Raw genomic sequence first — 72,089 nt, 5'->3', positions numbered from 1 at the left:
GGATTTAGAAATAATTCGGTATTTCAAATTGTAAACTTATTCAATATAATATTTTTCTTTGGAAACCCTATAAAAATGGATTCTCTCTCTATTAGAATAGAACGACTATCCTGATTTGTGATATTGCAGACAGATTCTCAAGGTTTATAAGGTTTCCTCGCAGCTTTCCGCCCATAATATGTGATCATTTCTCCACTATAATTTTATCTTACTAACCGCCTGAAAGTATGCTTCAAAGTTAGAAAGACGTCAAACTGGTGTTGCCAATCAACAGTAAAGTCATACTGAACACAGCTAAACTGCAATTCAAATTCATAGTTTTTATGACAATAATGTAAATAAAAATAAATAATTTTCGTAATAATACAACGGAATTAATTAAATAGAAAAAAATTAAAAACACATACGACATTGTTTGTAATTATTGAAATATATTTTATTTATGTCAGTGCCACTGGAAATGTGATTTGTTAATTTAGTTAAGTAGTTTTGTAAATAAACATTATGTTTAGTGGATCATTTCAAATGTGTTTAAATTTAAATAACATATTGTTCAAATGAAATACAGTTTCATTTTAAAAGTTTTATTTAATATTTCCACATAATTACATTAAATACACTGGCGTAAAAATATAAATATATATTTGTTTGTGTGTATTATCACCTGACTGAATTCATTTATAATCTGTTCATTGGCATTGGCGTAGCTAAGTAGGCTATTTAGGCTTTAGTATTTGCAAACAAATCATATATAGTCAGTATAAAATTGCAATTTCTGAAGGAATGTATATCCTTCAAGGAGAATTAGTTCGATCACTTGTATGTAATATTAATTAATATCTATAATTTAATATACGCACATATTTTTATTTAAGTACCCATATCATTACATCCACTGCTTACATCATTATCTCATTTATTTACAAAATTTCGACAGAGTAAAGAAATTCATTATGCCCATATTTTTAATTAAATGAAATATTTAAATAAATATTCAAAATATACGGATTTATTGCATCGATAAAACCACACAACAAAATGTAGTTCTTCATTTTGTGACTTGAAAATCGTTTGTTTTCGATCATTGAGATATGAAGATGTTTCAAATTCAAGAGGTCATCAGGAAATTTTATTAATTTTATATACATTTCGAACACGGATTATATGTATTGAACTTTTTTTTAATTCTTTTTAAAGAACCTTGAAGGGTGAAGTGAAATATTATCTTGCTAGATTTTTTAAATTTCTTTAAATTGTGGTTAATTTGGCATAATTTGCTTTTGTTTTCCACCCTCATATATTTCGCATACCGATTTGTGGATACTTAATGGTTTGAAACATATATGCAATATTTTAAGAAAAATAAACCAAGCAACAAGCCACTCAACCGAACGGTCAGTTTTTTTTCGCTTACGAGAAATTCAGTTACCGCCAACCGTACCACGACATGGACCAGTAGAAAGCATAAACACAGCCATATGTTGAAGTTTATGCTGGAAAAAAATATGTATCGTATATGCCGCATTTAACATTACTGAAAACGCACACAAACATACACGAGCCTTTGTGCAATCGTTCGGTGCATATGCAGTGTGTGGTATGAGCGTTAACATGATCACTCTACGTTTTTAAAATCGGCTTAACTACAGGAGGAAAAACCCCGGCAACACACCGAACTACGAAGAGCCAAAAGAATGCAGCAACGGACAAAGGCATTAAACAAACATGTACCTACCTACCTACATACATACGCTCTCCTGTACACATAACATTGTCAGCACATACGGTACGGCACCCAATGCATGAAAACATGTTCAGCAAAAGCTATTTTGTTTTCCTTTATTATATCATCGACGATGGATGGACTGGATTGGAGGATAGACTATGTTTGTTAATCATTTTGTAATTAAACGACGATTTTACACACAAACTCGTATTTGTTGAAGACTTGATAGATCTTGATAGATCAAGCGAAGGTAATAATATCCGTTGTGGAAGGTAATAATATCCATTAAGTTAATATTTTGTTTCTCCTCCGAATGCATTCTTTAAATTCGATCGTTTTAATATAATACAATAATATAATATAATATAATACAATTTTCTAAAACTTTTAAAAACACAAAAATAGTACAAAATCATGTATATGCCGTTTCCCAAACAAAAGTCGTTTATTTTCAATTTGGTTTAAATCCATTATTATCGCGATAAATTCATTCGTAAAATGAGCCCGGAACGAAAAGAACTTATTTTGAATCATTCGCGAGCGAATTTTGCTTAACCTGCATAAACCACTTTAAAAATAAACGATTCATATGATAATTTTTAGATAATTTACTGAAATAATTGTATTACTCGAATTTAGGTAATATTTATTTAATTACCCATATATTACTTTTTCGTATGAGTGCCTTAAAACCCTTAAAACCATACATTTAGGGTGTTTCTCAAATTCTACCAGACCGAATATTAAGCCATTTATACTTTATTCCATGCTTACAGACTGACATCAATCTTTCGTTGTGTGTTATAATGTGTCAGTATTATGCGATTTCGATTCTTCCTCTGTCTGTGTGTTCGTCGTTCAGTTTCGTTGTTGTGTTGTAAAGAATCTGAAAATACAACAACACAAACATGATTTTCACAATTGCATTGTGGTCTCGTTGCAAGTAAATGACAATAAAATTATATAAACATATTTTCAAATGGACGGACACACTGGTAGGATAACATCCATACCATCAACCAACCAAGCAGCCACTCAGTCAGCCAGGCAACCGGCAAAGCAAAATGCGAATACATGTTCACATACACATATATTATATATCTCTTCATTTAGCCACCAATACAGCTGCACACATACACATACATCAAATTATGTGTAATGCTATGATTATGGCAGAAAAGGTTTTTCTGTGCCATTGTTTCATTCGCAGCAGACTGTATAGCTATGTGTGTGTGTGCGCATATGTGGTACGTATGCTTGTTGTGCTTATTAAAGTTGTTAAGAGACTTGCCGCACATTTGGCTCGGTACAATGATCGGCGTCGTATTGCTGTGTGGGTATGTGTGTGCGGTTGGATTGAGGTTGTCCTGGTGAAAAGTTGCTTAAATGCGATTAAAAATTATTTTTACATTTAAGGAATGAAGTATGGGAGGATTGCTTAAAGGAATGTTAACGTAAAATGCATAAATTAATAACGACGTTTCTCAGGCTCTCTGGCTTTCTCGCGTGCACACACACACACTTAAATACATTAAAGTTGATTGAAACAAATTAAAAGTAAAAAAATATATAACGAATATAATTTATGAGAGAAAGACAAAATAAATGACACGTGCATCATGTTGATATTTTTATAAGCGACATATAATGACAAGGCGAGCGAGTAGAAGGCTTTACGGAAACAAAGTTATTACCTTTAAATTATTTTGACAAATTCAGGAGTATGGAATTACAAATCGTTTAATTTGTTTATGTTGTAATATTTCCTGGGGGCAATACAGGGCCAGCTGATTAATGAGCTTTAATTACTTCTTTAGATAAACATGAATTCTGTTAATTACACTTGAATACTGGGAATGGTTAGTTCTACCATAAAATACAAATAAAAAATGTGAAAAAGTTTTACATACACTTATATTAAAAAATAAAAATATGGTTCGGGAATTGAGCCTACATTGCAATTAAGATATAACTTTGTTTTATAACAAATAGTTTTACTAAAACACATGTGGAAATCCAAATTACTTGCAGGTAGGATAAGTAGGGTTATTTTTTTGTATTTGATCAAACCCCCTCAAAGTTATCTTTACTTATTGATTGGTAATCGTTCAGAAGGTTTATACGAAGGTTTGAACGTGGGGCCAAAGATGATTAGTTTTATAACACTGTGCGACAATTTTTTTCGAAAATTACTGGGAAAATCCCACAGATGAATGCGGGGCTAAAAAAAGAAGACACGTGTATCGGTGTTTTGAAAGTTTACGTCGGGAGGTAACCTAAGAAGAGGGGGTAATATTCCCCCTTTTCAAAAGTTTCTATAATCTTCGAATTATGATCCTTGCATTTTAGGTATATAGTACATTCGGCAATATTACTGATAAAATATCAAGGAATATTTTGGTATACAACTGTAACCCTCATTGAAGGTGTCTTTTTGGTCCCCTTTTCCAGAAGTGATTGAATAATCATCCAAAAAGGGGTTAAGCTGTTCAGAATATTCTATAGTAATGTTCGCCATCATATTTTACTATAAGTTTTAGAATAGACTAAAACTCAAAAGTCAGTCTAAACGTCAAAAATCTTAAAAAACAAAAACTCAATTTGGTGTCAAAATCGTAATTATTACTAGTTTTTACCCATTTTTCCCACTAGATGTCGTTCAATAATTTTTAGTATAAGTCATTGAACGAGAGAAATCTGTATACATAATGTATTTTTTGTCAAAGATAATTTCCAGAACTTTTTTCGACTAAGCGGTATACTATGACAAATAATTAAATAATCTACGCCAAATTCCGCAGCATGTCCCAAAACATACTATATATTTATATTCAATAGTTTCTAAAAAATTTACAATATAAAATTAACAGAAGTCAGCAACAAAATTCTTGTTATTTTTTGTGTTGCACAGTGTAATTTTCAGGTACAGGTAATAACGAACTTCTAATTAACATTGGAACCCAAAAATGTAATCATGATCCAAATTGCCTATAAAGTGTTATTTGTGGTACGTAACATAATTTCCCCAATTTGGAAATGCACATTTCCCAATATGGAAATGTGAGTAATATAGAATGACTTTTTAGAAATTCTCGTTCATATGTCAATTTCAACTCGCAGTTGGACTCCAAAATTGTTGTCCCGCAGCCAGTAAATCGGCATTGATAATTTCTTCCCTTCAATTAATTAAATTGTCATTTGTTGTAAATGTATGTTTTAAACGTATCAATTTTAGTTGGTCTTATTTTTATTGCCTTTAAAATCAACAATCTTCGTTTGAACAATTTTTCGAATTTATAATATCTGGCCTAGTCGATTCCAACATCTTTCCCAAAAAGAGGCTTTCGATGATACTCATATCCAAGGCAATATTTTTCTACTCTACAGAACCCAGAACAGAACAAAGTGATTTTACTTTTCGAATTCTTTTTTAATAAAAAAATACAACATTTTAATTAAAATTCTTTATATTGAATGTTTGTGAGACTGAAAAAAGTGGGTAATGGGCATCCGACAAAGCACACAAAAGGAATACCAGCAGACCAACCAGCAAAAGGAATATGAACAGATATAAACTGTTTGTTCTTTTTTTAAGTTTACTGTAATTCCTTTTTAACAAAAAACGACAACAAAAATAAAAAATCAAATTGATTAACATCGAAATCTATGTAGAAGGAGAAATATGTAAAAAATAAGAGGAACAACAGTTGAAATTAAATGCGGTAAAGCAAGAAATTGAAGAATCCTATACATACATATGTCAGAGCGGTCTCTCTCGCTCTTTGGTAACCATTATTTCCCATGGAACCTTTGCCAATGGATAGAGGATCAAATCACTTGGAAATGAAATCAACCATATGATGAATAAGAAGGGGATAAAGTGTCTGCATATCAGCGACTTACATACACATGCACACACACACACTCACACATATTCCAACCAATCAAACTGTATTGAATTCATGCAAAAAGAAACTTTTTAATTGTCGATTTTGGTGTTAACATAAAAAAGAACAAAAAAACGTCAAACAGTATTAACGGCCATAATGGTCATGTCTCTTTACGTAGCACACTACAGCAGACAGGAAATAAATTGACTATTTTCGAATGCACATTTCAAGGCCGTCATATGGAATGAAAAGGAAAGGACATTAAAACATAGATGTCATCCAATACATTAAAAGAGTTATTGTAAATTAGACTAAAAAAACGATGTGTGTAGAAGTTAAAAAAGCTATTGTGGTACCACGTATCAGTTCCGCGCGATTTTAGGTTTCGGAAAAGCCTATACACAAACTAAATATATTCAAATAGATTTAACAGCGAAATTACAAAACAAAACATATTTTAGTAGGGTATATATGCTGCTGCATACAACCATGCATCCGCATAAAACGGAAATATGAAAACCTCTTTGTGTGCACTTTACTGCAATTCAAAGCGTATTAAAACACCACTCCATTAATGTTGTTTTAATTAAAAAATAAATTTTACTGTTTAATTCAGCATAAACATATTTTTATGTAAACATTTCCTTTTTGCTGCCAGTCAGTCAACGAACAAACCAGCCAGCCAGCCAAACAGACAGACAAACAGACGCACTGGTTGCATTTTTGCCCACAAAAGGCCGAACAGTTTAAATAACACTTGAAAAGTTGCCGGCGAACACCAGCTGAAGTTGTGAATTTATAAATGTGCGGAGTCAATGTGTAAAAATAATAAAATGAAAATCTTGAAAAATATTTTAATTCACCAACCGCACACACATACACACACACAAATAAGAATAACAGCTAAAACTAATGGCTTTATCAAATATTATATAAATGTAATATCCTGAAAATGGTCCCATGAGAAATGTTGTAAAAACAGCAGAAAAACAAACATTTTTTATCACTTCCAATGAAAACACCAACACACATTTCAACAATTTTTTTTTTTTGCTTTGTTTTGTTTTTTTTTTTCTCATATCAAAATCGTTTTATTCAATTTACATGGCCTTATTGTTGGAGCTTTCATCCTCGGAATAATCATTGTCCGCTGTTGTGCTTTCCAACCATTCTTCGGCATTGCCATTGGCTTCTTTGGCGACATCATGATCCACCGGCAGCTTATCTATGGCATCCAATATAAACTTCAGTGAATGACCTGTTCGTGGCAGCCAATCGAGCCATCCTTTCGATTGCTTTACACCGTTCTCGGTCGTCTCATCATCGACGAAATCCAGATCACCTCCAGATAAGGAGCGTGCACCTCCCAAGTAATCCGTGTAATCGTAATCACTTACAAGAGGATTTACTTTTGAATAGTAAATAGCAGCAAATGTTGAATAAATAATCAATAAAGCTGTGCCAACCTACAATGAAATCGAATCGAAACGAAAAGAAATACAATGAAAGAAATGAAATGAAAAACAGCGTACATAACAAAAGGAAATATACATGTAAATAAGAGTTAATCTGATACTCAGCAGTTTAAGTATAACTCAGATTCATTTGATGATATTAATACTGCAAAACCAAAAAATACTAAATGGTATTACATTAGTTAATGTAACATATAACAAAATTGAACTATAATTGGAATATGGAATGTCGTACTTTCGATAGAATATCTTTAAAATGATGTGTTTCGATAGATGGCAACCTTACAAAATTTTTTTCTTAAGGTACACATTAAAGCAGGTGTGCCCAAAAAAGGTCCCATGGGCTGTCGGTGTGTGTCAAAACTCTCACACACACAATGATAAAAATAGAAACATTTGAAAATAAAAAAATATTTTCGAAATTGTCATTCATTCCTTTTTGTTTTCATACACTGAACGAAAAAATTAGGACATTTTTGGCAAAAATTAGTTCGCTTTTTTAGGACCAATACAATGGAGATTGGCGAAACAGAAGCAAATCTACCTTTATATAGCGAAATATATCATTAACAAGCATATTTGCATTGAATACAAAATGTTCTTATTTTTATAGAACAATTTTAAAATTTGAAATACAACTTTTTACAATTTTTCTCACAGTTTAATAAGAGAGAAACATAAATTTGAAAATTGTGTATTTGAAACAAATACAATAACACACATTTGCATGTATTAGTGTGGACAGCCCTGCATTAAAGTGACACTTCAATCCTGGTGTATCATATAAAAACTTTGAGGTATCTTGAAAAGTCCCCTGCTCATTGTAAAACAATAGTATTTAACACATTTCCAAGCGAGGATGATACAGCAACCACCACATCGCTTTTTTAGTCGCTTTGTAAGGGAAGCAAAGGTGGTTGCTGACTTCTCAGAGGGTTTGGATGGATTTTAATATTTTAAGTTGAGGAAAAGGAAATCCATTATTTTTATATGAACTATAGGACTTTATTTCAATCCTCACAAGCCAATCCTTCACACGATCCTCCCTAGATACCATTTTTTATTATTAAAGACATTTGCAAGGCAAAATGGTGCCAAGTTCGGACTGTATGGCGGATGCATTAAAACTTCCCAACCAAGCTCCCGAAGTTTAGGGCGAGTCACTGTATATGTGTGTGGCCTAGCTTTGTCCTGGTGGAACACGACACATCTCCTGTTGGGCAATTCTGACCGTTTCTGGTCAATTGTTATCTTCCAAGGCCCAGTTGTTGTTTGGCCGTATGTAACCAACTTATAATAAATAATCCAGTCCCAAGAAATGAATAGCAGAACCTTCCTGGAGGTTAGTCCTGGTTTGGCCACCGCTCTTTGACTCCTGGGCGATGTTACGACTGTCAACATGCGGCCAACTTCGATCGTTTCTTCGATTTTATCGACATTTTCATAATGGATTTCTTTTCCCCCAACCTAATATTTGGCAGAAGTTTTACATTTCTAGTCATGCGAACCAACACACCTCCTATGTCGGATATATAATGTTTTGACAAATAATCACTTCCGAGTTCCTTAATTTTCGCGATAAACTACAAAATGATCGGTTATAACTTAATGATGGTGATATTTTTTAAACTACATTTTGATTTATGTATTTATTTTGCTTTCTCTCTCGTTTCGTTCTTCTGGTGAAAATAAACAGGCGATGACATTATATAACCAAATACGTTATCCTTCACTCAATCCCCTATGCATGTATGGCGACGCATGAAAACGTCATCAAAAATGACACAGACTGAGTGAACAGCAAACGAAGAAGACAATGACGACGGACGCAACCAAAAAGTATGCATTTAAATGACAACACAACTGACAACAACCACGAAAATAATTATTACTTTGGCTGGCGGTCGCCTGTGGTTGTTGCTACTGTTGCTGCAATGTTGTGTATTTGTGTGTGAGTGCATGTGAATGTGAATAAGTTGAACTAGAGTAAAGAATAACTGGCTGCTCAACTCTCCAGTAGAGTTCTAGGTGATGTATCACTCATCACCTACAGCAACGCAGTTGTTTTTGTTGTTTTCTCTCCTTTTTTGTCATTGTGACTGCCGGTAGAACAGTTGGTGAGCAGTAGTTGTTGCTGTTGTTATCGAGCTATTGTTTTTGTTCTGTTGTTGCCACAGTTGTTAAATAACATTTGGCACCTGACATTCTTTTCTACTTTTCACAACAAGTCACAAATCAGTGTTGACCATACTTCACGTTTTTCATTCATTCCAGTTGTGTGCGCATTCAGACATTCACTTATTTTGCCATGTTCACACACACACACGCAGATATACATGCAGGTGGGGGACGAACATAATATGTGAATGGTTAAAAGCAAATCAGTTCCAAGAATAAGCACAATAAATATGAGGACAACAAAACACACCAGTGGCAGCAGCAGGTCAATGTAAGATTTATGAAATATGTGTCGGAAAACTGAATATCCCTTTGAAGAGAAGTCGCACAATTGCATAGAAAAAAAGAAATGGAATTGGTGTGTATGTACTCCATATTTGCTTTGTGAAATTGTTACACAATCCACTGCGTAGGATGCACCGTGCGTATGAGTGACATAACGTACACAAACGTACAAACGAGTGCGTATCAGAATAATGCCAAGTCAAATGTTGTGTAGGTGTGTCAATAATTGCCACATATGATGTCTTATTCAATGTAGCAGCAGCTGAATATTAAGCACTCAACTACGTCATGGATATTGTCGTTTTGGTTATTCAATTTTCCATTGATACGAAATTTAGCAGGTGGTGGAAGATGAGATTAATTTTTTACACAATTGCTTACAACAACCTTGCAGATTATTATGATAGCATTGCGTCAAAAACAGTTGTCATTTGAAAAAATTTCATGTGAAATATGCAAATCAATGAGATTCAATTGAATGACAATATAGAATATTGAAATACACATTTGTTAAATAAATGGAAATATGTTAAAAGTTATTTTTGGACAATGAAAAAATGAAATGTGAAAGAAATAAAAAAGTAAAAATTAAATATAGACAACAAATTTGAAATATTTTAGGGACTTAATATGCAAAGCAAGACAATACTACAATATGAGTAGGTTTATTATCCCCTGATAAAAATACAAAATTTATTGTGTGCCACTCCATTTGTTTATTATTTACTGTTTTCTTTTAATTCTTCCTAGTTTTACATTATTAACTCGTGAAATATATTAAAATATTTTTATCAACACTTTGCTTACCTGAAATACAGCCCAAAATTTGTATGAACCCTCAGTAATGACGAAATCATAATAGCCCTTCAACGGATCCCCTTTGATGTAACGGCCCTCACCAACATCTGTGGATTCACTGGCCGTCTGTCTTTTTGTCCGTAAACCTTCCGCTTCAGTGATCGCTGTCTTTTCGCCTTTTGGCGCCTTGCGTGGCTCAACTTTAGCCTTATTTAGTTGTTGTTTGACTTTCGGTGATGTCACCTGCATTTCTTCCTCTTCAGTAGATGATTCGGCACTACTAGCCAATGTTGTTGTGCTTACTTTTGTGGAAGGTCCTTTGGTCGTTGTTTGCTTAGCATTTGTCTTGGGATTTTTGTTATTGTTGTTTTCGGGTTTCTTTCTATTCTCGATTTTGGTTGGTTTCTTTGAATTGATTCTTAACTTTTGCTGCTGCTGTAGCTCTTCCAATTTTTGTCTCCTCAATTCTTCTTGTCGGTTTTGATGTTCGGCCATAGAATTCCATGCAGAAATAAATGATTGATATAAATCCCACATAGTCTTGATGGTTTTCAAAATGGTTATAAGATTCAATTCACTGCTTTCTTCTTTTTGCTTTTGTACAGCTGTATTGGTCGTGGATGGGGAAGGATGATAGCTTTGCATTTGTTGTTGCTGTGGATGATATGGCGGTGATCTCTGACGATAACCAAAATAGTCATAATCATAATAGGGATCTCTGAAACGGGAGAATAAAAGAAGTGGAATTAGTTATTAAAAAGTGGCAAATTAAAAAATAATTTCAAATTTTTCTCCCCGTCAAATGTTGCTAAAACTTTTGCCTATTTTATTGTCTGTCACGACTGTCATAGGCCGTTTCCCAAACTTGTACTATGTTCAAGAAAGAATCTATGTGCGTTCGTGTGTGTGTGTGTGTGTGAGAGAGTATGTGTGCGGTTTCCTATACTTCCTCTCAGTGCATTCTGCCACAGTTTTTACGCCTCGTTGCCTAACACTGGCAAAGACCGCCATAAAATAGCATTGAAAAGGAAGTGATAACGTTGCAAAAGTTTTGTAGGTACGCAGGCAAATCCCCAGCACACTAACATTTCCAACATTTCCTTGCTTTTGACTAATTTGCCGTCAAACATCCAGTCAGTCACTCACCCATTCACTCTTACTTGCATGCATTTTCATCTCCGTTAGGAATGACATCGAAAACTCTCGCCTGTCTCATGTGCCATCACAATTCGCGTGGTTTGATGTCAAACAAGCAAAGATGCAATGATGCATTGATATGCCACACTAATAGAAAAAAAAAACTCGATGCATGCCTCAGTGTAGATGTATAAAGGTTACGAGATGAATTTGAAGAGGAAGATATGTGTATGGGTATATTAAGTAGGGGTTGATTGAGATTTGTGACGAAACAGTTCAAGTATGTAAATTTAAATTTAAAAAATGTTTATTGATATTTCACTTTTTCTAGATAAAATGTGTTGAGGACAAAATCCGCTAGAACATGTATATAATTTTCCAAAGTATTATATCGTATATATTTTGTGACATTGCAGATTTTTTCCGGAATGGTACAGAGATCCTCTTTTTTTTAAATTGAAAAATTAATTTATAAGAGATTTTCAATTTTCATAATTACTTTATGCTTAAGTTTTACTGACTTTGTTATTTCTAAACTCTAAATTACTTTTGATTAGACAAATATCGTTTTCCATTATTCATTCAATCAAACAGATAATTCTCCAAACACTCTGACACAAACATGACAATGATTACATTTCATCTACACAACTAATTCTTTGTAAATATTTGCAACAAAATTACAACATAGAAGAGTCAGATGTTTTCAAATCTTATCTCTTGGCAAACATATTTAAGCTGTTATTGTAGTTGTTTCAAAATTTGTAATATTACATTCAAGCCAAATATTTCAAATTCCTATGCAGGATTTTCTGTTGTTGGTGGGGACACATCTTTCCTTGAATAGTTTTTAATTGTTTTTCTATATTGTGTGTGTGTGTGTCTCTGTCATGATTTTTCAATGGATATCATCACATTTATTTGTTATCAAATTATTACAATTTCGAGTACTTTTTGTTGTCGTTGTTTTGAAATGTTATCACCCCACCCCACTTGGTAGCCCAGCCATATGTCAACATAAAACACATCGTTGTGTGGTAATATTCAATAAAAACTTTCCAATTGAGTAGTGAAACAACAAACAGCAGCGTGATAGGGAAGAAGTTTCTCGTTATGCCGAAAAACAAGATTTTATTTTTGTTAATATTATCCTTGCAAAGATTTCAACACAAATAACTGAAAATTATTTATTTACATAAAGAATGCATGTGTCTGTGTGTGAGTGTGTGATAAGAAGTCGTATTTATTTGAGGGCCTTAGGCAAAACTATGATGTTTTCATTTCTTGTAAACTAAAGACAACAACAAATATGTTGTCTGTGTTTATTCAGTGAATTTATAATGTTTCCACATCCATAAACTTGAGCACATAAATTTGAGATAAATATGTGAGATATTCCATTTGAGTTTTGTACTTTTTGCAGCCAAGTTAGTGAGTTAATCGAAAATTATTGGACTATATTTCTATAATTAGATCTTTACTTTACGGACCCAGGATATATTGGATCTGGGACAAGAGAAATCTAATTTGAATTTAAAAGTGATGACTTATAATTAGTAATTCCTGTATCCTTGATAAAATGTGTAATGTTAATTGATATGTATGTCTTTTTTCAAAAAAAATCAGATTCTATTTCGAAAATTTTATTAAAATAACGATTTAATTTATCATCTGCATATTGATGTATGTGTTTCATACCTGTTAGATAACCTCTAAAATATTATATCATCCCAAAACTCTTCTCAAGTCTCGTAAAATGTCTCTTGACTGAAATGCGTTAAGCAACTTAAAATGTAAATGAATGCCTTTGTAATATGCTTAGAAATAGTTTTTGTTTATGTTGCTAAATTGCCTATAAACAGTTTTCACAAACATTGCCAACCTTGGTATGCCGTAACCAACTTCCTCCTAACAACCAAAAACGCCTCACAGCCCCTATACTATACAACTGCACAAACACCCAACTACAACTCTCTTCTACCACAGAGATGTTGGAAGATGAGACATTTCAAGGATTTCTATTCATATTTGCATACTTATGATATAAACTATAAAGCCATTTTGCATAAGCTCAATGATGAGCAGATGCAGATAAACTATGATAGCGTAAATTAGTCTAAAAATCTTCTGTGTGATTTGTCGTCTTTGTGAGAATTGCAAGATGTCTTGAATACAGTTATGCATACAGTTTATTTTTCTTCGACCAGTTGTATCAATGACATTACATTAATACAAATTTGGAAATATCGTATTTGTGCAGGATTTTGGTCAAATTTTGGTTACCCTACACAACAATAAAAAGAGAATATATACTTAAGGGAATATTTCTTTATCAGGTAATATTTACTAAGGCAAATTTTATAATTGGAAAATTTAAATCCCTATAAGAAAATCTAGTTGGTTCATGTTACAATGTTAACGGAATAAATGTGGAACGGTGAATGCAAATGGCCATTTATTATTAAATATTTATTTCATTCAATAATATTAAAGTATTCCTTCAAATTAATTTATAGACACCAGAAATAAATAAAAACTGCATCAATGAAAATTCAAGTCATTTCCTGATTAATGCTACATGTAATATACGCTACAGATATGACAATTAATCTAGTCAGAGCATACGGCTTTTTATGCTTTCTAGTAATTATTTCCATATATAAACAAGAACTTCGACAATATTGTCCAATATTGTTTTTATTTTATGTTACATAAAGTACCAAGGAACAAATTTTTCTCATTGAAAACTTTTCCTATTGAATATTTTACGTGGTCCTAGTAATATTATTATGAACATTCGTGACTATGCTTCTGTGTGATTTTGAAGATGTTTCAGAGCGGTTGATAAAGGTTATGCAGTAGTAATTTCCAAGGAAACCCCCATTACTCGTGTAAATCAAATGCCATTGATAAAAATGTTTGTTTTGATTTAGAAATAATAATAAAAAAAACAATAATATATACACATACATATATGTACATATTTTACATTTTATTGCAAATTTATATTATTTTGCAGAAAATCATAAAAAAGTCATATTGCAAAATAGCAAATAAAATAGTTGTTGATGTACAAACAAATATAGTACTTGAGACGACTTATTTTTATTCATTTCAGTTCGAATAACAACAACAACAAACAAAGCCATAAAAGAGCATAAACAGCCACTCAAAGTGGTCATAACAGTTACCGACGACAACAACAATTTAAACAAAATTGTCATGAATTGTTGCCACTCTCTGCCCACCAAAAGTAAAACAACAACAACAACAACAGCAGCCACAAATAAAAAAAGAGAGAACAAACGAAAAGTTTAATAACTTTTTGATGTCAAATAAAATCAACCCAAATTTGTTTTTAAAAAGTTTCTGTTTGTAATTTATGTTCAAATAAATAACATCACGTGCAAATTGAACGGCAAGCAGCAGCAAGTTGTCACAATGCCATGGCATCCACATACCCCGATTCCTGAACACACCCACCACCAACTCATCCCAAAAGGAGGCAATAAAATATTACCGAATATAAAGAAAAAATAAAAACACACAGAGAGGTGAGTTGCGAAAAAACATTGTAACCAAAAAAGCAAACAGTAAAAAGGTATTTAAGATCCTGCAGCAGCCACAGCAGTAGCAAAATAAAAGTAAAACAAGTCAATGAACTGGCAAAAGTCATGGCAGACAGTTGCCGAACAGATAAATCAAGCAGACAAAAGTAAATAGCCGCACCGAGGTCTATGTGGCTGACAAACAACTTTTCATCAACCGCATCAACCGTATGGCCATATTAAAATGACATAAATTTTAAACGGGAAAGGGGAGGGGGAGTTTGGTATGCAATTCAAAACGGTTACTGCTTGCCCTCTGTCAATTAGTCAGTCTGTTACGCAAAAATAAAACACACGAAATAATTTGATCTCTATTCAAAGGACATGAAACATAAGACAAGGATAATTGCATTTGACTGTGCTGTCGACAATACTAAGTACCCGTTGCTGATTTTTTTGTTGGTAGTAGTATGTGTTCTAATAAAAGGCCATAGAAGACAGCGTCAGACAGTATTCGCAGAATTAGTGGTTATATATTCCCAATTAACTTGTAATGATATCAAAATTGGTGAATATTTCGTGGAATGCAACAATGGTTGTGTAATTGTGTCGCCGTAATATTAGATTTTTTGGCCAGTTATTAAATAGGTGGACGTTATTTATACTATTTTTACATGAAAAGTTACATTTTCCAAAAACAATTGCTTAGATATTGAATACTTAAGCCCTAAGGGTAGTTCTTCTCTTTCCTTTCTATCGGTGTTACTTGCCATGTTTGATGAAACAAATATAACTTGACTTAGCTCAACTTTCAGAAATTAACTTATATAAGGTGCCAGACAACCACCCAATACAATATTCCTTCTTTATTCCGCTTACATTATTCATTCGAATGACAATAACTTTTATTCGAATACCTGCTGTTTATTGAAACAACTTTTCTTCTTCTGTTTGTTTTTTATTGCTAAATACGTTATTTGCAAACGTTATTCATTGAGCGATGTTTCTTCGGAGGGATACTGAGGAGTTGTTCCCTCTGCTCTACCACATATATTTCTTGCTTTTTTTTTTTGGTGCATAAACGAACGAACGTCTTTGTAACTGTAAATGGCTTCCTGCTGTGATGGCAACTACTGTCACACTATGTTGCCTCAATGTGTCACTTTGTTTGCAGTTTATTTGCCGCTGCAGTTAATGCAAGTTTTTATCCTTCTTCCATTCTTTCAGTACCGGGTTTTCCCATTTTTTGTTTGGGTTACAGCAACCGGAGAACGATAACACTGATCTCAGTAACAATTGTTACAATAGTTAATAAAAATTCTATGTATTTATTTATATTCAGACACACAGACGTGCGCACAACCAATAGAGCAGCTATTTAGGTTTTAAATCGTTACAATGGATAGCTAAACTGAAGGGATCAATGTGGAAATTGATTTCATTGATATACAATGGATTTGATTTCTTAGTGCAACAGAGCAGAGCAATGAAAGAGCATGCTAAATAAAATATTATTAAGGACTTTTTTTAACGAAATTGGTAAATTAATAAAATGATCGAAATCATAAAACTTCGAAGGCAAATGTACAGATTTTCGACTTTGCAGCCCTGACTTAGATAGTATATAAGTTGAGTATCTAAATAAGAAATATAAAAGTCGGCCGGGAAGATTTGTCTATACACTCATCCATGTGGTGTCCATTCAAAATTATTTAAACAGATATAAAGGCCCCTATTTGGGGACAACTCCTAGTAGGTTGAATATGTTATGAGAAAATTAATATCATGTTACAAACACCAGGTTGGAAAACTGGGGTAGGAACTTCAACATACCGAAAATTAAGCTGAAACTTTGGTATAGTGATATGTAAAAATATGGACCTACATTGACCATTTACTTGGAAGAAGTTTCTTATTCAAGAGGATTCCGAAATAACAAATTACCAAATCGATCTGGAAATGCGGAATAAAAAACATTTAAAATAAAGATATAAAAAATCGGTCATTTACTTATACCCCAATTAGGACGTATTTCTAACAAGCTTGGGAAAGATTTATACATATACTTTTTATTTCACTTATCTAATTTTTAATGTTTTGCAGCGTTATTTCATCGATAATTAACAAAAAACCTCACGATAGTCCAATTTTTTAATAGTATACTTTTTTGGCTATTGACCGTAGGGTTAATGTTTTGCAGCGTTATTTCATCGATAATTAACGTAATAGATTATTCAACGCCATTGTTTCAACACTCGTAGTTATTCTTCAATTACCATATCCGTTATGCTGTATACATCATCTGTTTAATTTAGGACACATTTTCGTTTCCTCTTTCATGTTTATAACCTAATCCTCTTTACGCCTGTCTATCACTTCCCCTACAACAATTCCTATGGGACTTGACATCTCTGAAGAAAAATTGTTCTTAATTCTTTAAATATAATTAACTACATTCTAATGACTGAAACTTGTACATAAATGGCGGCTGCCATCCTTTACTCCGAAAAAAATGAAATCCTATGATAAGCGAAAACAAAGCCAGTTGAGTTAAGCTCACGCACATGTAAACATTTACATACATCTGTACATGGTTTTATGAGCTTCCTTGTGTGTACGTGTGTGTCAACGTTTCTGTAGCCCACTGTTAACATCTTGTTAACCTTTGGCCAATGAGAATTATTTATATAAATACAAATGAGTTTGCATATTAGCTGAAACTTTGCATGATTTGCAAAATGTATTAAGTCGTTATTTAAGAATATGGTATAGAATTTGTTGTTGATGTGATAAAGTGAAATTTAATATCAATAATTATTTCGACAAAGTCGACAGTAAAATTATTTTAAGGAAATTTACTTCAAACCTTTCAATTTTAATAATATGACTTCGAATAGTCTGACATAACGTGGGAATGTATGTGTATTATATGCCTCACAGGCATGTGGTGAGGAAAAGAGGCTTCTGAAAATTATTATAAATTCTAATCTTCACCTTAGTAATACTAATATCTGAATCTTTACTCCCAAAATTGTTGAATTATGATCAATGGCAATTCTTTCACATATGTAGAATTTTATTTATATCCACTGGATTTATCCCATTTTGTAAATTAATAACGTATAAAAACGATGTCAGACAATTTCTCCATCCACAGTCCCACATACCGTATATATATGAATAAATGTCGTATAACATATATAGCTCATTATAAATTACAATAACAATTCATTATGAACTCATATAATAATAGAGAATGAAAAGAGAAAAAAACAACAACATCATGGAATGAGGCAACAAGGAAAAAAATGGCAGCAACGATCTAAAGACTCTGAACTGCAATAATAATATAACAAACAAGTCATAAATAAGCCTCATCAGCATCATAAAGCATAAGAAGCACCGAACACAACAACGACACCAACAACAACATAATGTTATAGTTAAAGTCAGAGCCAACTTCTGCCAAGCCAATCATACAACCAAACATGAATTTCATGGTCTTTGGCTGTATGATAATCTTTTTCATGAATGCCGGCTTATTGGTATTGGTGAATGGCTGAGGCAAAAGTGGAGTTCATATTCTCTCTTGAACGCGCACACGTGCACGCACTCAATATGATATCTTACAATCTAACGACATTGAATCGGATGCGGATGTGGATTTTGTTGGGTGCCACTGTTTTTATTTCCATAGGAGTGGATATATGTGCGTGTGTGTGTCTCTGGGCATACATACTCGTATATATTTCCGCCATAATCATTATAAGCTTTATCCGTATGCCACCATATACACTTTCTTGGCTCACACACTCACATCAGTGTTATTGTATTATTATTGTTGTCGTTGTTGCTGCTGCTGCTGCTGTTGAGAGTAAATATTGTATAAAGTAATAATTTCAGCATCTATCGTTTGTTAAGTTGTTAATAAAATATGTCGTGTAGCATAACTTACGCTTAATTTACGACTTGATTGTTTGTACAAACTATTGTTGGCGTCCCGGGGTTTTTTCCTTCTATGGCATAGCTTGCAAGATTGTTTATGGAGCAATGAAAGAAAATCTCAACAGCAACAACAATAACGCGGGTGCCACCATTCGCAACTTCCTTGCCAGGAGTTGTAGGGAACAACGTTAAAAACACAATAATTCAATAATTTTAAAAGCATTTCGTTTTCAAAGAACGAACCCCTTTTTTCTGTTGGGCATAATATGGCCAAAGACAAAGTTTGTATTCTTATTCGTATGGAATTGAAAACAAAATGTTTTCATTCGTTTTTCTATACTTTTTGTCTGTTGTCATGTTTTAACAAAAAGGGGTGTGGAAATGTCAAAAATTCATTACTTAACTCCTGGTTTGGGAGAACTTTTTCCATAAACTTTATATCGCATCATCACACACTTGATCTTGTTAACATGTAATTGATTAAAAACTTTTGTTGTTGTTGTTTCTTTTATTCTTCTTGTTGTTTTCTTGAAAAAGGTTTGTAGTGCGCCTGCGACGGTTGTCATGTGGTTGGTATAAGTAATAATAAATTGAATTTAAATAACTTATACGACTTGTGCAACCGTGATTTAAGCTTCTTATAGTTTGTTAACTGAATGGCGCCGAGTTATCAAAATCCACTTAGTGAAGGAAGTTACCTTGGGATATTTTTGAAGGAAAATTTAAGGAATTATTACGTTTGCTAGTATTAGGACATATATTGTAATTATTTATTATCTTTAATTTCAGGCGCAGTAAGCAAAAGTATGAACTATTCGTCAGCAAAGCATTATAGGATTACCGTTACCGTTAAACAAATCCTGCAGGAGGAGATAGGCTTTACATTTTTAGCAAAAAAAAAAAAAAAAACAAAAATTTCCGTCCTGAACAAAGATTTTTAGGGAACGGTAAATTTGTCTCTAAAGAAAAATAATTTTCTATACATAAAAGGACTATGAATTCATAATTTTTTCTACAGACCGATGTAAATCTCGAGGACTTATTTGCAATATATGTATATAAGTTCATACATATGTTCATCACATTAGTTTGATTTTTTTCCTTTTGTAAAGTAAAACATTGTCCTAAGGACTGTGGCACAGTAAAAGCTGTAAACTGAATGTCATCCTGTAATTGCCTTAAAAGTTGATTTGGGTTGATTGTTTTTACATGGTGATAATTACAATGACCAACACAAAAAATAATTACCGTAAAATTCCAACAGATTATGAAAGAGGGGCTTGAAAAAGAAGGCAGGTGTATCGGCATTTTGAATGCTTACGTCGGGAGGTAACCTAAAATGGGGGTGTCAATTTCCCTCTTTTAAAGAATTTTGATAATTTTGGAAGTGTGATTTCTTGAAATCCTTGCATAAGGAACAACAATAATCTCCATCAATTTTTAGCATAAGTAAACAGAAAAATCTGTATATATAAAGTATATACCGAATCTATAGTCATACATTTTGAACAAAAAATTCAAAATGTTACTTTTTTTTCGACTAAGCGCATTAAAGTAACATGAAACTTAATTTTAGCTATGTTATGTCAAAGAATAAAATATTCTACGTCAAATTCCACTGCAAGTCCCAAAACAAACTATATATTTATATTCAATAGCTTTTAAGAAATTTACAGTATAAAATTAACTGAAGTCAGCAACAATATTGTTGTTATTATTGTATTCGACGAACGATTTTGACACAATCATCCGCAACTATCAAAAAGACGGTATCTAACCTAATTGACTAATAATGTTCATATTTATTCTAAGGAGAAAATATAATATAAATATACTCCACTGAATATTTCCATTTCCGACGTTTCTAAAATATTTTATTGCTATTTTCCAGTTAGGGAATGGAAACCAAAAAATAATAAAAATTTCAAAAATCTATGAGAATTCTTGAAAACAGGCTGTCTACCATAAGTTGGCAGCAAGTCACTTCTTGTATTTATTTTTTACATATTATTTTAATCATGGCCTTCTATTATACATTCCTTCCATGCTAATTTTAAATTGCATTTGCATTTATTGCTGACAATCTGAAACAAACGATAGCTTTGGGTAAAATTTACACATACTAACATAAATATGAATGATGCACTAAAACCAATTCACACAAAATTTCAACTGGCCACCAGCCATATATCCGAACACCAAATTGTGCAAATTTTAGATATAATCATAATATCTATGATGTTGCTTTGGGTCAAATGTGTGAGTGTATGTTTGTTCGATGCCATTGATTATAAACCCATTGCCATGAACACTGTTTGTTCTGTGTGCGATTGCATCTGTACATTACCAAGTGCCAAGAAATCCAAAAATGAAATAATATTTAATAATAACCAATACAAACGAATATCCATGCACACATTCGACAACATACTTCTATGTAGAGCAGGGTACGAATGTTGTTTATTGTTGTTATTAGCCGGAAGGCTTGTCTCTGTTCCGTTATGTATTAGTGTTGGTCATACATGTATGAGTACGTAGCTCACATTTATAATCCCAAACAATGCTATCTATATATCTAAAATATATTAGGGTGCTTTCGAAAAAAATAAACATTTTAGAATGGACGAAAAGGAATTTCTAATGTACTGAAGTAAGTAATTCATAACCTTCAAATTATTTGAAATTTATGATCATTTCTTATTTCAAATCCCCCTGTCTGTTATACACAACATTCACCTGTGTCCATTGTACCATTTCAGTGGTATTATATACAGTTGTTCTGTGCGAGCTAACAATTGAAAATGCTTAAATTACAAAATATTTATTCTTAAGTGGTAATTATTGACAATAAATATTAATCAACCAGTTTTTTTTCAGAACCAACTAGCAAATCACTGGAGAGAAATTAAAAGCAAAATGAATGCTGCATAGATAACAGTTTTTTGTTTAATATTTAATTAAAACTCTTGATAACTCTTATGAAATTGTTAATCAGTATTTGAGAACAATACTAATATAATTTACTATATACTCGTATTGTCATTGTGTTCATTCAATTGCAATTTTTAAGTTTTAGTTGTATTATTCATTGCAATGCAATACACACATTATGTGAAGTTAGTTAACATAGCTACAATGATATTTATTTATAAGATTTTTTATTTTATTTATAAGATTTTCAAATGAAATAGGGGTCAGTGTATCTATTAATAAATTCTGTCGAGTACAATTAAAGCGAACATGTAGGGACCAAGCAATACAAAGGCTTAACAGAAAAGAAGGAAAAAGGTAGCTCTCGTCTCCCTGATCACGAAAATATACGAATTTCATATGGATCTCTGAAGTTCTGAAATTCCTATGCTCATAACTTCCACACCTATGAGGGTAATATTGCTATGGTTGTAAAGCTCACACATATTTTCACTTAAATTTGTTTAAATTAAAAATTATCCAATATAGCAGACCCTCGGCCGGGGATTTAAGACTTTCTCCTATCAATATTTTCTTAGATACCGGGCTTCTGTCGGGGATTTAAAATGTTCTCTTATGGACAGATTGAAAATCACTTTTAAATAAGCATGTTGTTCTAACATGCCGCCAATATTACCATCATTGGACCATAAATGACGAAGTTATGGCCATATGAATTCCGGAAGTACAGAGGTCCTTAACTCGGGAAAAATGGACTTCCTCCATCAAAATCAGCAAATTGAAAATAGCAATTTAAAGATTTGTATAGACCACTTTATTAATTCTTGAAACTAGTTGTATCTCCTCTACGCCATAACAACGATATTCTGAAAAATATTTCCTATTATTCCTTTCCGCATTTTAATATCTTCCATATCAGCGGTTTTATTCAATACTTGAAATTTTCTCTATATAATACTAGAGAACTGTTTTTTCAATAATGACATACTATTTATTTTTCAGTAAATTAGAGGCTTTTCGTAACCATTTTCATTCATTGAGTATGTATGTGTGTATATGTGGCCTCATTTGAAATGCAATACTTTAAATAGGATATTTTACCAACAACCAATCGATGTGTTGTTTGTCGCACTAACAAAATTCACGCAAACATACACACAGACTTACATTTATACATACATATGAGGAAAAACATTGCAGTATATTCACTCATGCAATTGTGACGTATTTATTGGCACAGTGGACCAGATTAGTTGGAGATTAGTTGACAAAATATAAAATTTTGGCCAAGTCGGACGGGGTTTTTAAAACTGATATTCGAGATTTTTTGTAGTTTTTACGAAAAAGAAAAATGATTATATTTGGTTTAATATATACATATATATATATATATTTCCCAAACTATTTTGTTTGCCAACCAAGAACCCAGAGTGCAAAATTACACGTTTCCTGTAGGAAATATAATCCTTTTTTTACACTGTGTCAATATAATGAACACACAGTTTTTTGGTTGTCATAGTTTGTTTTAGTATGTCTTTGTGGTTTTTCAAATGTATTTAGATTTTCATTATTTTCAACCATTGCCATTGTAGTTATTGTTGTTGCTGCTGCTGTCTCCTTTGTTTTTGTTTTCATATTAGAGCGGTGGTGCTATACAATTCAAATCATTTAATTGTATTTTATTGTTAATTGAAACCACACTCTATGTGGCTGAATACGATTGTATGGTATGTATGTGTGTGTGCATTTCTGTGCGTGTGTGTTTGTGCGCATTCACATATTTATTAGCCTTGGTAATGTAAAACATAAACCCTTTACACGTCTATGAATGATTGCAATCATAAATTCTATGTTTTCCATAGGAGTGGTCACAATGAGGGCAACAAATTGCTTTTAACCAAACCAATGTAATGTAAACTGGAAAACCTGAAAGTGATTTTAATACAATAAATGTTGTTGTGTTGCTGTTGTTGTTGTTTGTCAACATTAAATAATCAATTATAAATTATGTTGAACAATTCAACAATTATAAGCGGCACTTATGTTATAAGTTTTGAAAATTTTCATTTTCTGTATTTTGTGAAATGTGGAAATTAAAAGGACTCACTTACACAGAGTGGACATATGAACGTTGATGGACATTGGTGTGTGAGAATATAAAATGTTTTCTATATTACAACACCAACAATGTTATTGAAATAACTTTTTCACATGACCAATGTTATCCTTCCACAGAACAAAGCAAAGCTGAGTTTTATAATTAGTTCTAAATTTGTATATCGCCTCTAGGATTCTTCACATTATACTTTAGCAACTTCACCTTTTGAAATGTAAGTATGTAAATACGATTGTATTTATCAAATATTTCATTGTATGTGTAATACAAAAATATGGCCATTAAAATATATTTTCAACAAAAAAAAGAACATTGTATTGACATAACATACATATTTTATTTCACTGTTGTTGTTGATTTTTTTCGTTTCCAAAAGCCATCATCAATGTCAGATGCTAGAATGAATATTCACCATTTGTTTATATTTATTTTCTTTTATTCACATTTATTTCCACATTTCATTTGAAAACAATAAAAATATCAAATTTGAAGAGTTTTTCCCATTGATTTGTTTGTTGTTGCCGACATTCAATTGACAAGTTGGACATTCTGTCCGACAAATGTACGTACATACATAGTCATACATACATATGTTTATATGTACGTATGTCAGCAAGTGTTCAACATAAAATGAATGTTTATGACATTTCAAATGTAACAACGTTTATATGTTGCCAAGGATCAACAAAGATTGACACTTTAATGAGTTTGATTTTTTTTGTTCAGCTGGAATGCAAAAAATCAATCAGGAAACAACAATAACAACAGCATCTTTATAATTGTACATTTTGATACACGTCCAAATATTAAATGCACTCCTGGTCATATGAATAGGTTTAATTCGTTTTCAAATTGTGAAATTTTCACATTTCTAAGTTCGGTGTTGCCGACAGAGATATAACCTCTGTCTATGGCTTGCGAAGGTCTTCGGAAGTACACATAGGTTTTGTTATTCGCTTTATATAAGGTACATATTCTTATCAAAGAGGTTTCGGGTTTAATGTTGATCAAATCGGTTATTTAATTCGCATCAAATTAAATTTGTGAAAATATTAGATCAAATCGGATTTATATGTATTGAAATTTTGAGCTTTTGTGGGGGTGCCCGTACTTTTGAAGCCCAATTAAAAATTGTAGATTTTCTTTCTTTATAATGTTATGATATACCATAATAGTTACAGATATTCTTTTTAAATTATCGAACTTTTTTATTTTCATGAATTGTGTAATTTTTATTTGTTAAATACTTTGAATTTCTATAACCCATATCGGAGAAATCCTACAGTATGATTTTTAACAAAATTTGATTCGACGTTTCGGAATGCGTCCACAGTTTGTGTTACTGTCGAGTTTATGAAATTTGTTGGAAAATTATATACAGTTTGCATTTATTTATTCATTATTAATTATGTTGCCCAAATATCAGGATTTTTACTACTAACGAATAATTTTCTGCCTCATCTGGGATTTACCTTTTAGGGTCGAAAATAAAATAGTTTGTCATATAAATCTAATTCATACGTATATGTCAAACACCTAGAAAATATGTATAAAATGTTCTAAATTGCGAAATGCCATTTATATATAATGGCATATAGCGAAATGCCATTATATATAAATATTGAAGTATTCAGCCTATTCAAATAATCCACAGTGTAGGTAATTTCTATTCAATTTTCTTCTTGGTTTGTAATTATTATTTTTTGAAAACCACAGAAAATTGCTTTGTCTTGATCATGGCATGTGGTTATATTATTCCTTTTAATTATATGTAAATGTGTGTTTGTAATAAAAGCTCACGAATAACAAATGAATTAATGGAAAGAATTTTTGATTTGCGTGGGAGGTCTCCTTTGTAGTTTAATATACAACAATGGTTTTCGGATTGATTTGAATGTGACCAAATATCATCCGAGTTTGAATTGCAAAAAACCACAACAATCCCAATTATAGTTTTTGTAAAAATGGATATCGATTGCAAAACACCGTGTTTGTACGCTTTCTGTGGCGCTTTCTGTACGAATAAAAAACTTCAAAAAATATTTCAGCCACAAACTCGCTTATAAAATGTACTGGGTTTAAAACCCAATATTCTTTAAATTAATAACGAAGACAAATTTGAAAAAAAGTAATAGTCTTAAAGAATGAATAATGAAAGCCAATGAATCCTTCTTTTAACCATGGTACAATAATGTAAGGTAGAAAAAAATTCTCTGCCTATAACATTTTCAATTCTGTAAAATATTTGAAACTATTTACCATATACCACCTTGTAATTAACAAACTGTATTTTAAAATTTAATGTATTTTTCTTTTGCAGATCCTACATTTACCAGGTAAGTCCTCTGACATATCTATGGAAACCTTGTTTAACCCTGACACAATTATTTTTTCTATATAACTTTAGCTATTCTTAACCAAATTTCCCAAAGTTTTGTTTTGTTTCTTCTTCTCAAAATGTATTTCCTGCTAAATGCATCAAGCAACAATGAAACTTTATCATCGAACATGCTGCGAATATATTTCATTTCTTGTCGAGGAAAAATAAGCGTTTGTTAGTTTACATCCTGCTTAAACTCCGGTATAAATCTCGATTTTTCATCTTTAGCTAGTCGCAGTGATTTTTCTAAGACATTAATCATATTTTCCATCACAAATAAGTTTTGCTGTTGCGGAAATTAAATACTCAGAATTCATAACCTGCTTTTGTTATTGCTTTTAGCTCTTTAAATGCAACTTGTCCGTGGTTATGCCACGACACACACACAACACACAAACACCCAAACAAACTCCCCTGTGTAGAAAACATTAGATGCCGGTGGTGTGGGTGATTGTAAGTTTTGTAAAGTCAAACTTTGTATGTTGTTAAGTTAGTTAGAAGGTAAATGGGGGTATACCCAACAGTATGCTGTATTTATATATGCACACACACACACACGCAAAAAAAGCGACGTTTACGAGAGGAAACAAGCTAACACACCAACAATGTCAACAACAATTGTTTCACTTTAAAAGCTTATTGAATGCATTATTACGCTTACAAAGCAACAGCAGTAAAGCGATTTATAATCTGACATTTTAGTTTGTAATAATAAATGTGTATAGGAGTTGACAAGATATCTGGTATCTCCATACTTAGTATTTTTAATTTAAAATCTTCCCTTTGTACGGAATGTTAATGTGCTTGCCAAATTTTGGCATTAATTTAGCTTTTAAAATTCTTGGTATTTAGAATAGTCATCGTACTAAATTGGCAATGCATAGATCCACATTTAGCATATTTCCTCATTAGTTTAGTCATTTTAAATCTTTGACACAATTTTTCATGTACTAATGATTTGAAACGCAACACTGTGACATATTTTCAAAAAATCCTTTAAAGTGCAATAACATATGCAGAATATGGATTCCACAAAGATGGCCATAACACAATACTATAATACTTTAGTAAAAAAACTTAAAATATACAAGACTATTTTCTTTTATATTGAAAATGTTGTACATACATACACAGTCATTTTCTGTTCGTTTAATATAAGCAGCATTTAGTGTAATCACAAAAACACTTACCTGTGCTTGTCACCTGCATTAGGTGCCGATGTCATTGTTTGTAATTTACGATTTCCTTGTGAACTCTGGGTAGCCATCACACTGCTACTGGATGCTGATGACACTGGTGATGGTGTTGCATAATGCCATTGTCTATAATAGGAATCATATGGTTGATTTTGTGACGATCTACCCTGATCTGAATATGCATCAGTTGGATAATCCTGGGGACCTGGAAAATCTTCCCTGGAGTCATCATCGTATTGTGGTCTATAATAACCATGGTCGTCATTAACTGAATCATCATAGTACGGTTGCTCTTCGTGTGAACCGTGTTCAAAAGGTGTTGGGGCAGACTGTCTATAGGACAATGGCGGCTCTTGGTCTGTCTTGGAATACACCAAAACTGGTGTTTGTTCCTCATAGTATGAGTTATTGGTTTTATTCACATTCGCTGGCGTATTCCCCTCAGTATCTCGCACTTTTCTTTCCAATTCTCCAGTTGTATTGTCTTCACCTACTTCTTCTCCTTCTTCTTGTGTCACTATGGCTTTGTTGCCTTGCACACTCTCCACATTAACCAAAACAAATTGGTTATTTGTCGGCAAATTATCTCCATTTGTCTTGGCGCTTTTTTGCGTTATGGTATTCAGAATAATTCGTATCACAGAGGGTTCCTCATCCTCCAAAGATTTCACTTCCAAAATGGTAAAGGTACACAAGGCAGTAATGAATATCAACGTTATAGACCACAAAAACCATTGGCCAGCTCCTTTTGATGTAAAAAATTGTTTGCAATTGCCCATATTGCAAAATGTTGTTTCGTTTTGTCTTGAAGAATTTTAATTATTTGTTTCGTAAATGTTTTATAAAAATAACTTCGATTTTGATTGAATTAATTTCAGTTCTTCTTCACACAACAGAACAAGCGGCTCGTGCCGTATTGTTTCGTTACAATTTTCAGACTATTTGGAAATTTCTCTGCGAAGTCAAGTAAAATTCTTGGTCATTTCTTTTTCTTTTCTCTGCCTTCAACACAACAATGTGTGAAATTCGGAAGATTTGGTAAACCGAAAGAAGTTATGATAAATAGAGGCGAGCAATAACTGGGACATGGTAGTGTGATCTATGTGCCCCCTCTATATTGGTATTATCATGTTTGGCCAATTAGAGCAATCGCAGCCAGTGTATGTGACGAGTGAAGCCGACGAAAAACGCAGTACAAGTGCTAACTGTAATGCGGAGAAATGAGCTTGAGCTGCTGTATTCCACTGATCCAGTTTAAAGCACCAACATAGTTCAACAATTTGGGCCATTCTTGTGATGCCAAACCAACAAAACCCTACCAATTAACACCTTTCTTTTCATCGCATGTGTTTTCCACATACGCGAGCGCGCACACACACACACACTCAGATACACGTCGATTGCATGACATGTTTTATAGAGAAAAATCTAGTTCTGTTTGTCGATGTGAACCGAAATAAACATTCATTCATACATATATAGTTATGTGGGTATGCAAATATCTTTATTAAAACGTTAACAATAATTATTAGAAACGGTGAAAGTTGTCGGGATCGATGTTATTCATATTTCCCTGCTACAAATGAAAGTAGTAGGCTCTAAACGTTAATCTATGAATATTTTTATCGAAATCTGGACAAAATCAGTTCTTGGCAAATTATCAAATCACACATTGTGTAAATGCGTGACGAAAATGGTTATATTGAGTTGTTGTAATTAATTTGAACTTTAGACTTATATTTTGATATTTTATTTCCACACAAATAAAATTGAAAGCGATTCTTGTCGTCAAGGGCTACTATTTCTAAAATATTTCTTCAGTCATCAGGTCTAAAGGTCTTCATTTATTTCTGATACAACATTCATTCATAGAATGATTAAAATTCCGATAATCCTATTTTTTGTTAAATAGTTCATATTTTAAGCAGGACTTTGTGGTAGATGTAGAATAGAAAGAGGAGAGATTATCTCCAAAATTATCAAAAGGAAAAATGTATGTTTATTCATTTCCGACATATTTTCAGTTTTATTTTACAAGGTCTTTCGAAACACTTAAAATATCTTATTGCTTTATATTTTGCAATATTCAAAGGATGTTACAGATTTTTTCGCTTTAGGAATTTTGACATTGAAAAGTAGTCAGTGAGAAACTGCTTGAAATTGTTAGCATTTGTCTTCATTCTTGTACAACCCAACAATCTTGTGTGTTGCCTGCAATTCGTTATTTCGTATTCTACAATTTATAAAAAGTATATATATATATATATATAAATATATAAAGTTTTCTGAGTAAAGATATTATTAAGGGGACCCTCCATTCTCGGATTTTGTTACACCTTCAGCCTTATGGCTAATGATACGGCAAAAATGTATCTCATTGGTTTTAGATCCCATGTTTCTTTGGGCCTAATCCGTTTCAGTCGGCTGGTACACATGATTACGCTCGAAGGGAGTAACCGATTTCATCCAAACTTTGCACATCGTCATATTTCTACCAAACTTACTTCAAGATGAGGAATACCGGTTAACTCCTTCTGGCAACTCCCGCACAAAATGGTCAAAATTGTGCTAAAAATTAATTTTATAATATGATGGGAACGACATATTCGATTTTAACCAAATTTGGTACAACCTGTTATCTTTACCAAGCCTAGATCATGTTCGAAGATGGGACCCATTGGCCACTCCTTCTGGTATCTACCCCACAAATGGTAAAATTTTCAACATTTATAAATCGAAGAACGGGCGAATGGAATGTCCGATTTGAGACAAACTTTGTACAACCTATTATATTTACTTTTGAAGGACTTTTGCTAGTTGGGAGCTGTAATAAATTATTGTTTTTGACCATCTGCATGAACACATTATAAGTACGATGGCTTTTTTAGTGGACTTTCTCATAGATGGGTCAATGACACATGGACTGTGACTTTATTCACTTATTCAGTATATGTGAACTTCTGGGGACATTATACTCTTCAGACATCTCTCTTAATTTTATTCCAATCGCCATAATGAGTTTTCCTAATTACCCACAATGCGTTTTATCAACCCCAAACCTAACTTATCGCTTGCCATTTCTATTTCCTAATTACCCACAATGCGTTTTATCAACCCCAAACCTAACTTATCGCTTGCCATTTCTATTTAGTTGTCTGTGACCGTATATTACATTTTTTATTAAATATTTATAAAAATTATCTCTCAATACTCAAGTAAACTAAAACTTTGCGAAAAAATACAAACGATGATACCTAAAATAATGATATTTTTTAAATTCTTCAGAGTTGCATATGTTTTGGGCAGCTAAAATCAAGTTATCCATTTTATCAATACATTTTTCAGTAAAATACAAAAAAAAATCTGGGGAAAATTACGTTTACAGTTTCAATTGAACCTAAAGCATTGAAAAAATACCAAGTTGACCTATTTTGTAACTTCAATTAAAAAATTACAACATATTTCCATTTCCGTTGCATATGTTTTGACCACCACTGTATGTGCAAAGTTACAAACCTTAACAAGCATTGGTATTCATTTACCAGCCTATTGAAAAATCATTAAAATCGAAATGTGATTATAAAAAAATACACCTTGGTTTCTCCAAACACAATTTATATTTACATTTAAAACTATTTCTTATGAATTTTTGCAAAATTTACGGATATCATATTGCAAACTTAGCACCTCGGGTGAGGTTCGAACTCACGACCTTAAGTGTGTAAGAGCTTACGCGCTACCAGCTGCGCCACCGAGGCCAACCTCTGCAAAGCGATCACGCACATATAAGTATGTATACATAACAATACAATTAGAATCACCCCAAAACAGCAACAACAACAACAATAGCCACAGAATGTACGTACATCTAGATAAGAATGAACGAACACACAACAGAACAAATGATCCAAACAAGCGCTAAACGATTTCATTCAGCCAGCTAATAAACGATAAATGAATGAAGCGTAAAAATCTGACGCTGTGCCAAAAATAGACATCACACAACAAGAGAGGAGAACACAACAAATACAACCACTCATTCTCAATTACGTATACGCATTTATGGTAATAAATTGATATTGATTTTGTGTTCTCAAATAATACAAAAGGAAAAAAATGAGTCGTTCTTCATACAAATATTTCATAAATTATTGAAATACGATGGATTTCTCTGGTAATATGTTTGTCTACTCAAATAAGAAATATGTAGTTCTATCATATAATTTCTTCAGAATAATCACTCGTTTTTTTTTTGAAATTCCCAAAATGTTGAAATATTGTAAGACCATACAATTTTCTTTTCGTTTCTTATGGAGTTTCATTTAGTTACAGCGAATGAATAAATAAGTAACCTACTTGCAAAAGGGGGATAAACAGAGTATGTTCGGGTAATATTTTTTCCAAATTCAATGGAATCTCAGAACAAATAGCCAATTCGAATTGTTTTGAAGGAAATCGGACGAAATACAGAAGAGAGTTTAAATATTTTGAGATTTAACGATTTACGCCTACTTCGTAAAATAAAACCCACCCCAATTTGGGATATTTTTTCGAATTTCTTACGAAAATGTGCAGATTTTCCGCAAATCCTGCAGAAATTCTAAATAAAATCTTAGAGAAAATCGGCCCAATTTCACCAAAATACAGAATGCTCAGAAAAAGTTCTGAAATCAGAGCCCTCGGAAAATTTGTGACCTGGGATGTTGTGCTAATTTAAGTTCTATTCAAAATTAGATGACTTTATGTTATATTAATTTATCTATTATTAATTGTTTTTATTTAAAAAATAGTATATCGACTCCAGACTTTCCAGTAAATAAAATCATAATCATTTTTTGTAAGGACAATGAAGACACAAATAGTTTAGTTTGCATAGGATATTTGTCATTATAGCTTAGTCCCATTATTGTAATACTTACAATATTTGAATTCAGTTCAAAAAAATAAATTTGAATTCCACGTTGATTCTCAAAATATAATATTTAGTGTCTTTTTTTCTTCTTACCATGCATTGTATTCCATACGACTATTGGAACATGTCTAATTCTCATTGCAATCATAATAATCATCTCAAACAAAACGATAACAGAAAATATGCATTGCTGAGAAGCTCATAAAATAAAGACATATAAACGTCAAGAACTTATGCAAAATATTTCTCTGCTCTCCAACATAGATTATAGATACATTGCGTATTGTCTACGACATTCCTGAAGGATATTAGTGTTGTACAATAAATTAAAAGAATAACGGGTTAAGAATGAGGCAAACTATTGAAGATGCATATATGGATAATTTCACTATTTTCAGCTCGCCTCATTTTTGTGATGTTGTTCATCCCCCACTTCTACACAATTTTATTTGCATATAATTGTTAGGCAAAAAAGGGTAAAAACATCCAGGTCGGTTATACTACTGTACATTGATTTTGGCTAAAAAATTCGAATGTGAATTTCCGAATTCGGCAGGCCGAACTTACGAGGAAAAATGTGTTAGTTTTAGTTTTCCATTGAAATTTAAATCGTAATATTATTCGATAAATCTACATCACTAGATTTCTTTACAAAATTGTACATACAGTAGAGACATTAGGTAACAACTTCTTGGTAAGGAGGAATCATCGTTACGTAAAGACAGAAACGACAGCAAAAGGAAACTAACAACTATGTGTTCGTTCGTTCAAGTTGGAAATGTGTCCTGGTCGTACTTGAGAACGTTGTTAGTCTAATCGTAAGTGTTATCTGGTACTACAAGACACATGATACAGATACTCAAAAATACATAGATTTCTCCGTACAAGCATATGCAAAAGATACAGATGGTAAAACACTTCGAGAATAACAACTACAATTGTACAGTTGTAGAAGTTTCTTTAAGATTTGTTTTTATTTTCTTCTCTGGGTCATTTGTGACTGTTTAGTTTTCCTGTATGGAATATCCAAATAAGACTAGAAAATTGTGTAACTCTTTAGGGTACCATAAATGTTACAAATGTTTGTAGCATGCACGTTAATATATATTACATGTGAAACAAATTTCATAAAAAATATAAATAAATAAAATCGAAATAGTGCACACAACAATTATAAGTATATTACAATGTGATCTGCAATATTCTTAGCCAGTCAATTGTGATCTCTCTGAGAAATTCATACCTGTATATCCAACAAACTCGAAGCTTTTTTGCCACACATTTCTAATATTGTCACTTCAATATTGCACTCATCTTGTATATGATCCCTTCCCTTCCATAATTTCTCATAAGCTAAAATAGATTAATTTAAATTATTTAACACTTTCAGCACAGCTGACGCCGAGCCCAAAAGGTATGCTCCAGGCATAAATAAATATAATTTTGCGGTTTCATTAGCCTAAATACACATGACTGTTTTGCATGACATTTATAAGTTACAAATCTCATTTATGAAAAGTGGATTTCACATTGCATTTTAAAGTCAGTTAATTAAATTATGCGTCAATTCTTGGAGCTGTGCTAGGAACAAAAAAAACTAGATGCAAATCAACAGTATCACCACATGCAAAAACCGCAAAGTTTTATTAAAATCAACACCTCTCTACAAATTTGAACATGCAAATACATATGTGGGTATGTGTGTGTACTGCAACAGAGAATTTGATACAGCAAGCACAGCTTACGGCATTATCAGACATATACATGGAACAAACTCCACGTTCCCATACCCCAAAAGTATGCCATAAAATAAAAGCACACCGAACTAAACTGAAAATGTATTGCCTAAAGCAGACATAAAAAAATAGCTGAAAACCAATTAGTTTTTACTCAACAGAAATAGCAACGCCTTCCAAATAACTGCAACCACGTAAAACAAAACCACAAGCAGCAATGGCGTCCGTAACAGCAACAGAAATTCTTATTGCATAAAAAATATACATAGTTTTTATGGAATACACAATTTTTTGTTCGCCATGTCGACATTTTTGCTTGTAATTTTATGATATTTAAAATTTTATGGCATAATGGGAAACCCTCCAAACGAAATTCTAGAAATCATCCAGCAGCTATATCGTTTCCAAATAAAACATCCGTTCGCCTTTCAAATTCCAGATTTATAAGATTTTCCGAATACACGAACAAACTCTTTTATCTGAATCTAATGCGCGAAACAGCCTGAAGTGTGATTTTGCTTAATGGTATTTGTTCAGATATCCTGCTCATCATTGCGTGTGTATGAGGAGGTATCTCATCCTATTACCGATCAAGTTTCCCCATGGTTCATTGTTCTAAATACTCGTACAATGTATACAAGTTTTACTGCCAACTCAGACGAAGTGTAGGCAACAAAATCATGCTAAACACATTCAGTCAGATAGTATGCAACATTTCTTCTACATCGGGTATCTTGTGTTTGCCGTCGTTTATTGTTTATTTTCCCAAATGTGGAAAACATTTTGTTTTGCCAAAGGCTAAGGAGAACATGCCATAGTGTATGGAAGTTAGAACACGACAAAAGTCACAACTAGTCAACGAAGTGAGACATGTAAACAACATATTGTACTTATAACATTTAGGCAGAAATTAGCTTGAGTACCGTGAAGTATGTATTAGCGAAATTAAATTACACTGTTGGGAAAAAGTTTTCAAGTGTTAAAATTGGGAAAAAAAAGCATAAAAATATAATCTGAAACACTTATATGCACCAGCTATGGAAAGTCTGGTATAATCTGATTAAACAATTTTAACCTTTCCAAAGAGAACAGTGAATTATCTGCACACCCTTTTTTATAGAAACATATGAATATATAAGATTCCCTTTAGTGTACCGATATCTACTTTACTTTAATTTGAATCTTCTCATTAGATTTAGTTTATATTCGATATATTGAATGTTGTGTTGGGTGTAAGCGAGAATGCGAAAATGTATTACCAAAAGTTTGTTCTAACGACCCTTATTTCCCCCACTTGGATATTAAATAAAGTGTATTCTCCATTTTAAAATTGTATTGGAATAATCGATTTGAATTTATTCAATGACATATTGAATTTCATGATCAAGTAGTCAGGATGGCCGAGTGGTCTAAGGCGCTGCGTTCAGGTCGCAGTCTACTCTGTAGGCGTGGGTTCAAATCCCACTTCTGACAAACATTATTTTGGATTTGAAACACATTTTTTAAGCTATCACATATTTGCTTTAAATGATTCTCTATGTTTATTACTGAAAAAACGCATATTGCTTTTAGTAAAGTCTAAAAAATTTAAGCAAAAAAAAAACAATTATAAATACGTTGGTAGGTGTATACATAGCCCAGATTATTATATACATTTGCTTATAAAAGTTTTACTTCCTTCTCCCTCTCTCTCACTTTCCAACATTTCTTTGGAAAGTGACAGAGTATTCCTCGTCTTCTCTAGCTCAAATGACAAATGTCGCGATTTTACTATTTGAGTCGTTTATTTTGAAAATATGTTAACTCCATTTTTTTCTTATATGTTGGGCTTGGTTCAAAAATATTATGAAGTGGTATTATATATTTGTATCAAAACCAAAAATTGACTTAAACCAGTTTCAAAATAAAAGACTCATTTCTACAATGCCCCCAATATACTTTGTTTTATATTCCCAAAAACATAATAATAAAACATTCATAGAGAAGTAAATATACATATATATATTGATTTTCATCTTTACCAGATCGGACACGTTTTCTTATATCCTCCATTGCAATTATGTCATTTAATTTGTATATCTATATGATTAGGTCATGTTCAATACCAAATTATTTTCATAGTTTCCATTAAGAAAATCCTTTTATAATATTTTCTTATTAATAGCTATTTTATTTGCTCTTCTATTTTCTTTTGACATGCAGATTATTTCGTTGCTTTTGTTGTTGTACTATTTGAATCAATAATACTTCAATTAATTAAAATGCCAAGAGATGGAAAATCACACCTTGATTTTTGCATTTTGATTTCAACTATTTTTGCACTGCTTTGACAGCAATAAAATAGAATGAAGACGTGAGTGATTTTTCAAATCACTATTATTTTCTATTTTCGATTAGAAGGCATGTCTGGACATACAAATATATACTCAATAAACACCTGTCCGGTGCCAACTTTATTGAATATAAAAGATGTGTGTGTGTGTGTGGGATGCACGTGTGAGTGTGTGCATGTGATCATATAAAACTATATATGTTGCTCGAACACACAGACACGAGTAACATTTGTCTCTAACAAGCTGTTTTTCGTATCCGCTTCCGGTGGTACATGTCCAGCAATGTCGATAACGATAGCAGCTGCAATTGCTTCTGCATATCGGAAGGATAAATTGGAGGCGGTGGGAAAGCATGGAGCAACAAGAAAAAAGTTTATGTTTGTGCATGACCAGTGTTGGCAGCTTAATTTTCATACACTCACAGACAAACCCACACACACACACATGCATACGGACGACATATGCAAATTACATTTTAAAAAGTAAATCCGACAGTTACTGCAGCAGCTACAATCATCGGACAGGAGCATCAACAGCAATAGCAACAATATAAAATTGAATCAAATAAAAAAATAAATAAATGTGTATGTTTATGAGTGAGGAGCATCGATGCTAAAAATAAGAGAATGAGGAGAACGAAAGAATACAGTTGTACATACCTACGCACACCACAGAGCAAATGATATAAAATCGACTAAGAGGATGAAAACACATGGAGAGGATATTCAACAGCAGTGTGTCCTGCCATATGCCTGAGAGTTACTTGTGGCCAACTTTTTAAACGTTTTGAAAACTATTAAACGAATGCCCAGATACACGGACACACACACATTTAAATATACATTCAATATTTTCACTTACTATCCATTACGGGTAGGTATCCGTCCACTTGCAATAATCTGTGGATAAAATCGTTCGACTCGAAATGGTTACTTGGCATTCTTGCCACAAGATGAACAGACAAAAGTCAATCATTAAACTGGCGGGCGGGAGGTCGATCTACAATGCTTGCGCTCAGACATCAACCTCAAAACAGTCAATACCAACATCATCAGTTTGTCAGGGATACAGCAGAAAAAAACGTATACCACAACTTATTTCTTAATGTATGTTTTTCTCTTAACTTTCTCCTAAACAATTAAAATTAAATATGTTGGGGAATATATCAGACACATTTTGGTATGTCTGAATATATGCATATCAGATCTTCAAATATTCATAGAAAGTATCACTTCAACAATAGCACTCGTAATATCCACTCACCCGGATTTATTTTCATTCCAAATATATTAGAAACAAATTTATATTGTAATATGTATCAATAAAATTATTCGGTCCATGTGTATCTAGAAATAGCGCTTTACACTGTTCACATTGCCGGCCTTGATGGCAAGTGACACCAACAAACACGAAAGTGGGGGACAGTCACATCAACCTGACGACAAACCGACATGAAAGAAATTCTCTTTGCATCAAGCATGAGCTGAGATTATCCGGAAAGTTCAATTAAAATTCAATCTGTGTAAGCTTAAACACATACATACACACGTACCGAATGATAGTCAATGGGAGTATGCAATCTGTGTCTGTGGGAGAATAATCGTAGGTGGGGAAAACATTAAACGTTAGTTGCAGGAAAATTGTAACATTTCTTTAAGTTAAATATAATATGGATTTGAATAAAAGGGAAATTTAAAAAAAACAAGTCCTTTAGGTCCAGAATTTAAAAATCGGACATCCTGCTTTTGTAAAATTCGAACATTAGTTCGTTTAGAATTTTACTGAAATAGTAAATTTTTCGAATTCTTATATTACATACATTCAAAATAGATTAAATAACCATTAACCTCACCAAAAGGATCAAAACAAAATTGTACTGAAAATATTTTTTTGATTCACTTCTAGTGTACAGCCTCGATGGCGCAGTAGGCAGCGCGTAAGTCTCATAATCTTAAGGTCGTGAGTTCGAGCCTCACTCGGGGCAGTGATTTTTTTCTCATTAATATTACATTTCTCATTATTTCTCATTATAATTACAAAGCGTACATTTTAAACAATTATATTAATACCGTCGAAATCGTTGATAACGACGGTCAAAGGACCACCGAAATAGACCGCTATAAATCGTTATGAACGATATCAAAACAAGGTAGAATGTTCTTCAATGGTCATTTAGAAATTCAAGTTCAAATTATTCAATATAAAAATAGATAATGATGTATTTCTGTTTCGAATATTGTCTTTCCTATTTTATTTACATCTTCAGCTACATACTTGTATTAAATCATACACATGTAGCTGCAAACAAATAAGACGTTACAGTTAATAGTAGTATGGTATGGTATCACCACAAAACGACGAGATGTCCAACTACCACTTAAAACCACACGAAAATCCAGGTTGGAAATTATCAAACCCTGCTGTTGCCACCATCCTATTATTATGCAAATCGTTTTCACACCTAAACTGTCATTTTCATTTCATACATATAGACAAAAAACATCACCCGAACTGTGTAACAATACTATTATGATAACCTATAGGTCCTGTGGAAAGTGTAAGAGAAAACACAAAAGGGTTCAAAGGATGTGGGATTAAAATGAAACAATATTAGCAGGCATTGAATGGTTTTAATCCTGTCGATATGTTACAAAGATATGCCAATGTAATAAATTCAGGTTTTTTGGGTTTTATTAAAGTTATTGTGCGTGAAGCTCTCTTTTGCGATGTGGTTATTGAGTATACATATGTTTATTAATAAGCTAACTTCTAATTTCTATTATTCTCTCAGTAGTTCTAGTTCACGGGCTTTTTTTTTTTTTGTTCGTTCTAATTATAAATTCAGACTTCCAGAATAGCCGATTTTTAATTGAATTCAATATCCTTTGGAGGAAACAACAATTAATTACCAACAAATATGGAATTGTACACAAATTCTCTTATAAAGTAGTGATATACTTCTGTATCAGTCTCTGGTCTGCCCGTCTGCTTCTATTAATTGATATGAAGTTCAATTATACACTAAACTTTTCTAATCAAATTACGCGGCATATTTAATTATTTTATATGGACGTCTCTTCGGTTACAGCATTCATTTCACACAAATCCTTGTTCGTTCAATTGAACGAAGCATTCATATTGTTCAGAGAGTGCGTTTCCAACTACGCACTTTTCTAAATTCTGCTCGAATATAATCTCTTTCGAAGGGCTCAATTTTTCAACAGAATGACTGCAAGAAGAACAAGAAGAATATTAAGAAAATTAATTAAAATCTTAACATCAGTTGAACGGAGTCTTCTTGTGCGTGAAACTTAATCTTGCTTAGTGTCTGAAAGTAAATTGAAACCGCAAACAACAAAAACAACAACATCGGCAAACTGAATGAGTATACAATCGAATGCAAGGGCAAAGAAAGACTATTAAACAATAGCCAAGTCTACAAACCATGTCACTAAGCCAGATATGAGGTTGGTTGTTCGTGTTCGTCATTTCAATTCCATTTTTTTACAATTTAAACAAATTTCTAATTTAACTCTTGCTTTTGGAATACGATTAGGTTATCCTGGCTAGGACACTAGAGTAAGGAAACAATTGAAAATGTAAACGTTACTATCCAACAGCAACACATAAATTTCAGCCTACATTTATGTGATAGTCAATTCCTACCGTTCATCCCACAATGATGGGCGTTAAGCAATTTAGTATTTCGCGGGAAACCATTTTCCCATGATGTCCATTGTGCAGGAAATAATCGCAGGAGCATTGGTGCATTGTGTGTGCCCGAAGACGCCAGCAAATGCGAACGGCCACTGTTTTGCTTGCAACATAAAATTATTGTTAAACAACAAAAGTAATTTAGATTCGTATCATTTTAGAGAAATCCAAGTGAAATGCGAGTCAGGCCTTCAGTACGAAATGTGTGGTAGTCGGTTTAAAAACTTTGCATGACCTCGTAAGCAAACGAAGGGTTATGTCTAGTGCATATATGCATTTCCAGGGTAGAATATTTCAATCGATCAATTGTCACGAAATATGTCATAGAAGGTATTATCAGATATTTTTTTGTTTCCTATACCTCGAAGTTATAGCATTCACCCAATTATGAAGTCGATGAGGTGAAAGAAAAATTTGCTATTCATAGAGAATGTCTAAAAAAATTGTGTACAGTCAAGTTCTTTGAGAAGTTAAAACGAATTATCTGACACATCTCGTACTTACTAAGTGCACAATTATTCGATATCCTTTTTAGTAACCCTCTGTTTTACAATCTGTAGTGGTACTTGAAGTAGTTGTACTTATGTAAGTAAGTTTTACAAGTGGAGTGTAGGTTGCTTCTGTGGAGTACTCATACTGCACTCAAACTTTACATGGTTTCACTTACCCAGTTTGTTAGTGTTGGCTACAAACCGGAAACGGATGTAATATAAGGCAGATTAGGAACAAAAGGCTTACATTTGAAGGCTGGTGGTTGTGTACTTTTTCAACATTTGTTATTTTGTTTTTGTACGGCGCTCAAGAAAAACAAATGTTGCCTATAATTAATAAATAATTTAGAAATCCATTTCAAGTTTGCAAACCCAACAACATTCTAAATTAAAAAACAAAGTCAAAATCACTTCTATTTCGTAAACGTTTACAATAGTTTGCAACCATTAACCACCCCTTTGTGGTTTCGTTCACAACTTACCAGCAGGAGCTCCAACCAATTCTATTAGTTAATGTATAGCTAACTGTTCCTTATCCATGTGTCTGTGTTTGTGTGTTATTTCACCTGTTCTCTGCTGAATATGTCTTCATTTGGTTTTTTGCTTATTTTCTTCTAAAACAATTTATTTCCCCTTCTGCCACTGACCGGAAGTTGGTTAAACATTTCATATAACTTGATCTAAACATCTGACCTATCCGAACAATGTTACTTTTCCTGATGGTTCTTCTTTTTCGTAGGACGAGTGGTGGGCTGCAGGTTAAGTTGAAATGTCTGAATGTCTATCTTTCTATGTTTATCGGGGGATTTCCTAGTAGTCCACACCCGAAAAAATTGTAGTGATAGCGGTTGTTGTTGCTACTTCTCGTGATGATGACGATGACTACAGAAAATTGTGCTGTAGTATTTTCTTCTATTTCAATTATGGTCTATTGCGGCATTTTCACACTTGTGTTTGCATTTTAATTGAAAAACTTTTTCCGTTTGGTTTTCAATTAGATTTTTACTTTGTTATTTTTATTTGTTTGTTTTATTAGTGTAATTTTAACGAACACTCGTCTGTACTGTTATTCATCTTTATGTCTCCCTTCTCCATCTGTAAACATTGTTTAAGGGAAAATGAAAAAAAAAATTAAATTAAACACAATAACAAATCTGCAAAGGTGGATTAAGAAAATATGTAGATCGAGGATAGATTTGTCTTATATCTTAAAGTCTATATGGACCTCTCACATCGATTGATCAATTTTTAATGTAGGCAAAGTAGATTTCCCCTGTGAAATGAAAGAAGTGTATTTATTTTCGTAATTAGATATTATTTATTTTTAACTTCTAATAATTTAAATGTTTAATTTAAAATTCGAAGCATATTGTAATAATTTCTTGGTCCATTAGGCTTTTCATTAGAAAATACAGATTTAATAATAATTATAAATATCCTTCCTTTGCTATAAATAAAATTTTAAGGACTTGTTGAATGTCCGGGATATTTTGTAAAAAAAGTTGATGTTTTGTTTAAAAAATCGGCATACATTAAATTTCTTTATATACACCGAGATTTCAGATATTTCTATCGATTTTCTTTAAAAGGACTTGTCACATATCCTCGATAGTATAGTGGTTAGTATCCCCGCCTGTCACGCGGGAGACCGGGGTTCAATTCCCCGTCGGGGAGAAAAACTTTTGATATTTTATAAAAAAATAAATATACTACAGACGAATCCCGCTATATAACAACCCAAACAAATCATAATAAACTATAAGTATATTGAATTGATTTTCTTTAAAATATGGTAACTTCATACAAGTTGTATATTTCCTATCTTTACGAAATATCGAGTTTCACTGTAATTGTGTAGTGATCGAGATGTGAACAATTACAACAATACAAACAAAAATCTGAGTATTTTTTCTCGAACATTAATTTGTTTATGAGTTAATTATTCTCAATACTGCAGTCAAACACTGCTCTCGCTCGCCTTGTTCTCATCATCATCTGATATATGAGTTGTTGATCGTTCGGTCACTTGCTGAGATTCCATTTGGTGTGGGTTACGTTATTAATCTATTTTAAAATCAGTGAACCATATCAGCCACTACAGCTAATAAGTGGGTGTGAATGGGTAGCTATTTTTAGATCTATTTAAGAGAAATTTCAACAAAATTAAATATTTCGATGGTGAACATATTCCAGATCTCCAGCAATCCTCGATAGTATAGTGGTTAGTATCCCCGCCTGTCACGCGGGAGACCGGGGTTCAATTCCCCGTCGGGGAGTGATTGGTTTGAGGCTTCTTTAGGTTCCCCAGGGTCTAAAGGAGACGCGCATCTGTTTTTGCTGTGCATTACGCTAAATGGTTATTGTGACTTATCCCATTCCAAGATTCTCCATAAGCTTTCTACCATAATTATTTCATAAGAATGAAAATACATATGTAAATATTTACTGTTATATGTAATTAAAACATATTTACATAAACATATATAATATATTCGATTTATCATAAACTATGAATTATTATTATTTTAAACATTGTTCGTTTTTGTTGAGTAACAATTATTTACAGTTCATTTAGTTCAGTTTCATATGTTAAGGTTTGCATACGTACTAATTTTACATGGATGAATATTTTTTATTAATATGAATTATTATATAAAATGTAATTAAGCAGTCATTCAAGAACAATTTCCAATTCAGTTTTCGTAACTGTGCATAACGCCTATTTAATATTATTTATTTACCATTTGGTGAAAAACCTCTTCATGCTCATACGACAGCTTAAATTAGGATGATGGGATGCAAATTTTAGCTTTAATGTTCATAACCATAAACCCATGACCTTTCACAACTACCACGAGTCTAAATTTCTGCGGATCTATATTCCGACCCTGGACAATTTTCGATATTTGCAATCTCCTAAATATTGACCGATCAAGAAGCCATTCAATAGTAGGCCAAATCCCCTTCCCTGTCCTCTAAACGGATTAGAAAACCTGGCAAAATTATTTTTTGCGGTCCATTTCATCCCCTATATATCATCTGATCAATACCGAAAACAATAGGTGTCGTCCTTTACGCGGAACGCTACGTTTCCGCCCTCTAGTTTGGTGATGGTTTGCTAAATAATATCAGAATATGTTGCCACCTGTAAGTATAACTCCCATATCGGAACTAAAATTAGTATCAATTTATTGGTCAACCTCTCCTCCGATATATGTCCTTCGGGATGTATATAATTTAATATAATTTTAGTCTCTAAACCGATCAGAAGATAGACAAAAATAAAGTATTTTATTCTCTAAATATTAACCGATCATAACCAGAAACAATATGGATCTTCCTTGGCCAGAACTACATGATCCTTCATGCAAAATTTGTACATGTGGCATGTTTACAAATTATAATGGACAGACCGGCACACACCCATGTCTAGATTGACCCAACTAGTCGAGATATGACTATATACTAAATGGTGGGTCTAGGATCAATATTTAACGGCGTTTCAGGATCAATATTTAACGTCACAACATAGTTGTGTAGGGTATAAAAACTAATTAAAGTTTTGACAATTTGTATGTAAGGTACCAATATAAGTATAATAATAGGTCGGAATGGATCTTGATTCAATGTCACTTGGGGTCTGAAGTCCGAATTCACTAGGAGTCTATAGCCAATATATGATTGGGCATATTTTTATTGGTACCAATGTATACATCCCACATTAGGACTGAGGGAGTAAATTATGTAGCATTATAAGGTCGTATGTTATCACTCATACCTTTTGGACGTACATACATACATATTTGCAAGTTTCGGAGTTCTATTTTATTGTTTAATTCGATGATTTAAATAATTTGTGAAATCTGACAGCTGCTAAATATAAATAATATTTATTAATAGATATTATTTATGCATTTGGCAATTTGTAATGAAAGTAAATACTACCTGTATTGTATTCGCATTTATTTACAACAATATGTATCAATTAATTTGAAATTGATATGGGGGTTTCAATGATATTATGACCAGTCTGGAACTTAGAATTACCAACTAATATTAAACTATTATTATTTATGTTATATGTATCAATATTGGCGAATTACTTCACACATCCTCGATAGTATAGTGGTCAGTATCCCCGCCTGTCACGCGGGAGACCGGGGTTCAATTCCCCGTCGGGGAGATATTCAATATTTTACAAATGTGTTATTTAAAGGAGTAATTGCTTACATCCTGGAGTATAGTCGATCCCTTAACCTTCGTTATACGGGATTTCGACTATATATTTCAAATCTCGACGTTCTAACTTTTAGTGTACGATTGTTATTCTTTAGTTTATGTTTCCTAATCCTGAGAGTCGTTGGTAACAATCCTCGATAGTATAGTGGTTAGTATCCCCGCCTGTCACGCGGGAGACCGGGGTTCAATTCCCCGTCGGGGAGACGGTTGATTTTTTACTGTAACACATAATTACTATTTTTAACATTTGTAATACATTTCTTCCGGTATATCTTTACCTTTTACCTTTACTTTAACTAGCGACAGTGCAATCGAAGACAATTGAGTTCTTGCATTATTTACCAATGAATTAAAAACTGTCTTTGTGACAGACAATTTGAAAAATAATTCTGAAATTACAATAGAATTATAAAATATTTCAATTTATTTAATGTTCAATCCATGTCGGTCCATTTTGAATATTTTGCTATTAAATGTCGTAACTTGTCCAGTTTTACTGTCAATGGAAAATTCAAGATTAGAATTGACAATTGACTAATATATAAATGTATTGATTAAAATGATTTATATCTTTGATATTGTCTACCCAAAAGATCGTTTGTAAACACCAGGTTAATGTTACATCGATGCGATCAACTATTTTTTACATTGATGAAGCTTTATCATGAAACCCATAGTAATAATTACTATGGGTTTCATTTATATGGCATACATATATGACGCGTGCTTACTTTTCAGTCAGAAACATTTCGAAATGTGTTAATCACTTTTTGATACACACTAATGAAATGTGTAGAACTCAAATGGAGAAAACGAAATGGTATTATTTTAGACGTATGTAGTAAAAGTGGTTGTTGTATCTTTAGTTGAATTGTCTGCGTCAATCACGATTTCTGAATGAAAAATTGGTTATCCAAAGCCAACTATTAGCAATAAAGTATAAAAGAATATGTTATATCTCTTTAATTTAAATACCTTCGAATTTGTCCCTTTTCCTGTGCTACTTGCAAAGTATTCTACACAAATAATTTTCCAGTATTTTCTCCATTAAGCATTTTGTTTATTGACCAAAGTAATTAGCATCCTCTATTATTCTGTGTCATGATCGTGTCTTACGTATGTAGGTCATAAAAGAATTATAAAACTTTCTTTTTCAGTTCAACGATTTATTGTATAAAATTTATACCTGGCAAAAAGTAGATCATTTAGCACTTTTACTAGTTATACAATTGAAGGAAATCTTATAAGTTTTGTAAAATGTTATTGAATTATTATACTTGTCGAATTTGAGTATGTAATTTCAGTAACTAATACGAAGTTTGTGAGATCACTGATTTCACATAAGATTTCTTATATGTAATCTGAAAGTTGTTCTATATATGATGTTGTTCGAACATTAATTTATGTCTGAATGTTTGAACAATGTTGTGTGCTTGTAAAAGTGTAATTTGTCGCGCAATTTTTTTATTATAAATATTCTCATCTTGCGTCCACAAAAAATACAATAGTTGTATGTTATTCCAATTATTTAATGAAAATTTTATATTTATACATTCATTAGGCTCATTCGTATGTTTACAAGTGCAGTATTTATTAAATATTTATTTATAACAGCTTCACTGATGCCACACACGCACACACACATAGTATTTATTTCGGTGTGTGGTTTCATTTACAATTTAATTGTTTTCTCCAACAAGTATGACATCGAGAGTAGTTACGTGTTATAGCCGAATGCAATTACACATGTAATTTTTTTGTTGAAGTTGGTCAATACTAACATTGCCAAAATAATCCGCAAATAAATAACAAATATTTCGTATATTTTTCTGTTTGCTTAAACCGGAATAGATATGTTTATAATTAGACTAAAAGATAGGATCCACTACAAAATATTGTGTTTGTACCAGCTGAAAATTTGAATTGTTTTTTTTTATTATTTTCTATTCTTATATGAAACGCCATCCATCTCAAGAAAATAAAACAGCTTATAACCACATATCTATTAAGGAATTGGATCGATTAGAATCTTTTTGCGGATCATTTCAAAATAAAAATAAAAGTCTTGAAAAAGTAAATACGCTTTAGCATATGTTGTGTGGGGATCATAATGAAACATAGACCAGTAATTAGTTATAGTATCCAGTAAAAGCAAATTTAGTTATATACCCCAAAATATATAAATGTACCACCCGATAAGACATATTTCAATTGCTGCCGCTTTCAAAGGAATTGACTTATTTGAAAATATGACATTTTAAAGAGATACTTCTTCACATAACATTTTCAATTTATCCTCATACAACAATACTTGTGGATACTAACCGCGTATAACAAGAACAAAATAATTGAGATATATGTAATTAGATCACTTGAAATAATATTCAATACATTGTTGTTTACAATTTCCCGTTAGGCACTGATCTACGTCCAGAGCTTCGACGCACCACTCTCATGAAAAACGATATTGACTCATTAGCACCGGTGTGAAAGAAAGAAAGTGAACTAGTTATGGATACCCACATTTTTGAAGCTAACGAAAATGCCGTCAAAACAGATTCATTGATAAATAGCATATAAGAACCACACACACACCACCGTCCCCCATATGTGGAGGTTTACTATCAAAATGGGAGCAGTTGCTGCAGTTACCATTGGTAATACATAAAGAAAATTTAGACTACCGCCAATTGATGAATAGTACACGACAAATCAGACATCATCACTCTATGGGAGAATAAAAATAAAACCTTTCCTTCGCAGTGATTTTAGTTTGGAGATTATAATCCAGTTGAAAATAACCTCGAGTGAAGTACAAACGTGCTGATAACTGATACGCTCAAGCTTGCCAGTACTAGGAGGGCAATGCTAGCCTAACGGAAACGGAAGAGAATTTGTGCCAAATAAAATAACAATAAAATCGAAAAATCATATAAACTAAAAACAAATTTGAATTATAACTATAAAAATGTGCATACGAAACGCAGTCGGAATACTGCTTATAAGTACAATATTGCTATATGGACATATCCAACGGTGTCATGCCTACACACAAGTCTCGACCAGTGGCAATGGCGAGCACAGTGGAGATGGACCAAAAATTTATAAAGCGTTAAATTTTGACTTGGTTTTCCCCAAGAGGTACATTTTAAGTCCAATCCTTTTTGTGAACATATGAGAGAGTAGACAAATTAATTGGGAACAACTGACGGTTAAATTAAACCCGTGTTTTGTTTCAGAATAACAACATATTTAGGAATATCTGGCTAAATTCTTTAAACTACCTAAAATGATTTTACACATCTTAAGTGACACTTTTGAGCAAATGGACTATTTTGAACATTTTAAATTTATAAAATTATACAAAGAAAATAAAAAATAGTAAACCTTTTTGAGATGAAATTCATAAAAAAATTACAACAGAAATATTTTGAAAAAAATCTGAAAACGATGTAATGAAACAAATGAACTGCTCTTTTAAATATGCCAAGAATCTATAGATATGTGTTTAAAATTTACAAATCTATACAACTACTTAGTATATTACATTTTATATTTTCTCTTGTATTTGCCAACTATAGTTTCAACTCTACCGAAACAGTCACTCCAAGCGCCTCACCCTCTGCCTCCTTAGGTATTGATTCATCTGACTTGGTGTCTGATGGCCTGGTTGACCGGCGACAATATAATCCGCTGTCACAATCAAATGAACAAACAAATCGAGATGATGGTGATAAGGGACAAGCACTCCTATATATTACACCATCACCTAATGAGGCTGCTCTTTACCAGACACCCAACACAAACACCAACACCCACCAAAATGAGGACGACGGTACACAAGTGGTTACACAAAATCCCATAAATATTCAGCAGCAACGAAATGATAACAGCAACAATAGTGCAGCCATGGAGCAAGAACAACAAAATATTGCTACTGGTCGTGCTGTCGATTATCGTAGTGGTTATCCCTTTGGTCAACTTATCACGCCATTAATCAAAAATGCACCACGTCCCGTGTACAGCAGTGACAATAGTAAGACCATACCCATGCCAACATCATTATACTCTTCAGCGACAACGAATGTTGGCAAACAAGTGGTCTATCCCCCAGTTGCATATCAGCGAAAGCCGCCAAGTCGAGCAGAAATTGATAAGCTACGCGGTCGAGGTAAGTGATTAAAATGCAAATTATGCCAACAAAGGTTGAACTTAGAATTTAATAACCGAGATATTGAATTATTGTAATTTTTGTTATATGTTTGCAGGACCTATTAAAGATAGATTTACACCCAGTGAAGCTGTGGCATCTCATCAAATAAAATCGGCTCATAATCACAATCATGACCATCACAATCATTCTCCCACCTATACTAATGCTGGCAAAACGGCCGCCTCCTCGAATGTGGTAAATACATACGTTCCACCCGCAAACTTGTACTCCTTTCCACCAAACAACATCAACTATCCGTTGCCTTCATCAAAGGACAATAAGTTAGCAATGCCGAGCAATGTTGTAAATTCATATGCACCACCCGCATCAGGCATCGACGATTCGGGGTACAAATATCAGGGACCTCTAAATGTAGGCTACTTGCCGTCCATTAATTATGACAATGATAGTGGCAAGGGTGATAGTGATGGGGATACAAAAGACCAAAAGGACAACAGTGATAGTGACACAGAAACCGGCGATGATTCAATTGGAGTTTTACCAGCTAGTGCGATGGGTGGTGACAATAACTCCGGGGATACAATGGATCAAATGAAAATGAAAGATGGTAAGTGTAATTGTTATGTTGAATTTCGTGTTTGAGCTAACAGCTGGTTACAAATTTTTCTCAAACAAAAAACATTATGAATCAAATTTTGCATTTAAGTACTAACATGTTTATTAGTAAACATGACAATGTTCCTTCAGGACCATTTGCTTGTCCATCATTTTTAAGAGATTTCTTTCAAGAAACTTGGGAAATGATTTTTAATAATTTTTTTTTAATTTTGCAGCAGATTCCAGTGACGGGCATCATCATGATGACCATGAATACGACACTGAAAAGGAATATCCAACTCCTCCACCAGAATGGTTAAAAGCACACCCTGAGGCCCAAAATGAACATCCCCCACATGATATGGACGATCATGCACCAACAGATATGGACCATGATCATTCTGCAGATATGGACCATGATCATGACCATACATCTGATATGGACCATGATCATCATCATCCCGATATTATATTCGATCATCAGCACGATCATGATCATTATTTTCCCTATCATCACTCATTCCCTTCATTTCCGGTATATCCACATTATCCAGAAATAATTTACGACGATCATCATGACCACCATCATCATCACGTAGAACCGCCCACAACAACTACAGAGGCTCCACCACCAGAACCTCCTCCAGAACCACGTGTTAAAAAGTACAGTTACTTCTACATAGGCCGTAAACTGTGGTACATTCCACTGTACTTCACTGTTTGGTTCAGTTTCTACGTCCTATGGCTAATTTTAAAATCGATCGCAAGACACAAGGTAAGATTGATAACGTTTGTATATATGTACATATATCCTAAAATCAATCAGAGCGTATAACTATGAAAACTTTAAATTTAGGTAAATTTACCCAATCATTACGTCGCACGAAGAAGTATCGATGAACACAATCTACCTAGAAACCGGGAAGATGTCATCAATGATTTGACTGTATCGGTTATGGATAAAATCGATAAATTCAAGAGAAAATATTTAAACTGATTAATGAACCTGACGATGGATGATGAAAAATAAAACAAATATTTTTACAAATAACAAGACACGGACTTTTAGTGGGGTTGAAAATATTTTCAGTTGGGTTTGCTTCGCATAGTACAATTATAATAATAAACATTTTTATTCAGTGACCTACGAAATAAGTACAATAGACATTTTTATCGAATGAGGTCAATGGCTAGTACGCCATTATTAAAGCAGAAAAATTAAAAAGATTCATACAACTTTTTTATTTAGAAAGCTATGGTATACAATAAAGGCTTGTTCATACATTTTGCGTATGTAAAAATGATGTGCGACTATAATTATGATGTCGTTAATTATATTTCATCTATAATTTCATATATGACTGTTTCTTCACATTCCTCATCATCATCTTGGTTGTCAACCATCCCTTCATTACACATTTGACCCTTTATTTCGTAATGTATGTCAGACATTTCATATGTATCCATAGCAGTGTCATCGGTATCATCTCCAGATCTGTTGTGTTGGTTTATAACCTTGGGAAGACTTCGGGAAAAGTTTTGACGTTTTATCTTTCTAGGCTGGGCAACAGCGGTTTTACTGAAAGAAAATATAACAAAAAATGTATTACTGTTATAAGTAACAACATAATTGCAGAGAACATACGCTGCTTTTAGGTCCTCCAGTTTGGGTATGGGGACTGGGTCATTTTTTTTGCCCCTAGCTTCTTCCTCTGCCAACTCTTTTGGATGTACTCTCCTCTTATGAGATCTACAGTTGGCACCATTGGAGAACGTTCTGTCACAAAATTGGCATTTGTATGGCTTTAAACCCGAGTGAATTATTAAATGATTTTTAAGAGATTTAGATCTTTTGAATGCAGCGTCGCAGAATTCACACTGGAATCGTTTAACATTACTGTGAACCAAACGATGCTGTAACAATGTCCTTTTTGTATTTAGTGTCAACCCACAGTCTTGGCATTGGTAGGCAGACTCGTTGTGCGTATCCATATGAGCCTTTAGCCTGGGTTTGTTTTTGAAACGCTTTTTACACACATTACACTCAAAGGGACACTCATCGGTATGCACCAATTGGTGCTCGTTGAGCGCGGCCAACGTTTTACAAGCACGACCACACTGATCGCAAATGTAAGGTTTTAGTTCTTGATGTATTCCTTTTACATGCTGCCGCATAGCGCCGACTTGTCCAAACTTACGATCACAATATGGGCAGGGAATTACTAATTTTTCTTCTTCGGGTAAATGCTGTCTCATGTGCAGCTTGAGACGACTTTCTGTGGAGCAATCTTTTTTACATACCGGGCATTCGAAGTCGGGCATGCTTTCTATGATCACATTATGTGCACACCGCATGTGTTTCCGGTACACATTTGGATTTTTATATTTTCGCTTACATTCATCGCACTCGTAGCGATATACAGATGATGTCCTTTGTCCCGATTTTTTGTGGGGTCTGCCTGCTTTCTTTTGTGACATTATTAATTCAAATGCATTCTTGGTAGAAGGTTCATCCTCGCCTTTTGTCGACGTTTCAGTCATTTCTCCATACTCCTCCTCATAATCTTCTTCCTCTTCCATAACCACATAATCTTCCTCCATTTCTTCGGACTGGCTATCATCTTCTTCTAATTGTACATTACTGTATTTTATACTGCTCTCATTAGGTACATCTTCCAAAGTCTTTTCCACATATTCTCCATTTTCGTCCGATTTAAATTTTAGCTCTTTAAATAAATCGCTGTCCTCTACCTCATGTTCATCCTCTTGGCTGGCAATAGTTTTGTTTTTAATAATTTTATATCGGAACTGACCTTCGTCCACCTCAATTAGGTCATCATTATTTTGTATAAGATATTCAAAGTTTTGTTCAACCTCCTGTTCAGTGTCCACTTCAATAATAACTTCATTACTATTAATACTTTCGGAGACATTCCTATTGTGCTGCGTCGACTTCCTTTTGGATGTTATCACATCTTTCATACTCGGTTTATGATTAATATTTTTAATAGACTGTCCAGTTTTTTCAACAGCATTTTCTATAGGATCAATATTATTTTTACCATGAACTGGCTTTTCGTCACTCATGGGAAGCTTTTCACTATTCTTTCGAATGCCATCCAAAGACATTTCCCGAACTTCCGAGCTACTACTAGTATTAAAGAAAATAACTAGATCTGTTTGAACTTCCTGATGAGAACAACTGGGTTTAATCGCAATTGGTTGGTCTTTTATTATGTGCTCCCAACCATCTCGTAAGCCGACTTGCAATCTTAGTTTATTAGCATCAGCATCTGCAGTAGGTTTTAGGTTTTGTAGTAAACAATAAAGAGTTTGAACTTTATTGACACGGTCTGTGAAACTGCTCAGATCATCTATTAACTTCCGACACTCTTTACATAAACTTGTCGATATTTCGTCTTCGGCCTTAATCTGGACAAATGGAGAGATCATAAATGGGGTCATGTTTAAAAGTGAAAACCAAACTTACATTAACCCAGAAGTATTTCCCTATAGATGTAGCCAACAGAGAAGTTTGTCCCGTATCAGACTTGGCAAAAATGCTTTGATTATCTTCTCCTGGTTTGGCACAAAGTCGACACCAGTTAATCCAGGAGATGGAATTGTGGACAGTAGATGAGACTTCCATTTCTTGTTTGGTACTCATTTTATCCAAAGATGTATTTTTAGTATGTGTTTTGGAAATTTTATTCAGAAGAAGTAAACACGAAACGCCAAAAAAAAAAACAAAATACTATAGTTGGGTAGTTCCGGAACGAACTAGTTCATTGGAACTATTCCGAGAAAGGAACGAACGGAACTAGTTCCAGTTCTTTAATTAATATAATTCCTTTCTCTGATCCAGTTCCTTTTTTGAACTATTTGAAGCAAAGGAACTGTATGGAGCAAAGGAACTATAAAGAGCAAAGGAACTATATGGAGCAAAGGAACTATTTGGAGCAAAGGAACTATTTGGAGCAAAGGAACTATATATGGAAAAACGAAAAAAAAATAATAAAAGAGAGATTCAAAAGAACAGTGGGAAGCCTCCAAGACTCCAGCCTTCATAAAATTCGCTTGTTAATTGTCGTTCTGCCAAGACTCAAGCGACGTCGTACGCAAACCTTCGCCAACAAATGGTCTGTTCCAGTACTTTTTATACCCTCCACCATAGTATGGAGGGTATATTAATTTTGTCATTCCGTTTGTAACTCATCGAAATATTCATTTCCGACCCTATAAAGTATATATATTCTTGATCAGGGTAAAATCTAAGAAAATTTAGCCATGTCCGTCCGTCTGTTGTAATCACGCTATCTTCTGAAGGAATTGAGATAGGGTGCTGAAATTTTGCATAGGGTTGTCTTTTGTCTGTAGGCAGGCCAAGTTCGAAAATGGGATATATCGGTCCACGTTTAGGCATAGCTCCCATATAAGGGTACCCCCCAATTTTCGGTATTTTGGGGTTCTTGAGCGCTTTTTTCAAGCTAATTTGTAGTAAATGTATCCACAAAAAATTATAAATATAGGTCCACTTTTTCTTGTAGCCCCCATAAAACGGTACCTCCTAATTTTCAGTATTTTTTGGGTTTTTATCGTATTTTTCACCGAATTGGCTGTAATTTAGTATTTTGAGTTCTTAGCAGGTACCAAATCTCTCCACAAAAAAATTTAAATATAGGTCAATTTTTTCGGATATCCCCCATATAAGGGTACCCCCCAATTTCGGTATTTTGGGATTCTTGAGCGCGCTTTTCAACCGAATTCGCTGCAATTTTGGTACAGTGGGTTCATATTGGGTACCAAATATCTCTATTTAAAATTATAAATATCGGCCCACTTTTTCTGGTAGCCCCCATATAAGGGCACCCCAAATTTTCGGTATTTTGAGGTTCTTAAGCGCGATTTTCAACCGAATTCGCTGAAATTTGGTACAGTGGGTTCATATTGGGTACCAAATATCTCTATTTAAAATTATAAATATCGGTCCACTTTTTCATTTCAAATACCTGTCAGTATACCTGTGGTGGAGGGTATCCACGCTTTTTCACTTGTTTAATAGTAAAGCTAGTAAAAGGGAAACATTTCAAGTCTCAGAGTACAAAATAATTTGAAAAGTTCGGAACGCAAATCTAGTAAATATGCCAAAATTAGATGGCAATACTTCAAAATCAACATAACAAAAAGTTTACAAAGAGAAAGCCATTTTGTTTTGTGCTCTCTTAAATTTGATTCAATGCTTTACCAGTTTTATGGGTTCAGGAACGGTTTTCGAGTAAAAAGTTGCAAAACTTGTAAAATTAGTAGATTCTTTTAGGTTTTGGAACGGAGCTAAAATAAAAACGACGACTGAAAAAATTGAAAAACGTTCCACCTGCTAACGAATGGGAGGAGAAGACAAAATGGCCGATAAAGATGAACTCAAAATGGTATAACCGAAAGTTTACGAATGAGGTGGGATAGAGATTAAATGGAAACCGTGTTGTTTACGAATGAGGTTTAGGCAAATTATGATTAGGGATAAGTAAATCGACTTTCGATTAATCGACTTTTTGTATTGAAAAGTCTAATGCCATGTACAGACGAGCGTTGTTCCCTCTCTCATTCGTGATTCGACTCTTAATTATGAAGTAATTACATAGTTCAAAGGAACTACATTAAGGAACTAGTTCCTTTTTAAAAAAGAAACGAGAATGATCGATCCGCTACGTGAACTAGATTGCCCAACTCTACAAAATACGGAATAAAAATAAAAAGATAAATATGTGGTGCTAATCACTTTTCAATGATAACACGAATATGCTTCAATAAATAAGGTAGCCGAATCAAAACATGTGTTGGTGCGATTAACTGTCAAAAATATTGTTCTAATCTGAAACAAGTCACAAATTCGAAACAAACTATAAATAGAAAAAAATTAAAGATGTTGTTGCAAAATATTTATTAACAACTTCTAAATGAAATTGCGCAAAAATGTTTGAAACCGTCTTTTTTTTAAATTATATGTCACTAGGTTTGTCTGCGTACTTTTCCAGTAATAATTACTCATTAATGCATATTTACATACAACAGAAAATATAGGATTTAGGGCTATTGCGTCATTTATTTTCTAAAACCGGCACAATTTTGCGTCAGTTAAACTCCTTGTACATTAGAACTTTTTACCGGGTTAACCTACTTTATGAGGATTTATTTGACGTATATGCAAAGGAATTGACAAAAATTTAATCCGGTTAAATATAAACGTACTATTACCATACAAAAATTAATGACGAATCCAGCCCATTCTATGCTATACAATCATGTTTTTGTGCCAACAAATACTAAAAGTTGCAACTGTTCTCATTAAATGAGTCGCTCGGTGCACATAGGTTAACTCTGTTTTTGAAAAATATTAAAACAAATCAAAGTTCTTGGTACAGTCACAACTTTTTATACTTATAATAACTTTTCTGAATAATAATAAAAATTGTCGCCATTGTACAAACTACGTTATATAGAAATTTTAACATATATCAGCGGATTTCTAAACTTAACCGATATGTGCACTGACGCATTTATTTATTTATTCCATTCAATAATACAAAAGCCTCCAAGGCCAAAAATAGTGTTAAAAATGACATAATGTCATAATAACTAATAATAAAACATAAATATAAAAAAAATAGGGAAATAAAAAATATTATAAATATCAAATCCTCATATATTGTTTTCTTGGGGGACAGATACCAACGCCGGCTACGCGACAGATTTCCTTTTAAATAGAATAGCTTTTTTTGTGGTCGGTCTTCTACCCTGGATTTAATACTTTCTCATATGGACAGACACCAATATCGGCTACGAGATTGAATGTCATGTTTTGGGTAGCCTGCCTTTGGCCATGGATTAAAAACTTTCTCCCATGGACAGATACCAACGACAATAAAATAGGAAAACAATTGCAAACTTCTTCATCTATTCATTTCTTGCAACCTTGTTTAATGCTGATTGCATAAGCATTTACTTCAAGTTTCATATTGTGAATCATATCGTAGTCACAATAATACATTTTGACAGCAAACAGCTGATCTCTGCAAAAAATAACAACATGGCGAAAGCGGCCGCAAAATTGAGTAAAGTGCATACGACATTATTTCTGTTAAAAGTGTATTTTTTCATAGAAAATGTGATTTTAAAGCGATAAGTTGGTAAATTGATGGTCATGGACTCTTCCTATACTGCATTTTGGCATACGTGGTGTCGGTTGTGCGCTAAAGAAGGCGCAGATAACAGCATCCCCACAACCGAAATAAATGACGCCTTGGCGAGATATTTTTTGGTACGCACGTCGAACAACGGTGGTTTGCCGAATTGTTTATGTTCTGATTGTCTGACTTTAGTTACATCTACAATGAAATTCAGTAAGCACGTCCAGAGGGTGCAGGAGATGTACACATTTTTATCGGAAAATCCCAACGAATATTACGATTTTGAGTCCATTCGTGTCCGTTTCCATATATATGAATATGATAGAAATCGTCGTAATTCGAAAACAAGTACCTTTAAGGATAATCAGAATTTCATAGATGCCGTTAATGGGACAGACGGCGGCGACATCAGCAGTGATCAAAATATGTTAGAGAAATGTTCCGGTGAAGCTTCATATAAATTAGTAGATGAACAAAATATTGGAGATATTGGGGGTCATTGCGGTGTCACTTGCAGCTATGATACAGACGAAGTTATAGATCCATTTGATGATCGAAGTAATGATGCTCCAAATGGCGAGGCAAATTCAAAACCGGAGGAAGAATACCGTTATGTACACATGTGTAATAAAAAAACGAAAAAGACCAAGCGAAAAACTGCAAGGCTACAAAAAGCAAGAAGGGGAACTCCACAGGTTTACACCGACTTTCAATTGAATGGTGAATGTAAAATATGTGGCGAACTTCTGAATTTGTATTCCTCATGCGTTGAGCATATGCGACAAAACCACGGATTCACTGATAAAAAACACTGGGAGTGTCCCTTATGTGAGAGGAAACTTCAATCAGATTACAATTTTGAACGTCATATGCGTACCCACATACCTGTGGAGGAGCGTAAAACGAAACAATGTACATTATGTGCATCTAGATTTACATCCAAAGCTCAATTGGAAGCACACATGCACCACAAACACACAAATGATAAACCATTCGTATGTGAAGTATGCGGTCTAAGTTTGAGAACCTATTCGAACTTGAGACAACACCAAATGATCATACATTCAGACATAAAACCCTTCGAATGTGATGTATGCCAAAAGAAGTTCAAAAACAGTTACCGTCTAAAGGTGAGTTAACATGGCATGTATTCTAGATATTTTAAATAAAAATTATTTCAGATTCACATGGATACCCACAGTCCTAATAAGCATGTATGTTCCCAATGTGGACTTCAACTGAATTCGAGAGCTACCCTTAATCGACATTATTTGGTACATTCCGATGAAATGAAACATAATTGTGACTATTGCGGCAGGGCGTTCAAGCGAGCAAAAGCTCTTAAAAATCATTTACTACTGCACACGGGTAGGACATTTTATAACAAAAACACAAACCATTTAATAACTTCCGTCTCATTTACAGGTTTGAAGCCATACGCTTGTGAATTTTGTGATCGCACGTTTGCAAATGGATCAAATTGTCGCAGTCATATGAAAAAACTGCATCCCGATCAATTGGCCGCATTAGAGGCATCCGGAAATAAGTCGCATACAAAAAATATTCCAAAATTAGAAACATTGAAAGCAGTGTAAGTATGTATAAATAATAATTATATGGCTTCTGGCAGCGGATGTTGGCAATGTGTCACAACTTGATATTCTTACAAATGTTTTAAAATTATACTTTTGTTATTCTCGGTCTCATCGTTGTTGTTCCAGACTATTGCGTAAGATATATACTACCTCGTAATATTATATAGCTCCAAGATTAACAAAAGCATAATATCTGTAACGACTACTAACCTCCCGAAAACCAAATATTTACATAAAATGCAGACTATGTTTTATTAATCCTGTTTTTTTTTTATTTTAGAACCAAAGCAGCTGACAATTTAACACCTGTCGTTACAAAATTTAGTGGATGTTTCGCGTTTGGAAAGAAACCGAGATTGGAGTCATCCGAAATTTTGTATAATTTAAAAACGCAATGCAGCCCCAACAAATCGAGTTCTCAACAACACGAAGACCATTCAATACCGCAGGACGGAATTCATTCATCTTCACAAAATGTGTTATCCTGCAATGGGTCTCCTGTGCCTGATGAAATTCTCACTACCCCAACTATACTAAATAATGTGGAATTGGATACTGAAAAAACAACAACGCTCTCATTAAGCCAACAAACCTTTCAATTTGTAAAGAGTCCAAGGAGTATATGCCAGTTTCAAGAACCGAATCTGTAACTAATCTATAAACATGTATAATGTAAAATCTATAATATCCAAATTTGTTTATACTGTTTTAAGATATTTTTTATGATATTGTACGTATTTGACTAAAAGAAGATATGTATATGGTTCGCAATATTTTTATTGAAAACTTGTATATTTTTGTAAATTAGAAATGTTTTAAAATTGTATATGAAATGAAATAAAACATGAAATATGCCACAAAACAAAAAATTGTCTTAATCTGCAAGAGCGGTCGCTGTTTTCTTTGTTTTTCATGAGTGTGTGTGTGCGTGCGCGCGCGCCTCTGCAGCGTTCAAAATTGTTAAAAATTCCAGCCGAGATACCAGGCAAACAGAATCGGTCACAGGCGAACGACAATTTCATGCGCCGGCGAGTATGCTTTACATTTTTCTTTAAAGTTATCTCGGTCGGTTTTTATTCCGAAAAAAATAAAGCATACTTCTAGGCCGTATATTAAATTAGTACAGACACCGATATTCTATACACAAACCCAAAACCATTCACAATACCTCAGTGAATTTACATTTTAAAGGGACCTATCGCACAAGTCAAAATAAAACACTTGATCTCCAAAAAAATATTTTATTATTTCTATAGAAATTGATTGGTGGTTGCTATTGCTTTCGCTTGAATGTTTCAATTTTATTACGAATTTAAAATTGAAACATGTTTTTTTATTTTTCCGCAAATAAGCACAGCGGTTTAACTACATAACAATTTGTCATTTGTAAAAATTAAATATGTAATTGTGTATTTAGAGTAATATTAATATTGCAAAAGTGGAACATTAACCCAAATGTATGTATTCTGGGCTTGGATATTGAATTACAAAAAAAATATTTTTTCGCATTCGTGATATGAAACACATATGTACATATAAATTCTAATGTGAAGACAGCCTTAAATAAATATAAATATTTTTTGCAGTGTAAAATACGTATTAGTTCTGCTTAGTTATACATATTTAAAATTATCTAAATTAAGCTTATGTGTATAGGTAAAATTGATTTTAACGTTATACTACAATGTACACTAATATCGAGAGGTCTTATATTCTACTTAACTCTAAACAATTTTTCGCATTGCACATAATAATTGTTATTAACATTTCAGCATGTTTAATATTGATAAAATCGTTTTTGTTCTTTTGATCAAAATTGTACGCCATAATATAATTATAGCATCACTTACATTCTAGGAATCGTGTCATATACCACATTGTGTATATAAATAAATGAGCGTGGTGTTTATTTGATAATGCTCCGTTTGTTTAAATAGAGCTATTTATATGTTTATAACACAAGCAGAATTGTTTTAGATAGCCAAACGAATAAAAAAGATTTTGGGTGAAGCAATGTGTAAATATCTTTTTTTATGAAACTAAGAAATTTAATTTCTTTGCGTTGTCAACGTTTATGATATTTCACGTAAATGGAGGCGGCAATATAATGGGGTCGAAATTCCGTGCATAGTCGGTAAAATTGCTTATACGTCGATAGCCCCACAGATCCATTGCTGTTGTGCATGAATTTTGTATGTGTTTAATCTGAAAAAAATAAACGAAGTCGTTACATACAATTTGAATATGTATTTGATATATGCTTACATCATCTTGGGTTAAGTCTTGCAGCCAATGGAATGGTGCCGATTTCGAATCACGAAATGTGGAACTAACGCCGCCAATATTAACTTTAGTGTGCGTATCTAGAAATTCTTCAACCAACGGATCAAAAGGCAGGCCATAAAACTGCAGCAACTCTTGGCTCATTTCATATGGGTCCAATGATAGATCTTCGTATCTTATGGTCCTATATAAATTTTATTTAGATATAGTAAATAACATCGGAATTTTGATTTGAATTTAATGTAGATTTACCTGAATCTTGTAGGGTATTTTTTTAATAGTACTTCAGCAGCATGATAATCGTCTTCGAGATCTTTGCATAGAATTTGTGGTTGATCACAATCTGGATTATTGTAGCACCATGTCCGATGACGCCTTGATTGCATTGTTCCTCTTGGGTCGCGAACCAGCAGTATAATGTGTATGTTTAAACTGAAATTATACAAAAATAAGGGAAAAAATAGAATGTTAAAAATCTATTGCAATAAATTTAGTAAAAGCCCAAAATATGTATCCAATAATTACACTGTGCTACAAAATAACAAAATTTTTTTTTCAGGGGTTGTAATGTACCAATTCTGTTTAGTTGGAGTCTCTGGACCACGAAAATACATTTGGTTTTTTTGGGTCACTTCGAAAATTAATTTTATAGCGGTAAATATAGAGAAAAACCTGGTTTCATGGATTTTCAATTTAAAACTCGAATAACTTATTTACTTTTTAACAGATTTATGTTATTCTTTTTTTCTTTCGAAGAGTAAAATTTTTCCTTTCAAACAAGATATATATTTGGTAAATCGGTTGAGGATTGACTGAGTTACAGCGGTTGAAATGTGAAAAAATACGCATAAAATAACAAAATTTATTTTTCTTCGGACTGTACGATGAAATTATGATATCAAGCCATACAAGTTTTCGTTATTACGGGGAAAAAAATTAAATTAGCTTTTGAAAATGATAAAAATCAAAAAAATCGGTTAAAAAATGGATGACTTATACACATTTTTGTATTGAATCTATGCATATTATCTAAAGGAAATATGGGTCTGTATCGTTTCCTGTTAGAAACCGTTATGTTTGCAACAGGCAAAAGGAAACGAGGTAGACCTATAGTTCCTTTAGATAATATTCATAGAATCAATACAAAAATGTGTATAAGTCATCCATTTTTTAACCGTTTTTTTGATTTTTATCATTTTCGAAAGCTAATTTTATTTTCTTCCCCGTAATATAATAAATCTTATATGGCTTGATATCATAATTTCATCGTACAGTCCGAAAAAAAAAATAAATTTTGTCATTTTATGCGTATTTTTTCACATTTCAACCGCTGTAACTCAGCTAATCCTCAACCGATTTACCAAATATATATCTTGTTTGAAAGGAAAAATTTTACTCTTCGAAAGAAAAAAAGAATAATATAAATCTGTTAAAAAGTACATAAGTTATTCGAGTTTTAAATTGAAAATCCATGAAACCACGTTTTTCTCTATATTTACCGTTATAAAATTAATTTTCGAAGTGACCCAAAAAAACCAAATGTATTTTCGTGGTCCAGAGACTCCAACTATACAGATTTGGTACGTTAGAACCCCTGAAAAATTTTCGTGTCGCACAGTGTGATTTTTGCTTTAAATAGAAATTGTATATATAGCATATGAAGCTAATAATTAAAAGAAATAAAATAATTTTTAATTTATTTTTCATAAAGATTTTTTTATGTTCTTTTTCAACCTTTTATTTTTAATTAACTATTTGCTTGTGGTCACAATAAATATTATTCGTCATTTTCTTTTATTGATTGAAAATAATTAGTTATGATTCTGAATTACCTGTCATATTTTGTTTTTTTTTTTTTTTTAACACATTAATCATTTTTTGACGGATGTGATAACATGATTATTAAGCATTAATGTCCACTTTTTTATTATATTATGAGTCTCTTGGTCTAAAGGGTATACATATATGTTATATAATGGTTTATTCCATCGAGTGCATTCTTAATCAAATAAGATTTTTTTTTTGATGTAAAGTGTATACAGATCTGTTATATAAGGGGCTATATTATGATTTTTTCCCGTCGACTGCATTTTTATAATACAATAAGACTTATAATATGTACATTGCTGATTTGAAATATTTTTTGAATATCAATCGTGTTCTAACTTAACTAACCTACCTCAACAACGTTATGTTGATTTTTTTTGTGCGTCATCATCTTTTTCATTGAAAATATTTTTAGAAATTAATATTTTTATTTACAATAGCAAACAATAAGCTCCACATGAATTTTGTTAATGTTCTCGATTTTTTTCTTTTTTGTATGACAACAAAAGAGTTGAAGCCGCGTTCAGTTTCGACTAATTGTGTTACTGCAGTATTATAATTATATAATTAAATATACTGTGGTGGTTAGATAATTAGCACACCCCCTGCCGACGAAATGTTTTAGTTAATTTTACTTGAAATATTAAATATTTTTCCATAATGAGATGGAATTTGTTATGACCTATTTGTCAAAAACTGATTTTTTTATAAAAATAACAACATTTTAGGAGACATCAGATAATTAACGAAGTATGTTTTTTTAGATAATTACTTTAAAGGTTAAGCACATGTATGTTATACCATATTCTTTTTTATCATATTCATATTTTGGAGGATATTTTGTTATTAAAATTATCTTCAACAATCTTAATAAATTGCATGTTATTATTCACCGGGGTTTATTTAAAATGTACACATTTCCATTTCATATTTATGAAAAAGTCCCAACCAAAAAGGATAAGAAAAGCGAATGGATGCAAATACGAAAGTTTATACCCTCCTGTTAATCATAATTATCAAATACACAACTAGATATATTTCAAAATTGTATCCACATTGTACGTACACACAAATTTCTTTTTGATTGTGTGGGGTTTGAAACCCTTCATTATAATATTTACCTACATGACATTGATTGCTTGGCTAGCAGATACTTTCAGAAGTAAGTATGGATGTACATAGTATTTGAGTCTATTATGAAATTGTTTCGAGTGGATAGTTTGAGTTGAAATGCCACTCGACTTTTGATGTTGTCAATAGGTTCATCATCATAAGTATCCAAATATGTTTTGAGTCGCAGCATTGTTACTGTTTCTTAAATATAAAAAAAGTCCTTGAGTTTCTGGATTGTATAAACTATTTTTGTGAATGGCTATAAGTTAAAATATATGTTACAACGCATTCGTTATTTTCAAAATCTTGTACTGGTAGCAGCATTTCTATAATAATTATGTCATAGATTGGAGTTTCTTCTTGATTTCTTGAAATTAGTGTCTGTTTTCGGTTTAAATTAAGCTTGGTAACACAATGTATTTTATTAATGTAAGAGGTTTTAGTTGTAAAAATTTTGCTCTTTATTTAGAAACTAATAAAACATGTTTGACAAAGAGAAAACAATTTCACGTATTTTTATTTGCAAATAAAAGCACATATGATATTGGTAAGAACAAAATGTCGTTGTAATATTTCGTGTTAGAAGTGTAATTGCTTTACGTGCTTCCTTATACATCAAATTTCAAGAAACGATTTTGAACAATTATTAAACAAAACATGTGCTATGTATATAATATTTTGTAAAATGGTACCTATACTGTAACATGTGATTTTTTTGTAATAATTAGGTAAGTGTCATATATACAAGGTATATATTTGTATATTTTTGAAATCATAATATTTTTACCCTTAAGCAAAATCTAAAACCAAAGCACTGAATTCAACATATACTGCTTTTAATCAGTACGAAATTGAATTTGATACCGATTCAACTTCGTACTGATTAAAAGCACAGATTTCCTTTATCTACACCTCGGTTTCTTCATATTTTTCAGTGAAAGATTTAATCAATAAGAACAACCTATTTAATTAATTAGAAGTGTATGGTGATATATTGATTGTTATAACAAGAAATAAACCTCTTATCACTGTTTTTTATTCTACAGCTGCGAAAAAAATACTAACGCCATGACCCAAGTGAATATTTCTCGGATTGGACATACCGAATGGATGAATTTTATTTTACAAAATGAAAACTTCACAGTTTATCTCTTAAGATATTCCACATTGTATGGACACACACATATTTCTTTTTGATTGTGTGATGTTTGAAACACTTCATTATAATATTTACCTACATGACATTGTTTTTTTATGGACATTTTTTGTTTATGGAAATTGAATTATATTTTACAATGTATACACAATATTTCGTGAGTGAAATATTCCACTATAATGTGCATATGTTTTACCCTTCTGTGTACACTAACATTCTAAGGAATTTACAAAACAGTATTATTTAAGATTTTTATAAGTTCTGTTGTGCTTTTTCGAACATTATTAAAAATATAAAAACTTACTTTGGTCTTTATAACGAATCCCGAATCCCTTCCTTAAAATTTATTATCGTTTGTGCCGAACCACCCAAAAATATTATTTTTTGGAGCGCTACCATTTCCATAAATAAAAATATTTCATATTTACTACGAACGACTATAATTGTAAATGTTTTGATTAACACTAGATGCTTATCAAAATTTAAGTCAAGTGTGGTTTGCGATAGTTTTTGTAATCAAAGAATAAGTATTTACTTCTGTATTCAAATATAAGAAATCACAATATTTATAAGTGAAATAATAATATATATTCAAGTGAATACTATATTAATGAATATACTATAAATGACAAACAAATCGTCCAATAACCTTAGTATAAAAGGGTATATTCTCCGCTTTTTTCTATAAACCTGTTTTATATTCATATTAACGTAAGTTTTTCATCTCTGTTTCCTTTTTTATATATCATTGTTTTTCAATGTATAACAAGAATATATATATATATATATATATAAAGACCTTTAGTTTGCTGCCAAAAATGTGTTACGAAAGTTCAAGGTGAATTGAGTATAATGCTCAAAAAGACATAGGCAATAAACCGTATAGCATATTTTAAGAGTTTTATATGCAACTGTTTTCTATCATCGATGAAGTATAGCATATATTTGAATAAAATCTGAATTTATTATATAATAGAAATTAATTGAATTATTAATCTCAAATTAACATTTAATGTTTAAACATGTTTAAAAAAAATAATCTGAATATGGCTGTCGGATGTAAAAAAATGCATTCTTTAACGTTTAAATGAGCTATGCGCATTGTTTTCCCTTCTAATGGAAAATGGCTATATTAAGTTATGCTTTTGTTATTATGTTTGACGCTGATGTTAAAAGTATAATTTTGCATTGAAGTCTGTTTCATCCATCGCCCAGAGGAACAGTGGTTATTACAACCACCATAGTACGATAGATGTTTTTTTTTCTAATATTACGCGAAGAAAATGTAGGTAAAGATCACAAAATATACTCTAGAGTACACATACATACCCAATTTACTTTATATCTTCACCACTGTTATCCATTGTTCGCTCATCGTCACGGTAATTGTATCAGTATAATAATAGCTACGCTAGCGCTCGTGCCTTCACCTTAAAGCATGAGATTTATGTATACATAAATAACATTTATATACTCTTCACTATTCCCAAAAAAACATACTCAGTTGCATTATACTGGTTTAGTGTGGATTGGATATCTATGACATACCTGACGGCTAGAAATCTGGCTATGGCATGCTAAATTGCTAAATGGCAGTTTGATTGCTTTTTTAAAGTGCAAAAGAAAAATCTGTAAAAAGGTCTATAGTACATCGCAATTTTACACAATAGCAATATGGTGTTATGCCAAAAGCTGTGGAGTCCACATTTCTTTTGACAAAATGCTTTCATTTTGACACGGAAAGAACTACGCAAAGAACAATAGGTATATAGAGATGAAAAATGTTCAAAAAGTCTGAAATGAGTAACCATTAATGTTTTTGGTCAACGAATTAATTTTTTTCGACATGTAACCCATTTTTCTTACATGACCACCTTGTTTTCAAGCAAAGTCGTGGACTTAATCTAGTTATCGCATTATAACAGTGAAATTGTAAAATTTTTATTTTTTGTTGTAAAAATGTAGAAAGTATTCAGTAATCGTTTTCTATCATTAAACATCCAACATTAGTTTAAAAGATAACTAAGGTAACTTCAGTGGTATATATTAACTAAAAAATTATAATAAATTTCCGTGAAATGCCACACAGGAGGCATCTTTAAACACAAGAAGAAAAAAAAACGGCGATGGTAACATTTGGGTTCGATTTCTTGATATTTCAAATGGGTTAATAAGACTACGTACTGTAATTTTCACTATATATCATGAAATTAAATGTTGATTTTATGTTAAATTACGCTATAAGTCATGTTTGGACATATTCACTGTAAAAACAAAACCGTTCCAAAATGCCAAGCCAAAATAGGGAAAACTGTACACTTTTTTCCTTTGGACATTTATCTAAGATAGCACTATGCATCTGACTCTTGTAGTAAGCTTTAAACATATTTGTTTAATATATTCGATATTTGTTTCTCAATATACGTACAGTGAGTGTAATAAGTATTTTGCCTCAATATAAATTTGACAAAATTCTAATATATACGCCTAAAGCCAGCATACTAAAGATGTAAAATAAATTATGTATGATGGGATATGTTTGTGGACATATTTAGATCTTATTTCTGCAAGAATCACTGCGAAAGGCCTATTGGTCACCACATACTAAGAGCGATTTGGCGACGATTCCAATAAACCACGGCATTTTTTCGCGAATATTTTCTCAAATTTACGTTCAATACATTCTCCAGCAATTTTTCATTTAATATATGGTAATTTTCGTCCTAATCTCAAAATGAGAGTATTAGATATAGTCGTCGCGGCATCAAAACATCCCAAATAACTTTAGAATAATAAAAAGGAAGTTTTGCAAAATAAATCGCGAGGACAGGACCTTAAAAACTATTAAAACCAAAATCCGACAAACAAATTTTTAAAAAATATCGCGAAACCCCCTTTTTCTGACTTTGAAAACTTTATGGTTCATTAATATTGATCTAGGAACCAATATATGCGATGAAAATAGCAATAATCTGACCTTCTTATTGCTATTTTCATCGCATATATTGGTTCGCGAAAAAATGCCGTGGTTTATTGGAATCGTCGACAAATCGCTTTTAGTATGTGGTTACCCGCAATGGTAACTATAAAACGACAAAGCGTGTGTTATATAATGATTTTTTCAAAAATAATAATAAAAAGCAAAATACTTTTTTGTAATAATCATTTTTGGGTTGGTATAGATTTTGGCCGATATCTTCGAGGCCAATAGATCTTTCGCCGTGATTCTTGCAGAAATAAGATCGAAATATGTCCACAAACATATCCCATCATACATAATTCATTTTACATCTTTAGTATGCAGGCTTTAGGCGTATATATTAGAATTTTGTCAAATTTTTATTGAGGCAAAATACTTATTACACTCACTGTATATAGTTGTGAGAGGCATGTTATTTTTTTTAACTGCAAATTCAATATTGTCTATTAACTCAAACCTCCGTAAAATACGTATTTATTATATAAATATGAAAGCATATCAATCACGATCCCACAAACAAAAATTGGAATTGCTACACTCCCATTTAAATGTTCAAGTTTGTGGATTTCATCTAAAGGGTTTACAACCAAAAATACAGCAAAACTGTCAATTGTTAAGAAACAGCCAACAATCTTAAAAAAAAACAGTAAAGAAAATTGCATGAAAGCACGTCATGCGTCGAATTGGATAGACAAACTACGCCTACACTCTATGTTACATATACACACAATGTTACATATTTATGAACCAAAAAATATAGTATTTCTAAGATAAGAATAACAACATGGAAAGTCAACATTTTGTAAAAAATAGGATTTTATTACAAGGACACAATCGATAATAAGGACAAATTTGCAAATACTAGAGCTCATGAACAGATTTTTTTACAAATAGTTTTTTCCATAAGTCTATGTTCTTTTATTTCTATGTATATATTATTGAAAATTTTTGACTTAACTTATTTTCGAAAAGTTAATTTTACTGTTATATATACCATCAGAATTACAGAAAATACTACCATACTGAAGTCATTGGAAACTGCTATCAAAAATACTTGCATTTCATATACGGATATCACACGATTACAACAATATTTTGTGGTGGTCTTTAGATTAGTAATCCTAGTAGATTTATTACAAAATAACTGCGCCGTTTATTTTAAACTGTAGTAATAATTCAATATTTTATATATTTTCTAATCACTACAGACATGTATACGTGCCATTCTTTCAGCATGACATGGAACAGTTCTTCTCACACATATATTGGTTTTTGGTATAGTGACTGTTTAAGAGTTCTTTAAATGGATATGAACTACGCTAAGGAACACGTTTAATGCATGCAATGTGGCGAATTTGGCTTTTGGCCAAGAGATGCTTTTTCTACATTGGAATTTAAAATATGGCATGGCATATATTGTAATACCTACTACGTTGTGCTATACCTTCCGGTGTTTTGATTGCAAATGACACTCCTAACAACATGTGTAGAATTGTGAACACTAGAGCATGTTTTTAACCATGTTATATGTGGTGTATATTATAAAAATATATAGGAAAAGTAAATTCCTTTATTAGAAAGTAATTAAAAGCTATATTTTTCAAAATTTTTTAATTTTCTTGTCTTGGAAAAATTGCAAATAATCAAATGAAATTAAAATAAATGATCAAATGATGTATTGGCATACTAATATGTCATTAATTTTGAAATATATGTATGTAGCAATGGGAATAATCATCATAAGCTTGTATTTGGCTGTCATTAGACAAAATGTACGCCCATATGCCACATCATTCTGTGTATTATTATTGTATTGTCCTACATAGATCTTGCCGTTTGAGATTATTACATTGTCAAATATTTGTTGGCTTGTGCAACTAAAGGTGGAAGGTCAATGCAGTAACATGTCGCAATTTTATGGTACCTAGTAAAGTACTGTTAATAAAAAAAAATGTTTGCAATTACTAAGAATGAACAGTCATTTTCCCTCGAGACATCTAAGATAATATATGAAAAATGTGTCGCAGTACATATTGCTAATTGTGGTCTAGTCATCTCCAAAAAATGAATGTGGAGATAGCTTTATTATTGTCGGTGTTTCTATATGGAATGAAGGTTTACTCCGACACGGATAACGCTCATCTACAGTGCATTCGTAACTAGTATCTTTATAAAAAAGAGTTTGTTGGGCGTTCTTTTAAAGACTGGTTATATTTTCGGTGCTTGTATGAAATATGATATACCAAAATATATTGCTGATAATTTTCGATTTTTGCTTTCTAACAGATTTTCTCAAATTCTTATTGAACGCTTTCAAAGTCTAGCGATTGAACGTTCATTTAATGTTCGTATCGGTAGGTTATACTTCTCTCTGGGTTGACAACCCTATTATTAAGCAATAAATTCGAATGATACATCGAATTATTGCCGCCATTAGACAGCCTGGCACATCATATATTTTAAAAAGTCAAAAGCTATAAAATGAATTATTGTTAAAACTATTGTCGTTCATTTACAGCAGTGGTACTAAATATTGTTGCTCTTTATCGCTTGTGTACAACAACAAAACCCCCTAATGTTCTAGTCTAATAATATTCGACGGTAGAGTTGCTTTCCAAACGTAAAAAGTCCAGTATTGGTTTGAGAATGGTTTCGAATTCCGGAAACATTTTCACTTATTTCACATAGGTCTTCCTTTGAATGTAATTGTTTTTTATAAAACGTGAACTCATTTTAACGTTCCAGTTAATATTGAAATGGTTGTTACTATTCTATTTTTTATCCACTATTCTTCTTCATCTACCACTATGGTTCATTGCTCCAACTGCAAACAATATCTTAGAGAAACGAAGAGAAAATAAACTCAACTCGTAACTGTCTTCTAATCGGGTCAATGAGAATTTCAAGTGTTAATGCCGACACTGCGTCGTTTTACAAACACTCGTTATGGTTTGTTTACATGTTAGTTATTATCATCATAGACAGACAGTAATATAGTTAATGTTTAGTACAAAAACAAAATGAAAAATAAAAAATATTTCCATGAAATTGTGCGGTTTCATTCTACACGCTGTTGAAACACTAGAAAACAGTAGAAAACTGTAAAATTTGTAAAGTATGAAAGCAGAAAGCTCTTCCAGGGTTTCTATTCCGTAGCACGGTTATATATCGAAGAATTCTTCATGTCGAGTAATTCCTTTATAATACAGGAGGGTAATTATGTTGTGCTGCGTATACATTTTTATTTCATGTGACTTTTTAGCTTGATACATTTACATATAATGAAAAAACCATAGTCGCTGTAGATAAATCCCTTCTTGGAATTGATGATCTTCAATGAAAAGACTTCGCATTCAAAACAGTGACCCAAAAAAGATAAAGAAGACATCGAAAAAGTAGCATAACAAATATAATCAATAATCTCACTGCTTCAGGCAACAACTAGCAAATACGACAACAGCAACAAATCACTTCACTTTCACTCTCATTTTAAAATGTATGTCACATTTTAACAACAAGCCATAAGATTTCAACCAGGTGTGAATGTGTTTGGATGATGTAGTTAAAAAGCGAAATTACTTTTATGGGTACACCAAAAAACTTTTATATTTAAATAAAACGCTATGACTTGGTCTAAAATAGCTAACAGCAGAGCACAGTTGAAGTATGTTTTTTGTAAAACCAGTCATTTGCCCAAAAATAAAAAAAATAACCGGCTTTTATGCCGCTGCACTTTAAATCAAATAAATTGAAATGCCACTTTCCCCTCAACAGGCCGCTTCTACTGCATAGACGAACATATGGTTGTATTTTGAGTTACTTTACTAGCTACTTCTCTGTCTAACTATTATTATTCTCTTTTTTGTTCATGACTATTTTTTTAAGTTCAGTGACTTCTCAGCTTACTTTAAATACATTGTCTGTCGGTATCAACGTTTTTACCTCAATGACTTGTATTTTCCCTCTATGTGTGGCCCGTGTTATGATGTTTCTGCGCTGCTACACGCACTGTAAACATCATTACTAAAGGGAATGGTGCGAGAAACAAAAAAACGAAATAAACTAGTTTAGATTTTAAATATATTGCCTATATTTTGTATATTTCAAAAAAAAATACGAATTCGGGTTAGTTTTGTTAAGAAAAATG

At 32.5% G+C, this 72,089-nt stretch overlaps 5 protein-coding genes and 7 non-coding genes across 12 annotated transcripts; 8 read left to right on the top strand and 4 right to left on the bottom strand.

Moving 5' to 3' along the window:
• Positions 1–6,716: 6,716 nt before the first annotated feature.
• On the bottom strand, positions 6,717–28,384 carry LOC133322779 (uncharacterized). The gene is made up of 3 exons (XM_061531742.1): positions 27,600–28,384; positions 10,362–11,070; positions 6,717–7,082 (listed from the first exon to the last, which is right to left on the bottom strand). The coding sequence occupies exons 1-3, from the start codon at positions 28,382–28,384 to the stop codon at positions 6,717–6,719; spliced, it is 1,860 nt and encodes a 619-aa protein (XP_061387726.1).
• Positions 28,385–31,289: 2,905 nt separating this feature from the next.
• On the bottom strand, positions 31,290–31,363 carry Trnav-uac (transfer RNA valine (anticodon UAC)). Its single transcript has one exon. It is a non-coding gene; the product is annotated as a tRNA-Val (tRNA).
• Positions 31,364–35,643: 4,280 nt separating this feature from the next.
• On the top strand, positions 35,644–35,726 carry Trnal-cag (transfer RNA leucine (anticodon CAG)). The gene has a single exon. It is a non-coding gene; the product is annotated as a tRNA-Leu (tRNA).
• A 2,771-nt stretch (positions 35,727–38,497) lies between these two features.
• On the top strand, positions 38,498–38,570 carry Trnam-cau (transfer RNA methionine (anticodon CAU)). The gene has a single exon. It is a non-coding gene; the product is annotated as a tRNA-Met (tRNA).
• A 3,823-nt stretch (positions 38,571–42,393) lies between these two features.
• On the top strand, positions 42,394–42,465 carry Trnad-guc (transfer RNA aspartic acid (anticodon GUC)). Its single transcript has one exon. It is a non-coding gene; the product is annotated as a tRNA-Asp (tRNA).
• A 530-nt stretch (positions 42,466–42,995) lies between these two features.
• Trnad-guc (transfer RNA aspartic acid (anticodon GUC)) lies at positions 42,996–43,067 on the top strand. The gene has a single exon. It is a non-coding gene; the product is annotated as a tRNA-Asp (tRNA).
• Positions 43,068–44,902: 1,835 nt separating this feature from the next.
• On the top strand, positions 44,903–44,974 carry Trnad-guc (transfer RNA aspartic acid (anticodon GUC)). Its single transcript has one exon. It is a non-coding gene; the product is annotated as a tRNA-Asp (tRNA).
• Positions 44,975–45,161: 187 nt separating this feature from the next.
• On the top strand, positions 45,162–45,233 carry Trnad-guc (transfer RNA aspartic acid (anticodon GUC)). Its single transcript has one exon. It is a non-coding gene; the product is annotated as a tRNA-Asp (tRNA).
• Positions 45,234–47,998: 2,765 nt separating this feature from the next.
• LOC133322778 (LIM domain-containing protein A) lies at positions 47,999–50,798 on the top strand. Its single transcript, XM_061531741.1, has 5 exons — positions 47,999–48,171; positions 48,612–49,201; positions 49,299–49,811; positions 50,038–50,576; positions 50,658–50,798. Exons 1-5 carry the CDS (start codon positions 47,999–48,001, stop codon positions 50,796–50,798), a joined length of 1,956 nt encoding a protein of 651 aa, XP_061387725.1.
• A 335-nt stretch (positions 50,799–51,133) lies between these two features.
• On the bottom strand, positions 51,134–53,468 carry LOC133322777 (zinc finger protein 37). The gene is made up of 3 exons (XM_061531740.1): positions 53,292–53,468; positions 51,447–53,233; positions 51,134–51,380 (listed from the first exon to the last, which is right to left on the bottom strand). The coding sequence occupies exons 1-3, from the start codon at positions 53,466–53,468 to the stop codon at positions 51,134–51,136; spliced, it is 2,211 nt and encodes a 736-aa protein (XP_061387724.1).
• A 3,534-nt stretch (positions 53,469–57,002) lies between these two features.
• On the top strand, positions 57,003–59,233 carry LOC133322776 (zinc finger protein weckle). Its single transcript, XM_061531739.1, has 4 exons — positions 57,003–58,118; positions 58,170–58,356; positions 58,414–58,579; positions 58,864–59,233. Exons 1-4 carry the CDS (start codon positions 57,003–57,005, stop codon positions 59,231–59,233), a joined length of 1,839 nt encoding a protein of 612 aa, XP_061387723.1.
• Positions 59,234–60,660: 1,427 nt separating this feature from the next.
• LOC133322783 (carbohydrate sulfotransferase 4-like) lies at positions 60,661–61,342 on the bottom strand (the record flags this gene model as incomplete). Its single annotated transcript, XM_061531745.1, has 3 exons — positions 60,661–60,788; positions 60,849–61,050; positions 61,119–61,342. Coding segments are annotated over 3 exons (549 nt in total), but the record flags the coding sequence as incomplete, so codon positions are not given.
• Between the last annotated feature and the right edge of the window lie 10,747 nt (positions 61,343–72,089).

This window comes from Musca vetustissima, unplaced genomic scaffold (assembly GCF_032173495.1).
Source record: "Musca vetustissima isolate MV318-11 ecotype Yass unplaced genomic scaffold, APGP_CSIRO_Mvet_v1 utg2948, whole genome shotgun sequence".
Classification (NCBI taxonomy): Eukaryota; Metazoa; Arthropoda; class Insecta; order Diptera; family Muscidae; genus Musca; species Musca vetustissima.
Note: the sequence above shows the minus strand (reverse complement) of the source record. Positions and strands in the feature narration are given on the sequence as shown.

Excerpts from the sequence above, each read along its gene's own strand:
- LOC133322777 (XM_061531740.1), bottom strand. The coding sequence starts at position 53,468 with ATGAGTACCAAACAAGAAATGGAAGTCTCATCTACTGTCCACAATTCC. Across the intron at positions 53,234-53,291 it reads GGAAATACTTCTGGGTTAAT|ATTAAGGCCGAAGACGAAAT; the intron begins GTAAGTTTGGTT and ends CCATTTGTCCAG. Across the intron at positions 51,381-51,446 it reads CTGGAGGACCTAAAAGCAGC|TAAAACCGCTGTTGCCCAGC; the intron begins GTATGTTCTCTG and ends ATTTTCTTTCAG.
- LOC133322779 (XM_061531742.1), bottom strand. The coding sequence starts at position 28,384 with ATGGGCAATTGCAAACAATTTTTTACATCAAAAGGAGCTGGCCAATGG. Across the intron at positions 11,071-27,599 it reads AATGCAGGTGACAAGCACAG|AGATCCCTATTATGATTATG; the intron begins GTAAGTGTTTTT and ends CTCCCGTTTCAG. Across the intron at positions 7,083-10,361 it reads AATTTTGGGCTGTATTTCAG|GTTGGCACAGCTTTATTGAT; the intron begins GTAAGCAAAGTG and ends ATTTCATTGTAG.
- LOC133322776 (XM_061531739.1), top strand. The coding sequence starts at position 57,003 with ATGGACTCTTCCTATACTGCATTTTGGCATACGTGGTGTCGGTTGTGC. Across the intron at positions 58,119-58,169 it reads AAAACAGTTACCGTCTAAAG|ATTCACATGGATACCCACAG; the intron begins GTGAGTTAACAT and ends AAATTATTTCAG. Across the intron at positions 58,580-58,863 it reads TTAGAAACATTGAAAGCAGT|AACCAAAGCAGCTGACAATT; the intron begins GTAAGTATGTAT and ends TTTTTATTTTAG.
- LOC133322778 (XM_061531741.1), top strand. The coding sequence starts at position 47,999 with ATGTGCATACGAAACGCAGTCGGAATACTGCTTATAAGTACAATATTG. Across the intron at positions 49,812-50,037 it reads TCAAATGAAAATGAAAGATG|CAGATTCCAGTGACGGGCAT; the intron begins GTAAGTGTAATT and ends TTAATTTTGCAG. Across the intron at positions 50,577-50,657 it reads AATCGATCGCAAGACACAAG|GTAAATTTACCCAATCATTA; the intron begins GTAAGATTGATA and ends CTTTAAATTTAG.